Raw genomic sequence first — 72,089 nt, forward strand, 5'->3', positions numbered from 1 at the left:
TTTAACGAAACACATTTTCATCGAAAATTTTAAGCAAAAAATATTTCCGTCAAGTTTTTGATAAAAAACATTTCCATCAAAATTTTCAACGGAACGTATTTCTGTCACAAAATTTCAACAAAAAATATTTCCGTAAAATTTTTTGAAAGAAAATATTTCGACAAAAAATTTTGACGGAAAAAATATTTTGTTAAAATTCTTTACAGAATCTAAATTTCGTCGAAAGTTTCGAATGAAACATTTTCCTCAAAATTTATAACAAAACAATTTCTGTCGAAATTTTCATCAGAACACATTTCCATTGAAATTTTGAATTTTGACGAAATTCGTTTTTCGTTTAAAATATTTGATGGAAGAAATCATTTTCGTCAAAACTTTTGATGGAAACTAAATTTCGACAGAAAATTTATTTTTGTAAAAATTTTCATCGGTTGAAAAATTCCGTCTCTTTTCGACGAAAAGTATTCCGACGAAAAAAATAATTTTGTACTGAAATTTTCATCGTTTGCAACATAAAAATTTTCATCGAAAATATAATCTTTTTTGGTGTTGTGAAAAGTACATAAATAATTTTGTTAGAAATTTTTAAATTTAATTTAATTTGTAAAATATAATAATTATATTAATTTTAAAAAAAGGATAAAATGGTAAAAGTATCTCATTAACCCTTAATTTTCCTCTTTTATCATTTTTTTAACTCCCAAACAAGAAAAGAGAATACCCTTCAATTTTCTCCTCTTCCTCCCCCTTGGATCCCCTTCCTTTCCCTCCTCTCCAAACTCCCAATACAAACTCTCAAGTCACTAGCAGATTGAGATTATGGTTAATAGCAGATTGGACTATTCATCTTGTTCATACCAAAAGAGAAAACAACAAATGTGCTCATTGGTGAGCTAAAGCTGGGCAGACTAATAATCTCCATTTCAAGATTTTTAAAGATCCTCCTTCTCCTCAGTTGATGGAACTTATAGTTGCTGGTGCTAGAAATATGTCTAGCTTGTTAGTTTCTGATTTGTAATTTCTTTCTGTTTCTGCCCCTCTTTATTTACAAAAAAAATAAAATAAAAATATTGAGCCATTTAGATTCATGCAAAAAATTTCCCTTTTAACAGAAAAAGAGAGGCATCAACTCTATCATTTGTGACTTCATGATTATTGACTTGCAAATGAATGGGCGACAAAATTAAGGGTATAAATGAAGGGCAAGTCGAGCGTCATGTCACAGGAGGCAAATACATCTTCCAGCGCATACATCAAAAGCAGTGCTTAATTTGTTTACATTTTTTGTTTTTTTCGTTAAGTGGGAACCACAAAATTCTGTCTCACTAGCATGATATGAAATCTTTCATGTAACATGAGGCTTCATTTCCCCATAAATGAATTAGTGGCTTACCAAAGGCTATGGTATGACTTATATCAGGCTTGACCTGATATATTCAATAAAATAGAATAAATTGAAATCTTAAAAAAAAAACTTATTTAAAAATTAAGTTATAGGTTTATTTTTATAAGGTTGGGCCTACAAACCTATATTCTAAGTTATATTATATTATTTATTTTAATTAAAATAAAATAATTTTAAATAATTTTATTTTATTTATTTTTTTCTAATTCTTAATAGATATTGAAGACTTGATAAGTTTAAATAGATTAACAAGTCTAGGTCTGACTTTTGATTTTTTTTAATATAAGTCAAATCATCAAACCTATAATTTATCTTAAGTCAGGTTAACAGATAATGTTAAACTCAAAATATATATATATATATATATATATATATATATATATATATAAACTTGATTTATTTAAATCAAAATCTAATCTGAACCAACTTATCTACATCCCTACAAAACAATGAAATTTCATATGACGAGCTAGTACTTTTAGCTGTATTCTATTTAAGATTGCCATAAAAAAAGACTATGGGGTATTGTCCGGCCAACAAATTGATTTTACATTAAAAGAAGTGAGAAACCTAATGGACGTCACGTTATATATCAATCCAAAATCTCAACTTTTTTTCACTTATATAATCTTTAGCTTCTCTATTTCTTTTCAATATAAAGGGTGGGAATAAGTCAAACTGTCTAAATTCAGTGGCTTGGCTTAGCCCACATTAGGCCTATGGCATGGCATGGCATGCGTTAGGTTAATGCTTTTAAATATATTATCATGTTAATGTTTTTTTTAACTATTTCAATTGGTTCATCGCTTCACAATTAATCTGATTTAGAGATGATCTCAAAATTAAGACTTTAAACCCCTTCTAAAATGATACTACAAAGGATCGAACACATTTAGATTAATATTTTTAGTAATGTTATAAAAATCGGACCGACCCGGAAATCGGTGAACCGGTCATGTAACCGGTCCGGTTTTCATATTGGACCGACCATGTTACAGAACCGGTGTGATACGGTGCGACCCGACTGATTTTTGTAAAAATCGGTGATCCGATCGGTTCAATCGGTGACCTGACCCGGTCTATAAAAAAAACTAATTTATTTTCATAAATTAATGTCTTCTTTTATTTTACTCTCAAACACAAATGATTTGTTTTCTTTTGAAATATTTGAGTGATTTGTAACTTATTAACTTACATAGATTATGTACCTACAACACTAATATTATCTTGATTATGCAATATGCAGGGAATTTTGATTTGATTTATAGTTAGAGATGTCGTTTACTGAACCTGAAACACTAGTATCACAAATATTATATTTTTGATTGATCTTTTGTTGGATAATGATGTGTAATTTGTTATTTTCATATTAAAATATTTGACATTGGTATATTTTTTTACAAGTATTTAAGTATATTTATAGTTTTTTTAATATAAATTGTAGATTTACATATACTTACCGGATCATACGGTTGAACCAGTGACCCACTGATTGAACCAGTGACTCAGTACCTCGACCGGGTCAATAACCGGGCCAGATTTAATATGAATGATTTTTAGGCTTGATGGACTAATTTGTTTGAGTAAATATATTATTATTATCATTATTATTATCATGTGTTAAAATCATATACCTGTTAGTTTATTTAAATGCTTAGGTTTATTAACATACATAAAGATTTAGACCCATTAAATTATGGGTTCGCTTTTTCTACAATCAATGTAGATAACTTATATACAATGAGCCCAAAATGACGTCGTTTTGAGGCGGAAATCAAGATATTTTTGTAATTATAATTTATTTCAGGGTTATTATAGTCTTTTTCATTATACATTTTTAATTTTTCAACCCAAAATGACGTCTTTTTGGAAGCGAATGTAGATGACTTTATTTACATTCACTTTAGAAACATTAAAGCCTTAAATTATTTAGACGTAAACTTATTAACTTATTTAAAGACTTTATTATAAAATAAGCATTTAAATAGACTTTCAAAGCAGCTCTTCATCAAATTAAAAGAGTTCCTATTAGTTTACCAAAAAAAAAAAGAGTTCCTATTAAAAATAGATCTGATATGGGCCTACTGTTTGAAGAACAAGCCTAAAAGTCTGACTTAATCCATTTCCACCTTTAATAGGACATCTTCACATACATATAACTCACAAAATTAAATTTTTAACAAATTGATCGGAGTATATCACCTATATAATCTTTGAAAAAAGAACGGATATGCAAGAACTCAGCTTAGTGGAAGGGCTTAGGGTGACAAAGTTCAAAGTACAAATTAAATACCAGGATAACTTTGAGCAAAATCACGTGGTGGAAAATTAATTAGAAAAAAAAAATATAAGTAATTGAATTAAGTAAAAGTATTATACTGATACAACGAAAATGAAGACAATAAGATTAAAAAATAAAAAAATCCACACTTTTTCTGCAAGAAAAGCAACAAGCTAATGATGCCCCTCGTAAACCATTTGCAATTGCTTGTTGCGTAAAGAAAGCGAATTTTTTATAGCCCATTATGAAAATGGTCACGCTTAACATTAATTAATTAACTAATTTGAAAGAATACTTTAGTTTTCGAGGTATGAGTAGATAGATAGCTTTATTCTTCGAAAAAGGAACTTGAGAAACAGAGTCCGACTGCTATTGCCGTGCAGTGGGGATGCAACTAGCTAGGGAGAATGTTTTGCCACTGATTGTGAATTTCAATTCGAAAAAAAGTTGGAGGGGACCATACTAAATTCTTGATCAACGTTTCTCCTAACTATAGATCTCTTAACATACTCTTGCTTTGAATCTTGAGCTTACACTTTCAATATTTGCTGTATGAAAACTCACAGTTCAATGGAGTTACCAAAATTCGAAGTTAAAGTCACGGATAAGGATAATATCAACTAAAAAAAAAAAGGTCACAGATAAGGATTATGTGAGATAGGATTTTGTGAGGTGATATGTGAGTCGGTGTGCTTCTGTTGAGGATTAAAACCGAACCTTAACGTTTGTAAAGATTATTACGAAGATAATCGATACCAACCGTACTTTAAAATTAATCTCACAATAAAGATTAACCAATAATCAAGAGTTTTGAGTTTTTGATACTCAATTGTGTTAAAATCTTAATAGGAAATTTTTTCCTATTACGATTATGTCTGACTCGATCATATTAGTCAAGTAACCGATAAATTGATAGAAAAATTTAAAAAATAAAAATAAAATTAGATGTTCTAATTTGAATGAATTGCATAAAACTTATTCTATTCCACATGTAAAATGCCCTTTATGTTATTTTATAGTTGTGTAAATCCTTGTACAAGGGTGTTAGTTGACTGGTCTAGTAAATTCCTTTCTAAGTGAATACAATAACTTGGGATCAAATATGATCTTTTCTATTTTTGGTGTCAACAGGGACTACATCTTTTTTCCATCAATTTTGAGGGCATGTTGCTTATAATTGAATTGATTAATTTCTCTAGGTGTTGACCTAAAGTTCCAACCAGAGCAGCCAATGCGATATTTTAATAATTTTTTTACTGATGTAATATTTATTTTTGATAGTTTATAAATTACTTTTGCATATAATAAAGTTAATTGCAACCAAGTAACCAACTGTCTGTTGGGAAGTCGTTATTGTCAAGAAACTTCAAAATGAATTTTCTTTTTATCTTGTAAAAGGTATCTATTATCAATAAGAAATCGTATATACAGTAAGCTAGAAAGTATCACTCATCATCCTGACTTCCCTACGGGATTTTCATAACCGGGCTCAAAAAGTACCCAATCCAAGGCACCAAAAAAGCATAATTCTTAGCACCGGCTTCAACAACATTGTTCTTTCACCACTTCTTGATCAATTTGAAGGGAATATATAGTCGATGATTGTAAGTGAATAATTACGCAAATTCTAGTTATTTTTGTTTTCTTATTTCTGTTACATATATATGGGGATGGGGGATGCTGCTGGGTCTGAGTTTTAACCGTGAACAGGAAGTCAGAGAATTCCCGGCCCCATAATCACGAGGTTATTCGAATTGTTCTGATCAATGCCATAGAATGGTGTTACACTTGTTTCTTTTATGTCTCTTTTTAATATTATCATATTATATAAAAAAAATTCCCAATCATTCATTAATAAATTAATAATTAACATATAAAATGATCATTTTCTTGACCTTTCTTATTAAAATGATGACTCTTGATATGATAATGAAAGATGGAAATTTTCAAATTATGTGATTGTGTTAAAAATGATATGAAAAGATTTATTTTCGTATATATCATGGAAATTGATCTGGACCATATGCAATAATACTCTAAAGATCCAAAGATAAAGACTTAGTCACTAAGGCATGTATACGAACACACAACCTTGGCAATACCGACCAACACAAGCTCATATGTGTAACACTCTGTATGTATCAACACGTATATGATATTAAGCGTAGCATGTTTAAATAATTAAACGTGGAAGCTCTCTCTATAAATCACTACTAATTCTAGTGTAAAAACATGATTAACTTTTCCCTTCTCCTTATGTATTGAAATCCTTTTCGTTTTTTTGGTCAAAATGAAACGTTTGACATTTTGCCGGTATTTTGACTACTGAAAGTAATTTCCACCTTAATAATTTCAACTTGATAAGAAATTTAATATCATCTAGGCATAAACATATATACATAAATCATATTGCCCAGTCATCCATGGTCTAGGCTATCTCATGAATATCATGTCTCAATACAAAGTCCATGGTGTTACTTACATAAACACCCCGTTCGCGACCAGTTTGTTAACATCACATATGGTATTAAGCCAAGTTACAATCACATTAGTTAAATTAATTCACGGATAATTTTTTCCTTTTCGTTTACTATCAATAATTAAATCAATATACAATTAATTCAATTATAGTAATTATAACCAATAACTGACTCAGATTCGCTAATATTTATTTTATAATCCCTTATTAGTTAATACCACAAACCCAAGGGCGTAATTCAAACTCTACATCATTCACCATGAAGCCTCTGTAGGCTAACACAGTGTATTACACTTTTTTAAGTATTACTGACATTAAACAGCCCCTATGTTTGCTTAAACTAGGATTGTATTTTCTCACCATAAATTATGATCTTTTACTATGTTAAACTAGATATATAACACACCCTGATTGGTTAAAGAACGAAGGAGTTAAGAAACTCGCAAGTTGACTACCTCAAACTGAACTTCTAAAAGGATACCCCAAATTCCAACTGAAACTGCGATCAATTCCCTTAACCAATGACTCTAACATTTCTTAGAGTTATAGCCCTATGTGTTAACTTTACATAGGTCAAAACCTTACTCAATTTGGAGCTCCATAGCTCAAGCTATGCTCGTTTTCATAAGACATGATCATGCTGACTACTGGCAGCGCGCTCCAACGCGCTCAACCGCGCCCAAGCAAGGCCAAATGGCCTTTTTCGACCACCAAGAGCTCTTTAGCGCCCTTTAGGTCACTTAAGCACGCTCCAACAGACAAAAACAAGTTTTTTCTGCATAATTAAGATACTAGGGATGTCAAATCTCATTTCTCCAACCTTCTTAATACCTAATGGACTTGAATGGCTATCATATGCCCAACAAGCGTGGTTGCACTTATTTCATCTCATATATGTCATCAAATCTATATTCTTTGTACATCAAGTTATTCACTCTTCATTCTCATTACAAATATTGCATTAATGCATTTTAACCAAGTCTCCTACTATCAAGTAGGCTTACAAGCCCCTTTCTCCAATTGATTCATACATAATATATCAAAATCCTTTATGTCCAAAGTTCATTTAACCATTCGCATATACATCAATGTATCAATATTATGAATTACATCACATGAAACTTAATAACAAAACATGATCAAAGTCTATCCACGTGAACTATAACATTGCTCATAACTTAAGTCCCTACATGCATCATATATGCATAGTAATCCATGTTCCAAAATACATAGCATCCTCATCAATATGATTGTAATATGTTATCAACAAAATAATCTATCTCTGCAACATATAATATCATGCAACTAGGTGGCTTCCTTGCCAATGGATGCACTCCTGCATCACCCGTACCTGTACCTGGAAGGAAGTCCCCACAACAGTAAACCAAGGGTCCTTGGAGGATTCCTCTACCCCAGAGTTAACTTACAGCATAATAGCAATAACAGTAAATAATGCACTACATACATATACATGCAGTGTGTAAAATATCTCCAAGAGATATCCCTCGGGCTCTCTTACAGTCCTAAGGATTCTCATATGCAAATAGTCCTACTGGCCAGCTAAACTATCAAGTATGAATTACGCATTGTCGTGCAACATACAAAACATAAGGAAACACCATCATATGTAACACCCAGTGCATACACATATGTATATCAAAGCATTAAACTACTCTATTGCAATTACATACACTAACAATAAGCACTACCCAATCAGGGCTTGGTGGAACAATAAAGGGATCAATTTCCAAGGTCCAAAGGCTTGCCTTAATTACTTCAAATCCAACCTTTGTTTACCAACAAGTTTGTAACCAATCAAACTTTGAATTCAACCTACAATCTTACAAAGTACACACTTACAAAAAGGTGTCACACAATTGATCAATACAAGTTAATGAATATCAACATATTCATCAACAATACAACAATTCCACACCATAACTTGGCATGAACTTACCTACTCAATTAGGCTACTCAAGCTCCATATCTTTCACAAATGGTTGATCACTTATTGTTGGTCCACTTGCCTCAATTCTAGCAATCACATAGACACAATCAATATCTAACATTTGGAATACAAAAATCACACTATATAAGCATATAGAGTTTTGAATTTTAGGAAGATGGCCACAATGGTTATTTTACTTCATTTCTACCGTTTAAAACATCTCCCAAACACTTTTCCCAAAGGGCTTAAGCCTCATTATAACTCAAACTACCCACACCAAAGCCACATTTTTCAAGAATAACCTAGAAATACCATTGTTCTCAAAACTCAATGAAATGCAAGTTTCTAAACATGGACTTACATAGAATCACCCCAATAGTGTTCTCCAACCTTCAAGTAAGAGAATGAACCACTCCAAGCCTCTATCTCAAGACAAGGGCACCATCTTCAAGGAGGAATAACTCAAAATCTAAAGCTTTTTGATGGTTTCTAGCTTATGGGCTATCTTTATCTTGAGTTTCTACACACTTTTGGTTCTCATTTCTCTTGATTTCATCAAGTATCAAGAGAGCTAGGTTTTCCTCACCTCTCAACAATGGGGTCGACTACAACAAAAGAAGGAGATGAAAGAGGAAGTGGGAAAAATATCTCCTTTTCAAAAGCAAAAAGCAAAAGTAACATTTCATTTAATGCCTCTTATGTCTCGCTCACTATTTTAATTTCCTATGGAGCCATTTTAATTGATCCAATGTGATCTCCACATTACAAAATGTCCATTAATAATATCCCACACTATTATTTTACGGTACTAAGTATAATTTGGCTAATTATCATTTTACCCCTAAACGCTCACTTAGGCCCACATTGATTGAATTAAGCCTTCTTACTTATTTTATCTACAATGTGAATAATTAATATTTTATTTAACCTTTATGTTAAGCCTCTCATTTAATTAATCTGATTATATATATGATTAAATAATTATCCTAATGTAATTTAGCATTTAATTAGCTTAGGATTATTACAGACCGAAAGCTTACCTGTCAAGCAATGTCCTCCAATATTCCTTGTATCCAAGGGATCACAACCACAATCTCTCACAAGATCACAACCTAGTTCCAAGATGTGAAGACAATTAATATACAAACTAATCTACCACAATCAATTCAACATTATCTTTTGTCTATTTGTTTAATTCGTGTCTTAACTTATTTCACAGGGACCCATATTAATTTCTTAAGGTTTCCTTATCTTAAGCATTGTCTCACAACACTTCTAGAGTGGTTCCCAATTCTCATTTGACAAGAAAAATCATTTTCAACAACTTTTGCAGGAGGTAATCGATTACCTACCTAGTGATAATCAATTACGCGGTGTGGTAATCGATTACCTGTCGCAGTGTAATCAATTACACAGCGACAGATAGCAGCAAAAATAGATTTTCATGTATCAATAGCGTTCCAAGCCCATTTTTCTGCAATATACCACTCTCTCAACAACTTACCATGCATTTCTACTCGTGGGCATATACTTTAACTATTCCCATATCAAAACTCCAATTTACAAAACCCTAATTTATGGTATTTCTCCAAAAACACAATAGGGGAGTTGGGTATTTATCTTGGGAGCCTCAATCCACTAGATGAGAGACAAATCGAGCTTCCTAGCCAAGAAATACTCATCCTTAAGTCCCAAGTCCGAAAATGGCAGCTATAAGGGTCTTTCTTTTTAAACCCATATATCAAGTGGAAGGAATGAGGGAGATAAGATGGAGATGAGTCTAGTGTTTCCTCTAGCTTCTTGAGTGATTAGATGGAGAGCAATGGTGATAGGAAAATGAAAACTCACATTTTGTTGAGAGGAAGACACACCTGCGGGAGAGGAAGAGAGAAATGAGAGGAAATGAAATGTTTTGGCACCTTAAGTGAGCTCACTAACCAAGTGGGTATAAACTTATTTATCCCGCTCACTTAACTCTCTTTCTAACTTGATGCCTTGATTTATAATATTTTTAGGATAATATTTACCATTTTACTTTTAACTTTTGGGTAACTTTTCCTACCCACATTTTTACTTTTTAACTGTCATTTTTAACTTGTTTTCACAAGATGACTTTAATTCATCTAATTAGACTTCTCTTATAATTAATTCTTCATTAATTATTATTATTTCTTAACAATTCATAAATTTATAATTTACTGGCTAGGGTCATTATAACATGCCTCTATAATACCTAATGGTTAAGGGATAGAGATTCCAACTAAGCCTATAATTCATAGATCACTAAATCCTGCAAACGAGATACGTCAGAAAAGCTACCTTAATTTAACAATAAAAATGTTTGTCGTCATACTAAGATGGCATAGCAATGAAACAAGCAGGTTTATGTTGCTACTATAAAAGAGAGCTTCGAATTCCAAGTTTGGTCATTTTCTTCCAATTTACTTAAGTGCATCGCTTAAATACTAATTTTAGCATCAGAGTATCGTGTAGGTACCCACCCTCATTTGTCCCAGACTCCAACGACATCAGAATCACCATCCTGCAGATATCATCCCATATAGTAGAGCAATTGATCTCGTCACAGTCACTCATCAATATTTCACTTGGATTAAAATCAATCGCGAGTGTTCGGATCCAATACTTCTTGAACTGATCAAAAATATCTGATGTACAAAGTTGATCTGACCAAATACAATATGGGCAGGCCAAAGTGTACTGGCCAAATCACACACGGTTGAAGTGAGAAGGCTTTTGAGTAATCTGTCTTTTGGGCTGGTGGTCGTTGATGATGATGAGTGGACTTTGGTTCTCCTTCGGCGCGGTGAGTCCGACTGGGGGTACCTGCAATGACACTCCGACGCTCAAGTCAGTATCAATGGCAGGTGTATGTGTATTCTTACTGAAATTAGATGATTATACCTGGGCATGTATCCTCTATTTATATAGTGGTTCAAATGTCGCCTTAGGAAGGCGGTATGGCCTCTGATTGGTTATTCAAGGGCTGCAGGTTCTAATAGTGTTTTAATAGCCTTATCTCTTAATGTCAGGCTACCTTGATAGAGTGGTGGCGAGCAGGTGTTGTCTTCTGTTTATTGATACAAAGGCGCGGTGGACCTTTATTAGTTCCTGAAATCGCTTCTTTATCTTTGAAGTTATGTTAAGAGGCAGTTTCATGCACGATGGGGGTATCGCGCCCTGTTATGCTCGATGGAAGCCATGCGCCACACTCTAGGCCTTGTGGATTTGGGCTTTGTTCCATGTATTTGGGCCTCTGATGGGATTTGATCCTCTCATGTGGAAAAGTAGTCATATGATCATGTTATTTGATTACAATCACTCATTTAAAAATTATATATTTTTCTCTCTCTTATCTTATCATTAATGAATGGTTGTGATCAAATAACACATGACCACATGATCACTTTTTTACATGAGAGGAACCATTCTCACCTCTGATATTTTATCCAGATCAAAAGTAATATCAAATAATCTCAATCATGAATAAACCAATATTATTCATAAATATGAAAGAATACATTCTGATATATTAATGGGTTTTATCTTTTGTGTAACATCCCGGGCGCTGACGAGGGCGGGGAGTGATCGCCGGTGCAAAAGGGCATGGACAAGGAGCGGCTCCTGGCAGGCTTTTAGGGACGGGGGTACATGAATGAATCGAATCAACACCCGAAAGAGAGGGATTCCAGAGACTGTGCTGGTATGGGACGGTACAGTTGGGAATGACTTATAAGAATTAATTGGTACTACCTATACTAACAAGATGCATATACTTTTCGGTAGCCCGGATCGGAAGAACTCCACAGTTAAGCGTGCTTGACTTGGAGCAATTCTGGGATGGGTGACCTCCTAGGAAGTTTTCCCGGGAAGTGTGCGAGTGAGGACAAAGCACACTGAAAAATCTCGTGTTAATGTGTGAGGACAGTCATTGATTCTTACAAGTGACCGGGCGTTACATTTTGTACCCATAATTATCAACTAGGAATATATCTTCACTATTTTGGAGCACGCTCCGCATTGCTCAATTATGGCGTCATGCTACCAATTATAATTTAACTTGCAAAATTCTCAGTCACGCTGACGTGATACAGCAAGCTTAAAGCCTATTCAGTAAAAGAGTTTACTCGTTTATAAAAAATAATAATAATAATAATAGAGTTTAATCATTGTGTTTTCTATTTTTTTAATAAATTTATTAATGGATTTTTCGTTCGTGGAGCTCATAATTTATGAAAAAATAATAATAATAAGCACGGAAAATAAATCTCTACAACATGATATAACTTTTTCTATAACATAACTCTTATAAAACTCATTTATTAGAGGGGTTTGCATTTGTCATTTAACATGACACAACAAAATTTTCTACACACACAACATGTTGTAGGGCCCACACTTTTTGAAGAAAAAAAATTACGACACGCAAAACGAATCTCTATAACATTACACAATCACTTTTCCTACAATATAACTCTTATAAAACCTTTTAAATGATGTGATGATATATGAAAACGTAAACAAATTTATAATAAACGATACGTAAAATTAAATTTTTAATAAAAAGAAAAAGTAAAATATATATGAACATTCAAACATGGACTGAAAATTCAAAGTAACGAGCCGGTCATTGGTTAGGAGGTTCCTATTTCATATGAATAAGAAACATCGGAAGTACAATAAAGATTAATACATCCAATGATGATATAACTGGTTAATGATAATATAATGCTATAGAATAATACAACCCTTGGTACCTATGGGACAACTATGTATGGTCTGCAACTTGTTTGTTCATCTATACGGTTAATTCATATTTGGCTTGGCCATCGCAATCAGAGTGTTTCTTTTATTTAACCCATCTAATAGTGAGAAACCATATTTTATTTCAAGTCACACTCTTAGACATTTTTCTTTACGATGCAAATGCCCTTTGAAGACTTCATCAAGAAAACCAAAGATGGGGATATAAAAATAAGATAAAATGAAATAATTTATCCAAAAAATCAAATAAAATAATACTTGATGACTTTGCCAGGAAGCTTATAGCTATATGTAAGGTGCTTATTCCATAAGGCAAGATAGTGATGGCATTGGCGTATTTTCCTTTATTCTTATTGAATATGCATCACCAAGTCAAAGAAGTAACCTTAGGGTTTAGTTAGTCTTCTTTTAAAAGATATAAGTTGTGTTGTTTTAATTTTCACTTTATGCATTTTTTGTAGTACATAATTAAAACATGAAAAAAAAATTCACTTTCCATGTCAGCTGATGTGATTGAGGAGAAAAAAAAAACTTTTTATATTATAACTATATACTACCGGAAGTATATAAAGTAAAAAAATTAAAAGAACACAACTTATATCTTTTTAAATCACTGATAATTTTTCCAATAATAAAATATAACTCTTGTATTTTACCGAGAGAAACAAATATAACTCTTCACTGATGCCTTCGGTGGTTCAATTGATGCGGCATCTCAAAAAAGCAAATATCTCCCTTACACAATACAGCTCGTGTTAATGCACCCTCTAATAAAACAAATAGCTCCAATAGTTCATAGTTCAATGCTCGGAAACCACTTGACTATCTTCTCCCATGTTCGCTTATAGCAAAACTTTTAGAAAAATGTGTGTGTGGGTGGGGGGAATTAATTAAAGAATGATATATTCTCTGTTCACCAAACTTGTAAAATTTACCAAAACTTTTTTTTTTAATCAATTCTAACGTTACAGCAACTTTTTTATATTAAACTTTGGACAATAATTTTCTCCATCCACATGTGAGAAGAAGTCTTTCCTAGAAATATATCGAATTGTGTGTTAAATTTATTTTTATTTTTTATTTTATTAAAAACACTAGTTCCACTATTTTGTTATAAATTTTTGATTCCTGTACAATAAGAAAAGTTTTCCCCTTCTTAAACTTTATAGGCGAGAGAAAAGTCATATTGTAATAGTCAAAATTAAGAAGAGCATTTTTATAACTTTCACAAATTTTACGAAGGTTCCCATTATTTATTAAAATGAGTTTTCAAATATCAATCCACTTGTAGTTTATCTAGTTGATTATTATAGCTTTATGAAGCAAATGGGGTCTGAATATAATAACCAAGGAACATTTATTGTCCTTTATACATCATACAACCTACCAAAACTATGCTAGCATATATAACTATCAAGTTACAAAATTTACAAGATTTCAACATTTGTACTCTAATGCTCTCGTTCTCATTGATCTCCGCCTCTTTTATTTTCTTTATTTTTGATTTGAAGAGAAGAAATAATACCCACTAGTAGATTCTTTTAGTAATGTGTAATCGTCACCTAGCAAGGAACTGTGAGACTATGAAAATGGCTATATATGTACTATCTGTTTAATTTAGTTTGAGCTTGTTATCATTGATTGGGTGCTTAAAAGGAGATGCCCACTTCCTCCATAATTTGCCCTCACAAGCTTTAGTAGATTAAGACATGCTCAACTAGTACCTATTATGGTGACTCCTTTTAGAAATATAAAACAAACCACATGGCAAGATATAGATACTTCTGGGACTTTTCTATGAGAGGCCCTGGTAAAGTTGGGTGGAATTGATGAAGGGCTGGAGCTACTTGTATAACTTCCAAAGGCCTAAATAAGAATCTGTCGATGCTTTAACTTAGCTTTTCACATGGTTGTTTGAACTTTGGAATCTTGGGATGCTATTGTTGGATCTTAAATTTGCAAAAGCAGATATATGCTGGAAAAGATCCATTAAGTATCTGCTTTAGGTCGTGGGAGAACTTATTTGGGTTTGGCACCCATTCATCATGCATATTTACTTTATAGGGTGCATCAACCTTATTAATGACCCTACAGGAGATAAGGAGAAGGGGAGAAGAAAAAAAAAAAAATCTTAGCTTAAATGGCTTTTATTACATAACCAAAGACACATTTAATTTAAGGAAAATATTACTCTCCTTTCACATAAGATATCTTCTCTCATGTTCTTTTACTTCGACTTTCGTACCCCACCGATTTTCGATTGCCCCACATGTAATGGTGGGACTCACTTATTTTCTCTCTACAACATAAGATAACTATCTTATGTTAAATGAGACTAATAAAATCCTTAATTTAAAGTGAACAAGTACATCGTAATCTTAACCTATTAAATAATTTAAGAATAAATACGGGAGTGGATCCTCTCATGTGCTAATTAACATGATCATGTCATGTGGGGCAATCATAACCATACATGGGTGAGTTAATGGTAATAAGGGAGGAGAGAAAAAAAAATATAAGAATAGGAAGTGACACCATCATCATTGTTGATTTAATTATCAATGGTTAAGATCTTCCCACATGACATGATCATGTTAAGTTAGACATGAGAGGATCCATTTTCAATAAATACACCCTTACTTATTTTTATTTTTATTTTTGATAACAACACCCTTACTTATTCACTTTAAAGACATGCTTATTTTAATGTGGTCAATAGGTCTACATAAAATATTCTGAGTGTTCAAGTGGCAGTAATTATATCATTTTGTACAAGTACGAAATTCTAGATGGTAAAAATGGTTCAAAGGGGCCTATTTTTTAACCAAACTAAATGTATTGTAACTTCTCTACAAAATGATTTCGCTAACACAAACCCATAATCCTTCAATTGAGGATTTTGTCACCCCCTGATGGCGCAACTTCCTGTTGGTTTGAAGGGAGCACACGCATATGAAAAAGATAAAAACCATCGTTGAATTCCACAACACGAGCCTAGTGTATTATAGTATAAGAAAGTCCTCTTTGTGTATTGTTATTAATATGATATTATGAATTATTTAATATAAAATAGCTTATCAGTTATTATCTGCAATAATAATGATCACAACATATAAACATATATATGAAATACGGCGTGCTGCACGCTGTTTGGCTCATGGCCGGGTACCAATCCCTTTCACCTAGCAACAAAAAATAATTCATGCCAAATAAGATATTTTGATATATTACACCAAATAAACAATGGGGTTGAAATCAAAATTATTGATTAGTATCATATTTTTATATATTATGATGGATCTTGCAAAATATCAAAGCAGACTGGATAGTAATAGATTATGAGCAGGCTTTAGTTAATCCCCTATAGTTTTCTGTTCATGTCATTGGGTTGTTGATTTTGCAATACTCTTGTTCATTGCAAAAGTAGCAAAAGAAGTGCACTTGTATTGAGATGATTAAACTTTATATCATGCTAACAAGAAACTGAAAAACAAGATAGAAAAAGACAAAGTTAACATGTCAAATATAATTAACAACTCACGCTTTCCTGTATAGACTGTAAGCACAATGCTACTTTCCTAGTGAAGTTAAATAACAAGTAGCAATTTCGAACCTTCTCCCCTCACATACTATTTCACTTTCTATACAAGCCTTTTGACTTCAATTCCACTACGATGAAAACAAGCTCATTTAGCTGGTGTAATCCATGATGGTACAAAACCAATACTGTAGTATTTGATTAATTAATTTACAAACATAAAATTAGTTTAATTTAATAGACCAAGACAAGGTTCCAAATTATGGAAAAAAAAGTATGAACAGTTCATTAGACAGTGTTTGGTTGTTCCTGATAACAGGGAAACATTCTCCTTTAAACCAGAGTCATAATAATTAGTCCCCTTATGGAATCTTCCAAACTCGTTGGAAAATAAAACCCTGTATATTTGTTCAGTTGCTTTAAGTCAGAGAAAAGTGGCATCCTCAGAGTGAGAGAGAGAGTGAGACTGAGGCTGAGAGGTTCATCAAACATATAAAATAATCAAAAACAATTTTTTTTCCTATAATAACAATGCAACTGTGCTACCTTGAGTCAATTCCTGGTTTGCTTTCAAGGGTTTGTTATATTTATGTACAGAAATGGGTATGCCAGATTGCTTTCTAATTCTTTCTTTTCTATCTAATGGATTTGTTTTGTGTTGCAGCTTCCCTTCCTGAGCATGGATATCTACCCTATTCTCTTTCTGTGTTGGAGTTTTGGCATGCTATTTTGATTTTGAGGATAATAGTGATTGCCATCAAAATCTGGGTTTCTTTGACTTTCAGTGATGGGAAGTAACAGCAGAGGAAAGGATGGTGAAGGAACTTCTGGAGTTAACAAGGTTGAGGAAAACTATGAGAATGAACAAGACATGAAATTTCTGCCGGCTGAACTGTTTCCTCGCAATTCCAATGGCCCTAGAGCATATGAGCCACCACCTCCCTTGCAGGTCAGAGTCAGATGATCCCTTTTTTTGAAGAAAAATTATGGGGTTTCTTTCTTTTCTTTTCCTTTTTTTTTTTTTTTTTTTTTGACAAGGAACTTCCTCTAAATATACCTCTTTTTAAGCTCTAAATAGGTCATGTTTAATGTTACATCTATTGATGGTGTATCATTAGGATGGGGTTTTAGTTTTAAGATGGGGAGAAAAAAGAAATCTGCTTGAAGCTTATGAATTTGGGATGCTTCGCTAGACTGCTTTGTAGGATGGTATGATCAAAGTATGATATTTGGTTATAGGGAAAAGATCAGAGTAATATGACAATTCATAGCAATTTAAGGTGAATTTACTATCTTGAACATTAATTGTATTTACCATTCATAAAGGAAAAACTGTTTGTCTTATAGGGGCTTGTTATAAGATACACTGACTAAACAAATTAATATACTTCCTTTACATGCATGCTATTGCAGTATTATTTCATTCTCAGTTAATATAAATAAAAAATTATGCAATTACAATGTAGCTTTAATGTTTTTAATTCAATGAAGAACATACAAGTTGAGAGTTAGTGTCCTTGAGCGAAGCTAGTGTCATATAATAAATATCTTGAGGGGCACAACACAATGAACGTTTACGTTGAAACACCAAATTTCAAATGCCTGTTTTCAAGGTCCCTGTGGTTGACATGCAAAGACGTGGAGCGGTAGCGCAACCCCAGCCGGATGCATTGCTGCAAAATGGATATGTAGAATGTGTTCTTCATGAAAGGTTGAAACGTGTAAAGATCATATGGAATCATGCAGGCACAAATGTTGCTATTGCAGGATCATGGGACAACTGGGAAACCACGTAATCATATATGTTTTTTATATTCCAACTTCAGTTCTTGCTTTTACATCATCATTTGATAATATAAACTTTTTCCTTGTTCTTTCAGGGAGCCCTTGAAGAATGTAGGTCAAAATTTTTGCATTGTCAAAGCACTCCCGATTGCTATCTATCATTACCGTTTCCTTGTAGATGGCTATTGGACATATGCTCCAGAGTTCCCATCTGCTACTGATGATTCAGGTTATGGCTACAATATATTGGATTTGCAGGTAATATCATGGTTTACTTTACTTTTTAGGAAATGTAGATGATCTCTTCAACTATATTTTCACAAGTGTGAAGTGTCAATCTTTTACTATAACCATTATTAACATGATCATCAATTCAGTTGACAGTGAGGCTTTATTCTGTTCTTATTCTGATAACATGTTTGCTTATGGTTATGGAGAATACATATTCAGAACTACTTCAGCTTGACCAATATATACTAAAATCCATTTCCTCACTTGTTTTATCATTATTGTCAAAATTTTCTGTCTGGTGAAGAAACTATTGCACCATGGTTGAGCAAATGCTTTAATTAGGAGAGCCTTATACTAAACCTCTAGAATAAAGCTGCACTAAAGACACAGAAGTAGTATACATATGAAGTTATGCACGATAGAAAATTTCTACACTACTGACTTAACCGTGCCAAATAATTGCTCCATGCTTTCGCCAAGATTGAGCAATATCAGTGTCCTTCACATTTTCACTAATAGTAGTTTTCACTCTGATCTCTGAACTCTGCTACTATGTGATGCAAGTTATATATTGGTCAGTTTCTGAACAGACATACTCAATAATTGAACTGAAATGTGTCCTGCTCACTAGCTGAGTGTATTGTTCAATAAACAATGTCTAAAGACCCCGAAATCTATAGATGCAGAATACAGAGATAACAAAAATAGGCTACTAACAGCATCAATTATATGTGTCCCTCTCAAACGAAGTCCATATAAATGTTCAATTTTTGTTAATAGATAACTTTCGAATGTGCTGCATTCTGCAATCTAAGTCATACAATATTGTTCATGCCCTTTTCTGTATGCTTATAGTAATTAGCATTTGGTCATCCTTTCCCTTTGTTTCTTTAAGATAGTCTCACCTAGCTTCATGATTAACCATATTTACAGGATTATATCCCAGAAACACTTGAAAGGTTATCTGATTTTGAAGATCCTTCATCACCACCATCGAGTTATGATAACATATTCAATGAAGATGAGTTCAGTAAGCCACCACCAGAATTGCCACCACAACTACCAGTGACAATAAAACATGAGCCTTCATCCACGAGTAATAGTCGTCTTGTCCCTAGGCCAACTCATCTGGAACTGAATCATCTTTACATTCACAAAACTGATAGGGATCAATTTGTGGCACTACGATCAACTCATAAGTTTCAACACAAATATGTTACTATGGTACTGTACAAGACCCTGCGCAGGTAAAGATGATGAAGCATTTTGTCTTTTGTTTTTTTCCAGCTATTGAACTGGCCTCGTTTAAGCGGCCTTTATGAGAACATTTGGTAAGGTCATTAAACTTGTATGTAGAAAATTGATTGGAGTAGGTAAATGAAGAATTGTTTTCCATGTAAACAACTAAGGGAATTTTATTTTTTTCTGCTGTCAATATTATATAATATATATTCATAGCAGTTGTCCTTCTTTTAAGGTCTGAAGTTTTGGAATTGAATATGTTAACTGCACGTACTTTGATGCAGATTCAATGGTAGTCTGTAGCATAAAAGAAATATGACCCCTTTTTCAAAAAAAAAAAAAATATGACCCTTCTTCCCCTTTTCTCTATTGTACTCTCAGATAATTTCATCAGCCTCTGAAACAGACATTTGTTCCATTGCCAAATGGCAAATACCTTGGTTCTATCACGTGCAATTCTGATGGTTGAACATATATTAAAAGTCATAAAGTTAAATCCTTTAAATTTGACAACAGAAAGAACATGCTATACATAGTACAACTGTAATCTGAGCATACACCTACTTTATGTAGCTAGTATCCTCCTTTTTCCACCACTTCCTATTTCTGATATATGAGAACTAACCTTTTTTCAAATTGGTTGAAATTTCACAGGCCATCTTCATTTTATTTTATTTTTGGGTTTTGCTTGCAGAAGTATCTATCTTTTATAAGTATGAAAAACTGATCGGTATTAAATGTCATCTTTAACTATTTAGTACAACTGTTCCATTATGCAGCTGAACATTTCTAATATGATAGAGAAGCCAACCAATTTTTCTCCTAAATAAAAACAATGGTAGATCTATAGTATATCAACGATCTAAACCTCTATCTTCTTCATTTTTTCATTTTTTATCAGCAGGGAACGAAAAGAAATCAATCTGTGACTGCAGAAAGTCCCTTATTAATTTTCCCTATAACAATCGGTTTACCAACCATCCCATATTAGTTTTGGTTTTTGGTCTTTAAAACTGTTCTGAATCGATCAACAATGTGCAATTCTTTAAACAATTAGAAGCGTATCCAACAGACAAAAACCCTTCTTTATGCTTCACTCTACTCTTTTTCTTTGCAATCTAAAAACGTAAAAGGATTATCAAACTGCAACCCTGAAATAGCTTTCTTATATGCCGACTTTCACAGTGGCAGGACTCAACTCTTGTTTCATTAAAATGATCCATTACATAATGTCCATACAAATGTGGAAAAAGTAAGGTAATTCTCTGCTTAAGTTTGAGAACTAAAGTGCTTAAAATTCGTGAGAATGAACATCTGAACACGAGTAGACAATGAAGTATTGTCCATGCTCTCATCGAACAGGTACCTTAATCCAACCATTTGCAAAAGCAATGGCCAAGATTACAAAAGGAGTTGACATACCAAATATGATAATGTAAGGAATAGGGGTCTTCATGGGGTTCTCTCCTTCCCTTTCTCCTGCTGTCTGCCAATATCTGCACCATACAAAAACCTTTTTTGGTGTAATAATCACTATTGAAAAACATGTGCTAAACTGCTAAAGCCAAATTTTGTTTGAGAAACCTACATGACCAGAAAGTTAAACAAAACAGTACAAAAATGTATGAAACGAAAACCAAGAATTGTTACTGTTGTGGTTCTTCATCTCTGGTTATGAATTTCTTCTTCCCTCCTTGCTTGGCTTCTTCATCTCCACCACCTAATAGCACCAGAGCCATATTCCTAAGTATATCATCTCAACCTCATTTAATACACCAGAATGAGAAACAGGAGAATTAACACAAAACTGAAGAAACAATGGGAGGTGAGTGATTGCATGTTACCCAATTTAGCATGAACTTTGACACCAAGAACATTTGTTTTTGGGGAGGTAAGGCTATGTAAAACTGGAGAAAGTGATGGTGATTTTGGCAGAAATGAAGTTTTGAAGGCAAGTGAAGAAGATAGAGTCACTTTGGCAGCCATTTCTTGAAAGTTTCTGTGATACTATGACTATGTCTATGAGCCATCCCCTCCCTATCTATCACATATGTTTTATCAGGTTTGGATATTTTTGTGGATTCTATCCTCATCTCACCAATGACGTGGCGTCCATGTATCACTTTCTTTGTTGTAATTTACCATTGTTCCCACTTCCCACTAGATAAATATTCCCTCTCTTTTTTTCTCGAGGGTAGTTTATTTTGCGTTTAAAATTATTTATATTTTTAAAAAAATAATAATAATAATCAGCAATGTCCATCTAGTTTGCTTCAGAATCAATCATTTATATTTTTGTGATTTTTTTTTATATCATACATTCCTATGCTTTGTGAAAAATAAAAAATCACAGAGGTACATGTGATAAAAAAAATCACAAAGACATAAGTGATTCTGGAGTAAACAACAGTGATTCTGAAATAAACAATAGGGGTATTGGTGAAATTTTTCTCAAAAAAATAAAAAAAATCACTCCTCGTTAAACTCTGCTGACGAAAAAAAAAAAACGATACAACACGAGAACTTTGAGGAAGTCACCTATCTTGATATTACTCTCATCCAAACACGTTTGACCGCTGCTGATGGAATCCAATGCATTAGTGTTGTTATAATTATAAATATCTTAGAAAAAAAATTAATAAAATTATCCTAAAAAAATTATATTCAAACATTTTGAAAGCTGGAAGCCAATAAAACGGGCTATTAGCTCAATGATAAAGCATACCCCAATTATTGCGTCATTGTACCTGGATTACGAGTGTTCCCAGCCACATGAATAGTTTTTGTGTTCATTGGTGCTTGATTTGGATCATTCAAGACACATTGGCCTGGCATACACTTCAGTTTTTTTTTTTTTTTGTTGAAAATACAACTCCTATTTAATTCCTTTATATTTTGTGGTTTGCACCAATAGAGTCTTTCTCTTAGCTAAATGTGTTTTCAATTTTGTCTTAGGCAACTACGTGTTGGGCTTGTGGTGCCGATTTTTTACCCTCCAATTGTTGGGTTTTCTATTGAATAATTTGGGCCTGGCCTTTATCAGATTCGGGTTCAGCCCGTTCTTTTTTAAATTTCTTACCTCTCAAATAAATTACAACTGTGTTACTTAGGGGTATAAGTATAACACTCTGATTATTAAAATTTTGATTTATTACTATAATTTTTTATTTTTATGATTTTTTTCATCAAACTTATTTTATCAATATTTCAAATAATTTTATGTTTTTACAATATTTTATATTATAGTTTTATGTTATATGATTTTTTATCTCGTTTTCGATTTTACATCAAATTTCGATTTTAAGTACCTTGCTTTTGCTCTTGCTCAGACCAGTGACCAGAACCCGCTTGTCAAAAAATTTGAAACAATCTTCCTAAGAGCTCGTTTGGATGCGCTTTTTTTTCTTCAAAAGTTATATTTTTTTCAAGAAAAAAAGTACTTCTCACTTTAAGTTTGTTTGAATGTCTGCTTTTAAAAAAAGCAAAAGTCAAAAATCTACTTTTTTATAAGCTAAAAATTTTAACTTATAAAAAAGCAGAAGTCAAAAATCAAATATATTTTTTCAAAAACTAAATATTTTTATAAAAATATAAAAGCTTTAACTTTTGTAAAAAGCACTTTTGAAATAAAGAACAGATAAAATGTACTTTTTTTGAAAGGCGAAACAAACGGGCTTTAAGTCACAGCATTTTATGACTTTTCTTTTTTATCAAAATGTTTTTATCAAATATTCCAACATCCAATCACTTCTTTGTTTTTACAATTTGTTTAGATTACTTTATTTTTTACAATTTTTCATTGAGAAATATATTTGTCATGTTACATGATAAATAAATAAGAAAAAAGTGTTTGTCATTTTAAATGACAGAAAGTTATATCATTTTAAGAGAGGTACAGACACAGAAAAATTTGAATTTTAAATTAAAAAAAAATCACTCATTTTCTCTCTTCCATGATTTTCATTTTTTCTGTGTCTATCTCTCTCCTAAAATAACATAATTTATATCATTTAAAATGACAAACACCAAATCTAATAAATAATTGTTATGTTAAGAAAAAAGACAAAATAAATTTATTGAATAATATATTCTCTTATTTTTTTAATATTATATAATTTATGTTCTTAATATAATAACTATTCATGTCATGACAAATGCATTTCCATTTTTATTTTTATGTAAAATCGAAACAAGCCATTTCTTTTCCTGCTCATTATTTTAGTTTCTCGCTTCAAAAAATCAATCTTTTCTTGAATGTGAGCATGCCTTGCCAAAAGCATGATACTCTGCTTCAGGCGATCCTTATACAATTCAACTCATGCTCTTTCTGTCTCTTCGCTCGTCTTCAAACCTGAGTTAGCTTTGTCAGAGAAGTTGTTTCGTCATTACAACGTATCTCAACAACACCTTGAATTTCCACCTTTGAATTTGGAATATCAACGATACATAAATTCTTCTTGCTTGGAAGATGCCCATCAGCTTCATTTGCAGATATACAAAACTGGGTTTACCAATGATGTTTTCTGGTGTAATACTCTTATCAACATTTATGTTAGAATTGGCAATTTGGCTTCTGCGCAGAAGCTATTTGATGAAATGCCACAAAAGAACCTCGTTTCCTGGGCTTGTTTGATTTCAGGCTATACACAAAATGGCATGCCTGATGAGGCATGTATTTTATTCAAAGGGATGATTTGTGATGGCCTCTTACCAAACCACTATGCTATGGGTAGTGCTCTTCGAGCATGCCAAGAGCGTGGTTCAACTAGGCTTAAACTCGGAATGGGGATTCATGGCTTAATTTCTAAATCTCCATGTGCTTCGGACATGGTGTTGTCTAATGTGCTCATGTCCATGTATTCAGAATGCTCGGCTTCCATTGATGATGCTCGTCGTGTTTTTGATGAAATAAGAATTAAAAATTCTGTATCCTGGAATTCTATCATTTCGGTTTATTGTCGTAGGGAAGATCCAATTTCTGCTTTTAAGTTATTTTCAAGCATGCAAAGGGAAGCTACAGAGCTTACCTTCAGGCCTAATGAATATACCTTCTGCAGCTTAGTAACTGCTGCATGCTCTTTGGTTGACTGTGGACTGATTTTGCTTAAGCAGATGCTGGCCAGGATTGAGAAATCTGGATTCTTACACGATTTGTATGTTGGTAGTGCATTGGTCAGTGGGTTTGCAAGATATGGTTTAATAGATTGTGCTAAAATGATTTTTGAGCAGATGAGTGATCGCAACACAGTGACTATGAATGGATTAATGGTTGGATTGACAAAGCAGCACCAGGGTGAAGAAGCCACTGAGATATTCAAGGAAATGAAAGATTTAGTTGAAATAAATGCCGAATCTTATGTAGTTCTTTTAAGTGCTTTCACTGAATTTTTAAATTTAAAGGAAGGGAAGAGCAAGGGTCAAGAGGTTCATGCTTACCTGATTCGCAATGCCTTGGTTGATATCTGGATTTCGGTTGGAAATGCACTAGTCAATATGTATGCAAAATGTGATGCCATTGATAATGCTTGGTCAATTTTTCAACTCATGCCTGGTAAAGATATTGTTTCATGGAACTCTATGATATCTGGCCTTGACCACAATGAGCGGTTTGAGGAAGCAGTTTCCTGTTTCCAAACAATGAGGAGAAATGGAATGGTGCCCTCAAATTTCTCAGTTATAAGTACTTTGAGTTCATGTGCAAGCTTGGGTTGGATCATGTTAGGACGACAGATACATGTTGAAGGGATCAAATGGGGGCTTGATTTGGATGTTTCAGTTTCAAATGCCCTTCTAACATTATATGCTGAAACTGATTATATCAATGAATGTAACAAAGTTTTCTTTCTAATGCCAGAGCACGATCAAGTTTCTTGGAATTCCTTTATTGGTGCACTAGCAACTTCAGAGGCATCAGTTTTACAAGCTATAAAGTATTTCCTGGAGATGATGCAAGCTGGATGGAAACTTAATAGAGTGACGTTTATAAATATTTTAGCAGCAGTTTCTTCTATTTCAGTTCTTGAACTGGGCCGTCAAATTCACTCTTTAATCTTAAAATACTCTGTTGCTGATGACAATGCCATTGAGAATGCGCTTCTAGCTTTCTATGGAAAGTGTGCCCAGATGGAGGACTGTGAAATTATCTTTTCTAGAATGTCTGAGCGAAGAGATGAAGTCAGTTGGAACTCAATGATTTCTGGATATATACACAATGGCATCCTGCACAAAGCCATGGATTTGGTATGGCTTATGATGCAAAGGGGCCAAAGATTGGATGGTTTCACACTTGCCACAGTTCTTAGTGCCTGTGCTTCAGTTGCAACATTAGAGCGTGGTATGGAAGTTCATGCATGTGCTATAAGAGCTTGTTTAGAATCTGATGTTGTCGTTGGTAGTGCACTAGTTGACATGTATGCAAAATGTGGAAGGATAGATTATGCTTCGAGATTCTTTGAATTGATGCCTGTGAGGAACATATATTCTTGGAATTCAATGATTTCAGGTTATGCACGCCATGGACATGGACAAAAAGCTCTAAAGCTTTTTACACAAATGAAACAGCATGGTCCATCGCCAGATCATGTCACCTTTGTTGGGGTCCTATCGGCCTGTAGTCATGTAGGGTTAGTTCATGAAGGATTTAAGCATTTCAAATCAATGGGTGAAGTATATGGACTAGCTCCTCGAATAGAGCACTTCTCTTGTATGGTTGATCTCCTTGGACGGGCTGGTGATGTTAATAAGATAGAGGACTTCATCAAAACAATGCCAATGGATCCTAATGTCCTTATTTGGAGAACAGTTTTAGGAGCATGCTGTCGAGCTAATGGCCGTAATACAGAGCTAGGGAGGAGGGCTGCTAGGATGCTTATTGAGTTAGAGCCACAGAACGCTGTGAACTATGTGCTTCTTTCTAACATGCATGCTGCTGGTGAGAAGTGGGAAGATGTAGCAGAGGCTAGGTTGGCAATGAGGAAAGCAGCAGTGAAGAAGGAAGCTGGGTGTAGTTGGGTCACCATGAAGGATGGAGTTCATGTGTTTGTGGCTGGAGATCAAACACACCCAGAAAAAGAGAAAATCTATGAGAAACTCAAGGAGCTAAACAACAAAATGAGGGACGCTGGATATGTGCCTGAAACCAAATATGCACTCTATGATCTTGAGCTTGAAAACAAAGAAGAGCTCCTCAGCTATCATAGTGAAAAACTAGCGATTGCTTTTGTTCTCACTCGCCAATCTGAACTACCAATTAGGATAATGAAGAACCTTCGGGTTTGTGGTGACTGTCACACTGCTTTCAAATTCATATCCAAGATTGTTAATCGACGGATAATTTTACGAGATTCAAACAGATTTCACCATTTTGATGGTGGCATATGTTCTTGTGGGGATTATTGGTGACTGATGCTAAATAATTATGGAGTTTCTTTGATGTCACAATATGGAAATATTGCCCAGGATTCTTCTGGACTTTGGCTATGAGATAGATAACTTGTTTGATATTTTCAAGTGTTACTCCCATGTGATGTTTATTTGCTTACAATAGTGAAGAAAAGAGAGAGGGAGAAGTATGGAGGGAAAAAATGAGAGATAAAGATAGAGATAGAGGAGGAGCCATGTCTGGAAGTTTGATAATGACAGTCCCCCAGTAAGATGTATAGGTGCCATTTTTGGGAACTATGACCATGTCTTAGCATAGGAAAATAGTCAGTTATCTAAGCCGTGAATCATATTTGGATCCATGCAGTTAGAGAGAAAGGAATAATAGGTGGGACATTGATGCCGCACTCCCCTTTGCGGCCCCCAATATCCTCTTTATCATTATTTCTTTTCTGGAAATAGTTTGTTTTGAACTGAATTGTGTTCCTTTTTCAAACATATCTCCTTACTGTAACTTTCAACTAAGTCCTAAAAGACAGACACAAGAGGTGTTTTCTGTCCGTACCTAAAGGGATTATCTTTGCACTTCTTAATGTCACTGGAGAGCTCTGCATTCTTCGGCCGTGTCAGTCCATTAATCAGAAACACGGTGAAAATACTTACAAAGACATGCCAACACACATTCCTAATGCATTACTTTGATGTGTTTTAAAGGAGGGTGAAGCTCCTGAGATGTTAAAATATGTCTTGTACATGTTACTTGGCTTGGGCCAAATAGGCAAGTGGTCGGGAGCCTCACAATCCTTAAGAACCCATGGACTAGTCTTCCTCTTACTAGAGCATTTCACAGCACCCCTTAGTGTAACATCCCGAGTACTGACGGAGGGCGGGGAATGATCGCCGGTGCACAAAGAGGCACGGACAAGGAGCGGCTCCTGATAGGCTTCCAGTGGAGGGTTACATGGATGAATGAATCGAATCAACACCCGAAAGAGAGGGATTTCAAAGACTGTGTAGGTATGAGACTGCACAGTTTGGGATAGCTTATAAGAATTAATTAGTACTATCTATACTAACAAGATACATCTTCTTTTCGGTAGCCCAGAACGGAAGAACTCCATAGTTAAGCGTGTTTGACTTGGAGTAATTCTGGGATGGGTGACCTCCTGGGAAGTTTTCCCGGGAAGTGTGCGAGTGAGGAAAAAGCACACTAAAAAGTCTCGTGTTAGTATGTGGAGTTAGTCATTGATTCTTGAAGCGGCCAGGCGTTACAAGTGGTATCAGAGCAGGGCCTCTCTTCCAATACGGTGTGGTTCGAGGACGAACCCAGCGGAAGCTGGTGGGCATGTAACATCCCGAGCACTGACGAGGGCGGGGAGTGATCGCCGGTGCAAAGAGGCACGGACAAGGAGCAGCTCCTGACAGGCTTCCAGTTGGGGGTTACATGCATGAATGAATCGAATCAACACCCGAAAGAGAGGGATTTCAGAGACTGTGTAGATATGAGACTGCACAGTTTGGGATAGCTTATAAGAATTAATTAGTACTATCTATACTAACAAGATACATCTTCTTTTCGGTAGCCCAGAACGGAAGAACTCCATAGTTAAGCGTGCTTGACTTGGAGTAATTCTGGGATGGGTGACCTCCTGGGAAGTTTTCCCGGGAAGTGTGCGAGTGAGGAAAAAGCACACTAAAAAATCTCGTGTTAGTATGTGGAGATAGTCATTGATTCTTGAAGCGGCCAGGCGTTACAAGTGGTATCAGAGCAGGGCCTCTCTTCCAATACGGTGTGGTTCGAGGACGAACCAGGCGGAAGCTGGTGGGCATGTAACATCCCGAGCACTGACGAGGGCGGGGAGTGATCGCCGGTGCAAAGAGGCACGGATAAGGAGCAGCTCCTGACAGGCTTCCAGTGGGGGGTTACATGCATGAATGAATCGAATCAACACCTGAAAGAGAGGGATTCCAAAGACTGTGTAGGTATGAGACTGCACAGTTTGTGATAGCTTATAAGAATTAATTGGTATTACCTATACTAACAAGATGCATCTTCTTTTCGGTAGCCCAGAACGGAAGAACTCCATAGTTAAGCGTGTTTGACTTGGAGCAATTCTGGGATGGGTGACCTTCTGAGAAGTTTTCCCGGGAAGTGTGCGAGTAAGGAAAAAACACACTGAAAAGTCTCGTGTTAGTATGTGGGGATAGTCATTGATTCTTGAAGCGGCCAGGCGTTACACTTAGCCTATTAGCTCTTTTCCTGGAGACTATCATCCATGCATCCTTAAAGATGAGAGGACCGTAATACTAGATCATTTCAGAGTCCATTTTCTGATACACAGGATCTCTTTGCGGGGCAAGTGTAGAGCATACTAATGTTCTCATTCCAGAGATTAGCAATTATAGTAACAAAATTATACTAAGTTTTCGGAGAGAAGAGAGAACTCTTTTAGAAATTCATAGGAAATAACACACAAGTTTTTATTTTATGCAAACTTATTCTGCCAATACAAGCATACACGGTTTCCTTTTATATGCAAGGAAACTATAATAACAACAAGCATAGTAAATACAACTCATCAGACATAATTATACAACTGACAATCAACTTTCTAGAAAGTTGAATTATTTGGCACTCTTTATATTACAACCATACACGTGTCCTTTAGCTTTTATCACCATCAGTAGTGTCGGTACTAATGGACAAATTAAGAGCTCTTCTTTCTTCTGAGTGGACATTACCATACATCGCTTCCCACCACGGTTTGTCTGGTTTGACTTTTTCCTCAATTATTTCTGCCATGATATCAACATTTGGATCTATGACATCATCATTTGCGATTGGATCAAACACCAAATCAATCTGCATTGGGTCCAAGTCTTGTGATTATCTTGGGCCTTGTGATGAACTTGGGCCATGCGATGAGCTTGGATCTTCATATCTATTAAGTTCTTTGACATGTTTCAATAAGGCAGTCTTAGAATAGGGATCTAATGGATAATCATTGAAATATTCACATAGATATGCAATATTTTGAGACCATATGAGTCCATCGGGCCTTTGCAAATATGACTCAACTAATAACTTAGTATCAATCCATGCTCCAAATTCTAAGAGTCTTTTCCTCTATAGATTTAGAGAAATATCATCAAGTGTAAACCACGGTCCTGCAGCAGTTGACTTCTTACTGCTGTTTCAGATTCAGGAGAATCATAATATGACTCAACTCTGGATTCTGCAGTTCTGGCCATCAGTATGCTAGTAATATCAGCGTATCCTTCTTCTGAAATATCGGAGGAGTCTAGAACTTCATCAGATTGTTCTTCTTCTGAGGTATCAGGTGTGGTGTGGTTTCAGAGGAAGTTTGATGTTCTGGTTTTAATTCAACAGCTTCTTTGGAAGAGATCTCAGAGGAATTGGAACTCTGAGTGTTTGAGGAAGATTAAGTTGTTTTAGAGGTTTGGGATTCATCTGTATCTTGAGGTTCTGTCTGGATTATGGCTAATTGGTCTTTGAGATCTACAGTCTCAAAAGTTCTTTTTGAAGAGCTGGGATTATTAACACGGTCTGTAGAGTCTGAGGACAAGGAGGGAGTTGTTTCCATTCTAGTTCTAGATGAATGTCTTCTAGAAGTAGAAGGTTGTTTTCCTCTTTCCCCGCTTTCTCTCCTGGTTCTTTGGTCATAAGGTTGGCTATTTGGAAAAGTCTAAGGTTTAGGAGGATGTGGATTGGTCCAGAATTCTAATAGTTTTTGGAAAGGAGAATAGTAATTTGGCATAGGAGGTGGCAAAAAAAGGGTTGTGGCCTTCTACAGGTTCTGGTGTTTGCTGAGATATGATGTTTTGTTCAATGATTCTTTCCAGATCTTGAATTTCTTCTTTTAGCCTCCTTATCTCCCTATCTCTCATGTTGGCTTCTGGAGTAAAGCCTAGCTTTCTGACTTCTTCTTCAAGCTGGGCAATTTGCTGCATGTTCTTCTCATAATACTTCCTCATCTTTTTTGAAAGATGTTGCAAACGGTCTTCAACAGTATCTATCTGATTGTAAATCTTTTCAACCTTAGCATCAAGTCTTTTTAGAATAGTATTCTGAGCTTGAGCATTTTCAGTCTACCAATTGAGTACTTCTTCAGCCTGGCTTAACTGTTTCAGCTTTCCATCTGGATGGACTTCTCCTTGAGTAATCAGCGGCTTGGTAGTGATTTTGGTGGTTTGGTCAGAATGTATTTCTAAGGGAGGAAAATCATATTGTGAAAACATCATGCAAGGTATTGGTTCAGGCTGGTATTTTGAAAAGATGTCTTTTGGTGACCAGGTTAAGATTTCAGGGTCATTTGGTGGTTCTGGTGGGAGTAATCCTTCTTCTCTCAGAATTTCTAAACCTCTCTTATAGATCCAAAGAGGTTTAGGTTTTTTCTGTGTCTTCAGACCTACCCAAGGACCATTATCTGGGTCAGATCTTCTTTGGACAAGAGGTGGTGGTTTGCAACGCCTACAACTCCTTGTGGTGTTTTCTTCTTCATCTTCATCTGAAGTATCTCTAGTGTACATCCAACAATCACACATATTAGGATCTACATCCCATATGAAATGACCATCAATAAGATCAGTAAAGATGGGAGATCCATCTGGCCTTATCCCATGAACAGGGATCTGATCTTTAGTATAACATGGAGATATCATCATAAACTGAAAAATAGGAAGAGTATAACTGTTGGCTACTGCATCAGGCTTCTTGAAGATTGTTCTGACAGTTCCATCAACAGATCTTCTGAAACTAGCCTCATGGGACTGATGGGTTTGCTGGCTTTGTGAATCTTTTTATAATTAGTCAGTCATTCTAAAGGAATCAATTTTGTCAGTTCTTCACGAGATATCTTTCTTGAAATCTGGATGATTGAAGGTGTATCTTCTGGATTTTTGGCTATGACAAACAAGGCATCACTGTGGCTATTAGGAAGCTGGGGAAAATCTACAACATGATCTTGAAGTCTGTAGATCATCTGATGATAAAGGGTTGTTGCATATGCCTCATATGCTTGGTCAGCTCCTGTGAGTTATACCTGTACTTTCAACCTTTTTGGCAAGGTTCTGTCTTTCAGACTTACATTATAATTTGGAAAGATGGTTAAGACCACACTTCCCGCATGAAGAGTTGTCAGCACAGTTCCAATGACAGCATTTCCATAATGGATGAAGCTAGAATCTAGCAAAGCAATACGAGCTGTAATTGGTAGACATTTCCTTCCATGGAGTGAAATGATTAGTCTTATTGCACCAAAATTGAGTGCAGTATAGCCTTCTTGCCTCCAGTGAGTGATTAATTCAGTAGGAATCTCTAGATATACATACTGTTCTTGAGAAGTGGCTTGTAGTTCTCACTGATTCATTCTGGAAGACTGGACATATTCTGTCATTGTTGGCCTTCTGGTGGAGATCAACTTAGTGATACTTTTAAAAACATATCGTTGTCTTTTGAAAATATTATATGGGCTGACTAACGGTGGTACTGTTTCAAGAATCTTTGTATCTTCATGAATACAAGAGTACTCTATAAGGTTTTTTATTTTTGAAGATATTTTTTAAGGGATGTGTTTAGGAAGGGACAGGGAAGATTGTAGCATAATAGGTTCGGTATTTTCAGCATTTGTGTTATCCATGATTTAAGAAGTTCCTCTCCTACTTACCTCATATAATATCATTATTATCTTTACCCTCTCTCTGGAAGAAACTCGAAGAGTTTCCTTAAAGTTGCCTTCATCAGGCACGAAGCGTGTCATCGGGGATGATACTTGAAATCATCAAATGTGGCAACATTAGTAGTTTATGTGTATTTTATGCGTAATATATGCAATATTATAGATTGTCAAAGAAATATTACTTGATGAATAAAATTCCCATATACACACACACGAGAGGATAGCTTTGCTTTGACCATCACATCAATCCACATTGTAATATCAATGTCTTCCATCGTACCAGAATTTATTGGATCCCTGAAACAAGAGTTTCCTCAAGGGCAAGTTCTCTTTCTAATCTCTACATCCTATACTTTACTAACAATACCTTCAATCTCAATCTATGTGGGGTCGTTTTGGGTACAGGTCAAACACGATAAAGCTTCTGTCCTATTCGGGTTTCTTGATTGAGATCTTTCGAATGCTCAATTACTAGCAACCTGTACTGGAGTGCGGTCAATTAATTGCCAAGCCACTCTATTTTCTAATGTTTTGCTTTTGTTGCTTGATATACAAAGTTAGTATAAAAATATTCTATTATCCAAAAAAAAGTATAAAAATATTCTAAGAGCCACGAGAAAGTAAGTTGAAAACTCCTTCCATACCAATAAAAAAACAATATTGCTAATTTAGTATTTTCTCTCTTTTCACATCTTTGCTCGAAAATATTTCTGTAAAGATGCAACTCATTGAGCTTTGATCTTTTATTTACAAAACTCAAATTATAACCCAAAATCTAGTCGAGAGTTTTATGTATGTGTCAAGCAACACTTGTAAATAAATTTTAGTCTTTAATTTTTCATTTAATAATTTTTATTTACCAATCAGCAAGATTGATTATTGGACAAAGGAAGCTCTTAAATATAACTAGAGATATACGTGCCAGTGATGAGGCCCTACTACGAATCAAAGTTGTTGAATGCTATCCCAAGTGCTTATGGCTCCATTAAGATTGATTGGCAAGTGTTCTTATCAAGGAAGGACAAATTTAGGCCCACATTCTTAAAACTAACTTTATTCACGGGGAAGACTGGAGTTCTCTCCTCTGTATCCCTTTTTTGAAAACTAATGCCTTCGATTTTGCTGGCTTTATCAGAAAGACAAAAAGACCTTGACCCGGGTCAAGTAAGCAATTGCTCAGCATGTTCTTTTACAAACAAAAGGGACCACGTCAAATGAATAAGCCCAAGCGAGGACAAACTTTCTAGAAGTTCAACAAAGGAAGGTAATTAGGTCCCTTCTTCACTGCATTGCAATGGGTCAATTCCTACCCTAGTCATTTCAAATATGCTTTATTCCATTTCATTTACAACCTGTAAATACATTATTTCCACGTCTACAGCTACAAAATTCCACAAATTCCAGAGAGTAAAATCTGTCACCTTATATTAGTGAGAATGACACGCTGCGCCCTCTTTTCCTTTCCTTTCTGGATATAATATTAAAAAGAGAAAAGATAAATAAAGTAAGTAATAAGGATTAGATTATCTTTACATTGATCAAATTTCCACTCAGGATCTTGTGACAACAACTCTAAAAGCATAAATGTTATACCCAAAAAAAATGCTAAACTTTTGCTCGCTTATAGAAAGCACTTCTCATAAAAGCTGAAATTCCACATTTGGCCCGAAGTCATGGATATATCCTAAGAATTGAGGGTGCCAATGAGTTGAATTGTTGAAACTTGACTTAGTAAATATTCGATCAGGGTCTACACAAATAAAGTCAAGTTTAATTTTAGGTTCCATTATATAAACGAAAAGTTGTTCTAATACAAAAATTATATAAACGAATTAAGTTCAAACTTTATAAGCTTAACATTAAAAACTCATGAGAATAACTCATAAGGGTGTCTATACATATATACAATGACCAAAAAAAAGGTAATTTTAGATTAAAAAAATATATAGATAAAAATAATTTATATATTTATATTACCCTAACAAATTTTAATTCTATCTAAAACTTTATACCAAAGTTTCATGTTCAAATAATCTTTTATTCTCTTTTTTTATTTTATCCATTAATATAAAAATAACTATTAAATATTAAATTAATTAGCTTAAAAATATTTATAAAAAAAAGAGAGAGATTTGAAAATAAAAAATAAAATCAAGTGAACAACTATTGCAGAACTGATGATTTATAATTTTTAAACAACTCAAATTCATACAGCAATTTTTTTTTCGCATCCCTTCATTGAATGTTCTCTTCGAAGTTGCTACTTAATTTCACATCAAGGCTTATTTCCGGGTTAATGTGTTGTATCTGACTTTGATTGAAAGATAAAAAATAATAATAATAATAACATGAGAAGAAATATTAAAGACAGTAAACAAGATTTGCATTCAATAAATTAGAGTGAGATTGATCTTTCCATTGGAACACATAAAAAAAAACACAGAACAGAACATACTCCAACAGAATCATGTAGACCAGTATTTAATTCCTACAAGCAAAAATCTGGGTGGTCTGAAGTGACCTAAAACTTAGAAAAACTAAGACACCCTGTTAGTTAAAGTCAAGTGAAATGTTTAAGACCAATGGTGCAAAAGAGAGGAACTTTGAGATCCAATGCCTACTTAATTAACAGCCACCATTGATTTCTGATTATCAAAATAAGAACTGATCTCATCTCTTGGCTCAGAACAGAACCCCGCTTTCATCTTTTTAATAAAATCTTCAAATTTCTTATTTAACTCTTCTGTGTCATCTGCACCAAGCTCATGTTCTTGCTCATCTTCATCAATGATCATAAGGGCATTTCCCTCTTCTTCATCATCTTCTTGTGTATCTGAAACTGAAAGTATATTCTCTTGTTCTTCTATCATCGAACTCTTTTCTTCTTCTTGTGGGGATTCAATTTCCAAAACGTTCTCACCAGCAATTGGTGCTGCAATCTCTGATACATTGAATTCTAACCTGCTACTTTTCTCGTTGTCAACAGCACATTCAATGCTTTGATGAGTCGTTGGTGAAAAGGCATTGATTAGACCAGAGTTCATGGCTATAAAAGCCAGAAGGCCATTGCAGAGAAGGAACATGTGGCTCTTGCCAATGGTGTAGCTAAAGAATTGCATGAGGAAAGGCTTCAGGTACTGAAGAATCAAGGGAAGTAAAGAAAACAAAACACAGAACAGAGAAAAAGAAAGCAGAAACTTCATTAATCTCTTGGAATTGTGTGACAGTAACTGATTGTGAGCTTTGGGGTTTGGATGATTAAAATAATCCATGCCTTGTTTTTGAACCTTGATCACTAGTACTACCCTATAGCAAGAGAGCAAGAGAGTGAAGAAGTTGCGTGTGTGTTGAAAGGAAGGTTGGTATAAATAGCCACATATTCTGAATGTGGGACAGAAGTTGCATGGAAAAAGTATTATATAATTTAATAATGAAAATGTTATATTTACAAAAAAAAATTGTTTACAAACTATATTATGTCTGACCGATCATACTTTAATCAAGAGTGTATGACCGGTCATACTTAATATAATTTGTAAAAAAAAATTGTAAATGGATTCTTCCCCGTATAATAATGATACATGTAGCCTTGTTTATAAAAAAAAAAATGATACATGTAACCTATGGAGGAAGAATGCGATATAAAATTAAATAATCTTTATTGTTTAATATTATATCAATAATTAACATTAATTTATTTAATTTTTAATGGTAATTAGTTAAATAAAATTAAATAGTTAAAAAAATTATTTATTTTACCTCTACTTTGATAAGCTTCCGTAATTATATACTCCTCTCACCAATTTTACACAATTCTTATAATTACTTTTTTCTCTATCTTTTTTACTTTTTCCTCTCAACATCAGCTAGTATCATGTTGTGTAGTGTCTGCTTTTTGAATATTTGTATTACTCGGTGTAACAACTAACAACTGGGGTACTTCTGGAGGGAGAGAGACCTCAAGTCAGTCAACTAACATTTTTTTAATCAGATAAGTATATAATAAACCAAGTGGGACCAGAGGGTGTGAACAGATTTTATATCCCCATATATGTACAAACTAATAAATGCATTTCACTTCAATGGCCCTAATGTGAATTCTTGTTTTTTATTTTCAATTTAAAGGGAGTCAATCAAACTCACATGCAATCTCCTATTAATTTGTGTTGATTGCGTCATTCGGTGGTTACAAGCATAAATTAAATAGAGTAATTCTGTTTACCTAATTATAATAACATATATATGCTAGTGTTTCGTATATTTAGATTATTGGTCTGATACTGGGTTCGCATCGCATATATTGTTTAAAATTTGAAGTTGAATTGTCAGCACTACGCGGAGAAGAATTGAGGAGCAAATTCTTTGTAAGTACCAAATGTATTAATTAATCGTAAACAAGCTTAAAAGTCACTTTCAAAGAATTTTTCAAATATTCAATCTTTCGTGGTTTCACCTTTATCGACGTGACGTTCTATATTTTCTTGATCCGTGTTTGTTAGAAAATGGTCCATCATTCAAATTTCTACCTCCGCGTAGCTTTCTGCTCTAGCCTTCTAAGCAATCATGATGAGTTGGAAAAAAATCATGGCTTAATTAAGCTAACGTCAAGCAGTGTTTTTAAGATATTTGTTAAATAATTAAAAATAGAAAATAAAATAAAATGTTTTAAACTTCTTTTTATACATGACTTCGCTTTTTCCGCAGTTACTGGATATAAGTTATAAGATCAATACGACGTCATTTTGGGGTGAAAATCATGATATTTTTATAATTTTAATTTTTTTCAGGGTTATTATAGTCTTTATAATTATAATTTTCTAATCTTTGAATCTCAAAACAACGTCGTTTCGGAAGCAAATGCAGCTAACTTATCTGCATTAACTGCAAAAATATTTTTCTAATTATATATTAAATGTTGAGATTAGTGTTTCTCATGTTGCACGAGATAATTTTATCTCCTATACTATTGAGATATATATAGTCTCACATTGGTTGTATGTGCAACTAATGTGGCCTTTATAAGGCCTTGAGCACTCACACCCTTTGAGCTAGCTTTTGGGGTGATGTATCCCAAGGTTCTTTACATTCTGGTATCAGAGCCTCGCCGCCCCCCACTTTTTCTTGTGGAATTTCTTAGCACAGGTAGGCTGGGCTTGTTGCATCATCCGCTCTTCAAGTCGAATGGGCTCTCGTGTGAGGGGGCGTGTTGAGATATATAGTCACACATTGGTTGTATGAGCAACAAATGTGAAGTTTATAAGGCATTGGGCACTCCCACCCTTTGAGCTAGCTTTTAGAGTGGTGTATCCCAAGGTTCTTTACATGGTATCAGAGCCTCGCCGCTCCCCACTTTCTCTTGTGGAATTTCTTAGCACAGGTAGGTTGGGCCTGTTGCATCATCCACTCTTCAAGCCCAATGGGCTCTCGTGTGAGGGGGCGTGTTGAGATATATATAGTCTCACATTGGTTGTATGTGCAACTAATGTGGCCTTTATAAGGCCTTGAGCACTCTCACCCTCCGAGCTAGCTTTTGGGGTGGTGTATCTCAAGGTTCTTTACATATACATATGTATAAAAGTATGTAAGCCTCGTATTTTCTTTTTCTCTTTCTTCTCTTCACATGGCCCTACATGAGACCCACACACTTTTATGTGTGTGTAGAAGATAAAATTATCTCCAAAAATATGAGTAACGTTAATCCCTGAAATGTTATTTTTTTATTAAATATTTTATATTTTATATTCTTCTTGAAACCCTTATTAGTATATTCCTTAGGGGGCGTTTGGTACAAGAATTTTTTTTAGATTCTCGAAAAAGTAACTTTAAAAATCTTATTTAACCACATTTGATATAATGATTGTGAAAAAATTTCTAGGGAATCTGATTTTCCCAAAATTCTGATTCGTGAACATTTATTAAGGCAAAATGTCATCTAAGAATATCATCATTGGGGTGGTAATCTTGGATTCTCAAAAGGTGGAAAAATATTTTGGACTCTGTGCCAGTAGCGTCAAGCAAAATTCCTTCTTGCAGTGATGGTGCCACGCCACTAGTGCCACCCTATATTCCCGGTAATATTCGGTTATCAACTAAATATAAAATCAGGAAACTTGAGCTAATATTTTTGATAATATTTTGCTCTATCAAATAATTTTTTTGTCACAATCACAAAAAATTCATTTTCCTAACATATTTTCAATAATTGTGATTCCCAAGCACAAACCCCTTTTAAGTTTTTTTTTTTTTTGGATAGGGATAGGACCCCTTTAAGTTATTTTAGCACAATAGTTAATTGAAATAAAAATCATTATTAAATTTTTGGGAAAAGTTCACCAACGCCCCTATGGTTTACTTCAAAATCACTTATGCCCCTGTGGTTTTTTTCTTATCACATATGCCCCTGTGGTTTGTAAAAGGGTATGTTTTTTATCACATATACCCCTATGGTTTCTTATTTTTTACAAAGCACAGGGGCATATGTGATAGGAAAAAAACCACAGGGGTATAAATGATTCTGAAGCAAACCACAGGGGCATTGGTGAACTTTTCCCTAAATTTTTTGTATCAGTGAAAATATTGAAAAGAAATTATTAAGTGTGTACAAAAAGTAAGAAAAAGTACTTCAAAACAACCCTGATCATGGTAGTTAAAATCCTGATTTAAATATGCGATTGTACGATTTTTTTTACGTTAGGATTTTGCGTTTTGCAATTTTTTATCCTCCTTCCAATTTTAGATAAAATTCCGATTTTAACTACCATGACCCCGATGACTCTAAATAAGACTAATATACCCAAGCTTTTTAAATAAAAAAATACTTAATATAAATCTGAGCTTAACTTTAATTATCTACGAGTTAGTTCATTTATTAAATGATCTAAGAATGGGAATTTGCAAATAGTATTATTTGGATGAGACACAAGTATGCAGGTTTTTTTACTCTTTTACCCTTCATTAATTAATTAATAACCATTTTGTCCCTTATTCGAAACTATCTACTAATCTGCCCCTCTTTAATCGATTAACTTGAAGATTTAATTGATTAAATGGTCAAAACTAGAAAAAATGGTTGACTTGAAGATTTAATCGATTAAATCTTTAAGTTAATCAATTAAATCTCCCACTTAATTGATTTAACCGATTAAAACTTATATTTAATCGATTAAATATACCAAATGAGCGTGAAAGCATTGATTGATTGCGTTTTATATTTAATAGGAGCTGATTGCGTTTTGTATTTAATAGGAATTGAATGTGATTTGTATTTAATAGGAGCTAATTGCATTTTGATTTTAATAGGGGTTGAATGTGTTTTGTATTTAATAGGAATTGATTGCGTTTTACAATCTGTAACCAACTCGTGAAATGTCAACTCCTAATAAAACGCAATCAGCTCCTATTAAATACAAATACAAAACACAATCAGCTCCTATTAAATACAAAACGCAATCAATCAATGCTTTCACGCTCATTTGATATATTTACTCATTTCATTGAAATGTTGCCCATAAATAGGCTCAAAATTACAAATTACAAATAATTTTGAATTGGTGACAATCTATAACCAACTCGTAAAATGGCAACTCCTAATAAAACGCAATCAGTTCCTATTAAATACAAAACAAATTCAACTTCTATTAAATACAAAACGCAATCAGCTCCTATTAAATACAAAACGCAATCAGCTCCTATTAAATACAAAACGCAATCAATCAATGATTTCACGCTCATTTGATATATTTACTCATTTCATTGGAATGTTACCCATAAATAGGCTCAGAATTACAAATTACAAAAAAAATTTGAATTGGTGACAATCTATAACCAACTTGTAAAATGGCAACTCCTAATAAAACGCAATCAGCTCCTATTAAATACAAAACATATTCAACTCCGATTAAATACAAAACGCAATCAATTAATGCTTTCACGCTCATTTGGTATATTTAATCGATTAAATATAAGTTTTAATCGATTATATCAATTAAGAGGGAGATTTAATCAATTAATAGGTATATTTAATCGATTAAATCTTCAAGTCAACCATTTTTGTCAGTTTTGACCATTTAATCGATTAAATCTTCAAGTTAATCGATTAAATAAGGGCAGATTGGTAGATAGTTTCGGATAAGGGACAAAAAGGTTATTAATTAATTAATGAAGGGCAAAAGGGTCAAAAAGCCCAAGTATGCGCGTATATAAATTAAGAGAAAAGTATTTATCCTTTTAAATGACACAATTTATATCATTTCACTCACACAAAATGGTGAGACCCACATATTTATATTTTTTTGTCCACTCTCTCTCCTCCTTTATCTATCTCTTTCTCTTATTTAAAAATTAAAATGACACAATTTTACATCCTTTAAAATGATACACAATTTTCCCATAAATTAAACTATTTAGACAAAAATCCTACTTGCCAATAGTCAAGTGGGTCAACATCAAACTATAGCGGATTTATATAGTATTAAGAGCCTGTTTGTTTGTCTTTTTACAAAAAGTAATTTTTATTTCTTTTTTATTTTATAAATATTTTTTATAAAAGTTAAAGCTATTTATATTTTGGGATAGGATATTATAACAATCAAGTTGGGTTATACTAATTTTACTATCAATAATTTCACCGTTAGATTAATTGTTTTGATCTGACGTTCCTGATTTGATCCTTAGATACCTCTTTCTTCCCCCTTCTCTCTCTTCCCTACTATCTCGACTATACAATATGTCGCCGTCGCCGCTCATCACTGATGCCGCTTCCCATCGCCGATGCCGCGCAGCTGTCCATCACCACCGTCGCGCTGCCGCACTCTACCGCCGTTGTCGCTTCCCCTACGCAGTGAAAATTGAACCATTTGGGGTTTCCCCGCAGAAACATGCAAACAACAACAACGGCATCACCGTTTTGGCAGAAAAGCCTCGGGGAGCTATTCCTCTTTCAATCTTTGGCGAGGAAGAGGAGGAGGAACCTGCTCCTGCCCATGTTTTCTCCAATAGTGATGCTGTGAAAAAGGGATCCGCTACGAATAAGTCCATTGAAATCAGTGACTTGATTTTGAATTTGTATTATCAGTGCCCACCTCAAATGAATTCTGAAAAAAAATGGATCAATTTCGATATCGAATGTTGCTGCTCCCAATCCAAACGCTGATAGACTAATGAACTCGAACGCAAGCAATTTGAATTCAGATACGGAGGATAAGGATGGATGGGAATTCAATTCTATTGTCCATCACCCCCTACGCGGCAGCAGCGGTAGAGTGCGGCGGCGCGATGGTGGTGATGGACAGCTGCGCTGCGTCAGCGCTGGGAAGCGGCGTCATGATGAGCGGCAGCGGCGACAGATTGTATAGTCAGAGAAAGAGAAGGGAAGAGAGAGAAGGGGGAAGAAAGAGAGTAGGGGTGTTAACGTGCCGAACTGAGCCGAGCTTTGGTCTTAAAAGGCTAAGCCTGTGACTAAATGCGTCGGCCTTACCAAGCATGTTACCTGTTACGAATATAATTATCGGCTTATGGCCTGCCTTATTTACAAAAAATAAAAGCCTGATTTGGTCTGTTAGCATGTTAGAAAAAAATAAGATAATAAAAATTTATCCAAACAGAATATACAATCAACAACACTAGTAATTCCATAAATATTCAAAAATTCAATGTATATCGAAACAACATAATATAGAACAAAATCATTCAAAAAGTATGTTTAACTAATAAAATAGGGGTGAAATTGATTGAGAGGAGAGAGAAGGCTATTACAAATAGTATAAAAAACATAAATAAAAATAAAAATTAATATACTAGGCCAGCCTGATAGGCTCCAATGCCGAGCTTTTGAATTGGAGCCTGAAGTCTTTTTACTAAACGAGTTCTTATACAAGTCCAAACCTGGTTCCAACAACTAATATTAGGCATGTAAGCCTCAGCCTTCACGAGCCGAGCCAAAGGCCCCTGAAAGGCTCTTGGCTCGTTTATCACCCCTAAAAGAGAGTATATAAGGATCAAATCAGGATCGTCGGATCAAAAAAACTAATCTAACCGTGAAATTATTGGTAGTAACATTGGTAGTAACCCAACCTCGTTGTTACAATATCTTACCTCTTATATTTTTATAAAAGTATTTAGTTTTTGAAAAAAAAAATTTGATTTTTGACTTCCATTTTTTTTAGAAATTAAAATTTTTAGCTTTTAAAAAAAATTGACTTTTTTTTGAAAAAAAAAAACATTCAAACGAACTTAAAATGAGTTTTCTTTAAAAAATGTAACTTTTGAAAAAAAAAAATTAATCTCATCCAAACAGATCCGCAAGATCAATTCTCAAAAAAATGGAAATTGCTGATCATATGCGGTTTATGTCATGCATATTATCTGTCTTTTTCTTTTGGATTTGCATTTAATGTATAATAGTATAAATCTTTACCCCATCTAAACATCATCTAATAATTAAAGTTTTTTAGAAAACGTTTTTTAAATAGAAACATATATAGCACTAAGATATGCATGACAATGGAAAATGTGTTCATTTTATTCTCATTTTTTTTTTTAGTACAAGTGGAGGGCTGAAAGCCCAGGAAAACACAAGAAACAACCAAGTCAAGTCATGAGTGGCTTGAGAACAATCAGCTTCCATTAACCTTAATAGCTCCTATGGTGGTCTCAAGTAAATGCAGACGTCATTCCAAATGATGGACATATCCAGCCAACCAATGCGCACAATGATTAACCTGTCGGAGAACATGTGAGCTTTGCACATCTCATTGCTTGTGAAGCCACTCTTGGATTTTCACAGCTATATTGGAATCTCTAGCCTCTACGGTGTTAGAGCGAAGCATATCAATGACATTAGAGGCATCACCTTCCACTATTAGTTTTCAAATTCCAATCTGCCAGGCTAACTGCAAACCTGTGAGCACACCGTTTAGTTCAGCTTCAAGAGGGTTAGTGTATCCTAAATCTTCACTAAATCCACCCATCCACTCTCCTTTTTCATTTCTTATAAGCCCACCACAGCTTGCCCTCCCTTGTTCTCCTATTTGAAGCCCCATCAAAATTAAGTTTGCACCAGCCTTCATTAGGCTTCTGCCACTTGGTGGAGCGGTTGACATGTTGCTGGTTGGCCCTATATGATGAGGCCATGGTACGCGCATTTTGGACATCTTAATGAATTCTGCAATAATTGTCTTGGCATTTATATCCCATAACATATAAAGCACCATTTCGCCAAATCCACAATAACCAGCAAGAGGAATAAAATATTGGAGATACCAATTCTCAAAATCATAAACATCTACTGCGGCCACAAGGTTACTACCAATATATAAAGTCAGGTCTAGGAGCTACAAAAAAAAAACAAAAAAAAAATCACTTTGCATCAGCAAATATTGACCCCCTCTGCCCCTGCTAGTTTAGTGTATAATGTATGCAACATGTCTTCCAAACATTTGCTGCAATTAGAAGAAACTCAAATAAGGATTGGATTTTAAATAATCTATATTTGCTGCAAATATAAAACTTGATAAGAAAATAATTATTAATCTCATTACGAACAATCAATGTAATCCAAAAGTTAAGAACGAGAAGGATAATAACACCCACTTCCCAAATAAGCTCAATAAATTTTAGGAGACTATCCCCATTCACCAGTATTAATGCTCAAGCAGAACTATGCTCTAATACCTGTGGATTCTGATTAAAGTAAGCTATGTCATTTGAACATGATGGGCATCCCCAATTCTCAATATTCTTAAAGGTCGTCCACTTCACATGCCCTCTAATAAGATACAAGAGTTTCAGTTACTATAAAGTTATGAGTTTGATACTCATTATTCCCTCTCCTCCCTCCACATTTTCTATTGGAATTAAATAAAAACACAAAAAGATAAATCAAAATAATTGGACCTGTATAATATTTTCAAGTCCAAAGGCTCTTGCGTGAGGGATATGTCAGAGAATAATATAAATCATTAAAAATATCATCACTCCGCAGCTTAAGTTTTTGCGTTGAATTGATCTTTTACAATTACAAATTAAGAGTGTTAGGTATTAGAGTCTAGATTATATGATTTAGGATCTAATTATTTGATATCTGTAACACCCCGTTCTAGAACCGGTTTGTTAACATCGCATTATGATATTAAGCGCAGTTACAATCACATGGGTTCAATTAAAATCCGGTTAAATCTTTCATTTTAAAACATGCCGAATTTATAATGCCCAATTGCGTGATCATAACCATATTACTTTGCGGAATCAGATAAACCAAGCTTAACATCATGTTCTTATTCCATTTTTAAACCATTAATTTACTTCTTATTTATTTCCCAGCTTCTACTATATTGTAGATCTCTTCGTTAGCTACGCGTGGTTTCAAACCGCTCCTCATTTGGAGCTCTGTAGCTCAAGTTATGACAATTTTACTAACTCAGGTGTATGCTGAAAACTACGCGTGTAGGGCGCTTAAGCGCGCTCCAGGGAGCTTAAGCGCCCACAGACAGAGGGAATTTACATTTTTTAGCCACCAAGGGCGCTTAAGCTCGCTCCAGGGCGCTTAAGCACGCTACCTGGGCGCTTAAGCCCCCATTTTGGGCGCTAAAGCCCCAGGCGGCAGAAAGCTTTGGTCTTCACAGGTGCATCAGGGCGCTTAAGCCCCCTCATGGGCGCTTAAGCCCCTGAGCAGGCTTAAGCCTCCATTTGCAGGCTTAAGCCCCCTCTTCTGGGCAATTTCCTATACTCATATTTTTCATGCATCTTTCTTGGGGAATCAATCCTACACATTTAACAAGCTTGTGATATCCCTATATCATTGCTTAACTCTCATCCTCTCATCATTGATTTAACGGAAATTGGGCAGCATAACCTTTGTTTTCTCAACGTTTCCCAACTTAGCACAAGGTACCTAATTGACTTTCCAACTCAACATATCCAATACATAAAAATACATTCATGCATTTAACTTACAGTAATCATCATACACAAATATCTTCATTACTTAAATATTACATCATGTCTTAATTACAAATCTCATTTACATGCCAAAGGACTTAGCTACAAAATGAACATGATCAAAGCAAGTAACCATGTATCAGATACCCATTACTACTACAATGATCATGCACTAAGTCCTCCAAAATACATCATATGACATCAAAATATACATACAGCAATGCTAAATGGCATGCAACTCAACATGTCCAGCTATCAGGTACAGTCTACTCATGCTTCTTGCCTCGATCAACCTCACCTCTATCAGTACCTGAAATGATGCCCCACAACACGGGGTGAGATATACGAATATATCACAGTAAACCAGAGGTCCTTGGAGATCACTTCACCCTAAGGTCCACTTCGATGTACACATAATCATAATAGCTTAACACATTCTTATCCACAAGCATCACATGGACTTCCAAGAGAGATCCACTAAGGGTTGTTTCTCTTAGGCTCTTACCACATGGAGATCCACATAGGGTTGTTTCCAAGGGAAGTCCTTTCCTCAATCTATTCCAAGAGAGATCCTCAAAGGGCTGTTTCTCTTAGGCTCTTACCACATGGAGATCCACCTAGGGCTGTTTCCAAGGGAAGTCCTTTCCTCAATCTAGGAACCTCCAAGAGGGATCCACATAGGGTTGTTCCTCTTAGGCTCTAACCACATGGAGATCCACATAGGGTTGTTTCCAAGGGAAGTTCCTACCAATCATCCTCATCATAATACTATCACTCATAACCTCAATCACAATCCTCAACCATTACCTCATTCATTATTGCTACTTCTATAACCATTCCTCAATTACTCTTAAACAATCAAACATCAACCAATAATCATCAATCAATCATAACATGTATCAATGCATGAATCAATGCGTGAGCATACAATTACTATCATAATTACATATCACATCTCATAAACCATTTCTCCTCAACGGAGTATGGTGGAACACTCAATGGGATCAACCCCAAGGTCCAAAGGTTTACCTTGCTCTTGAGCTTTCCTCAATTGCACACAACCCCAAGGGTTGGTCACTCCACTTGGTCCTCTTGCCTCAATCCTATCAACACAAGGAATACAATCAAACAATGCTAACAATGCAAGGAAATCCATAGTTCCATGTCTAGATTTCTCCAAACATCAAAGCATACTAAAATAACACTATAAACTCATTTCTACCGATTAAATGTTATTCCTAGCATTTTTCACAACATACTCTAAGCCTCATTCTTCCTTGAACATAGCCAATCTACTCAACATTTCATAAAAACCCTAAAACACTATTCATTAACCCTAAACTCATGCAAATCTCCAAGAATCATGTGAAAGAGAGTGGAAACTTACCACCAATGATCACACAATAGAGGAATGAGTGTTCCTCAAGCTTCCATGGAGGTAGAAACTCCCAAAACCCCAAAATCTCTCAAATGGACGAATTTTTGAGAGGCAATATCTCTCTCCACAGTGCTCCCCACTCAAAACAAAGCTAGGATTATGAAAGAGGGCGAGATTCTAAGCGATTTAGGCTTTTGAATCACCCAAAACCATCAAGGTTTCCTCCTTCCTCTCTCTCTTCTTCTCTCTCCCTTTCTTCTCCTTCTCCTTCTTCTGTTTGCTGGCGACGGGCAATGGGGGGAAATGGGTTCTTTTGGCTTTTAGTCACTTAACATAGGTTAAGTGGCTTTAAGCGGGTATTGGTTCGTTTATCTATTCAACTCCAATAATTACCAAACTTTACCCAAAAGTCTGGAATATTATTCTAGGAATATTACTATTTTTGTTTTTATATTTTGGGTACTTTCGCCATTACCCATTTATACCCCTTAATTTTCACTGAGTACATTTTTAACTCCAAGTGACTCAGATTCATTTAATTAAGTCTTATACTTAATTTTACTCACTAAAACATGCTTAATTATTTAATTAAAATTAATCAATAGAATGCTTAAGTTTGGAATATTATAATATCCAGTATGATAGTTTTGTAATTAAATTTATTTTGTATTTTAGCTCTTAATTGTTGTGAATATGAGATATTTGAATCAAATCTATAATAGATGATAATATATTTGTTACATCGTTATCATATAAAAAAAATTAATAAACAAAATGATATTGGGGATCGAATGGCGATCACATCTTTGGCAATATTGAAATTATTTTTGTATTGATCTCCATTAATAGAGATCGTGATTCGTGAATGCATATATCAGTGGAGAGTGTTTGCTTATTTTTTTATTGAATATTATGAATTTTAGTTTTAAGCCAAGGGTTTTGAAAATCCTGAAATTCTTTTATCTTCATAGTTAGTTTTGATTCAAGAATATTATGAATATTATTCATATAATCCTATTTTGAAATTTTGTTAGATGTTTAACTTACTTGAATCAGAACTCGTTGTAAAAAGGCAAAGATACCTATCTACTTATACATTGAAAAACCAGGTGTGAAAAAGAAAAAAATAGTTGCAAGAAAAAAAAAAAACTTTCCCAAAAAACAGAAGAGAGAAAAATGGAAAAAGAAATACAATTCCAAGAATACAATAAAAGAAATTTTATTTAATAATACATTTTATATAATAAAAAGCTTTATATATAATAAACCTAGCCAGGGCAGAGGGTGAATTTTGCTGTGAACAAATTTTATATCCACAATATGCACAAACTAACAAAATGCATTTCATTTAACGGTCCTAATGTGAATTCTTGTTTTTTCTTTTCAATTCAAAGGGGGTCAATTAAACTCGTATGCAATCTCCTATTAATTTGTGCGTATTTATCAAAGAAAATGTGGTAAATAGCGTTATTTCGGTGGTTACAAGCATAAATTTATAAATAGAATAACTCTGTTTGCACAATTATAATAACATATATATGCTACTGTTTCATGTATTTAAATTATTTGTTCGATACTGATTCACATGTGTTTTTTAAAATTTCAGCACTACCTGTAGAAAATTGAAGTGCAAATTCTTTGTAAGTACCAAATGTATTAATTAAACTTCGACAAACATAAACGTCTACTTTCCTAGAGTTTTCAATTTCGTGGCTTCGCCTTTATCGACATGCTGTTCTATATTTTCTTGATCTGTGTTTGATCGCAAAATGGTCTTTCATACAAATTTCCACCTCCGTTAGCTTTCTGTTATATATAGCCATAATTAATATGATAAACAAGTATGCATGTATATAAATTAAACTATTATGAGAAATTAGACATGCATCATGCATTCATATTAAAAGAATCTAAAAGAAGGTATATTATCACTTGAAATTTATTCACAAAACATTGTATTTAGTTATGATTTCAAATACCATTATATATCTAATTATATCTCCAATTACGTCAACAATTCTTTTATATTAAAAAAGTGAAAAATGTGTTTACCAAAAAAAAAGTGAAAAATATTCATATACTAAAAAATGTAAAAATTATTCATTTTAGAAAGGAAAAAAGTCCTGTTCCGCTACACTCAACTGGGTCTAACATTGTAGTGGATTTAAATAGTATCAAAAGCGAGATACACTGCTTTTTGACTACTGTAGCCCTTATTTAATAATTAATTATTAAATTGATCTTGATTATAAATTATTTCAAAAATTTAACCTCTCTAGAAAACATAACACAAATATATCCTTGTTTGACCGTTGACCATCAAGCCTACTCGGGTAGCCCCCTCCCTACCGGTAGAGGTGCCAAAGTGGGCGGCCCGCGCCGCCCCGCCCCGCCATCAACCCGCCAAAAAATGAGCCAGCTCGCCCCACTTTTGAAAGTGGGCTGAAAAACTCAGCTCGTCCCACCCCGTTTGGCGGGTTGAGCGGGTTGGCCCGCCAACCCAAGCCTATTTTACACTAACCCGCCTCGGCCCGCCTATGCCCGCCATCAACCCGCCAAAAAATGAGCCCGCCCCGCCCCGTTTGGCGGGTTGGATGGGTTGGCCCGCCGAGCCGAGCCCGTTTTGCCGGCTCTACCTACCGGGTATTTTTTGAAAAAAATTCCCCACCCGAGTAATCAAGGGAATACCCTGGTATATTTTAAAATTCTGAAAAAATGTTTGAATTATTTACCCGGGTAGGAAGAGGGTTATCCGAGTAAATAATCATAGCTTTGAAGAACATGAATAGTATCCTAAAGTTTTGGACCCACACCAAATAATGTACGTAGAAAATTTGCAAAATTAGTCCTCAAAGGCACCAACAGAATATATCATTAATACCAAACAAAATTTGAAATCAGAAGAAGATGACGAGACTCAAAGGGACATCAACAGTCACCGATAATATCTCGCTTGCATATCCATCACCCTAAGAAGCTTCACCCGTTAATTATGCTTATCTATGAACAGATGATATATGAATCTAAAATACGCGGATTGCACTTCCCATAGTGCTCTTCAGGTATAAGCATCTCACCTATTCACATGCAATCAATATCAGAATTGAAGATGGTAATTTGATAGCTAAAAAAGATCATGCAACAAAAGCAACCAAAAAGTTTCTCGAACGTAGGTAAATTCTAAGAAGATTCTCTTTAGAGCTACAAGCATCATATTGGTCAATCCAATAGTTAGAGCCCAGAGGCTTGAACATATTGTCACTTCATTCTGTGCTTTTAATCTATTATGGCAAACTGATAGACACACATATGCTAGGATATGCAAGCTATGACTTTTTACGCGGGTAACCTCTTACCTACCCAGGTAAATAATTCAAACATTTTCCCAAAATTTTGAAATATATCAGGATATCCCCGGGTAGGGAAAAATTTCTAAAAATACTCGGGTAAGAAGGGGGTTACCCAAGTAGGCTTGATGGTCAACGGTCAAACAGGAACAAATTGGTGTTATATTTTCTGGAGAAGTTAAAATTTTGAAATATTTTATAATCAAGATCAATTTGATAATTAATTATTGAATAAGGACTACAATGGTCAAAAAGCCCATATTCACTAGTTCAATACTCAAAGGTGGAAAATGCTATCATACGCATACTATATCATCCATATTAATCGTATTATTATAATGGCTTTATTTCTTGTTTTGGGGGCTTTTGACCACTATAGCTTTTTTTAATAATTAATTACTAAATTGACCCTATTTATAAACTAATTCAAAAATTTAACCTCTCCAGAAAACATAACACCAATCTGCCCCTGTTTGACCGTTGACCATGAAGCCTACTCGGGTACACCCCTACCTACCCGGGTACACCCCTCCCTACCCGGGTATATTTCTTGAATCTGAAAAATGTTTGAATTATTTACCCGGGTAGAGAGGGGTGTACCCGGGTAAATAATCATACCATTGTTGTGTGCGCCCATCCTCTTTGTGTAAACAGCAAATGGAAATCTCTAAATTGAATGAGCTCTAAGACAAACTTGAACGAGAATTTGTTGTAAACGCCGAAGAAAGTGATGCCCTCCAGCAGGAAGCTCATCAAATTAAGGATGATATCCAACACTTAAATAATAGATATCAGGCTATGCTGCAACAACTACAGACTTTAGGTTTGAATCCTAAATTTTTGGCAGCATCTGTGAAAGATTTACAAAATGAGAACTCAAAGCTGAAGGAGGTCTGCAAAATGGAACGCAATGAGAAAGAAACTCTTCGGGAAAAGTCAAAGGACATGGATGAACTTTTGATAGAAAATGCCTTCATGGAATTCTCCTTGTCAAGATTGAATGTTGAGATAGATGAATTAAGAGCAACAGTGAAGAAATTTCAAGATTCCTGCCAAGTTCTTCAGGAAGAAAAATCCATCCTTGTTGATGAGAAGTCAATTCTACTTTCACAGTTACAAATTATCACTGAAAGTATGCAGAAACTAATGGAGAAGAATACTTTGCAAGAGACTTGATTATGAAAGTGCTGCAAATTATAATAGCCCTAACCCATGTAATTAGTAAATTACATGTAATTAAATAATTAAGCATGTTTTAGTGAGTAAAATTAAGTATAAGGCTTAATTAAATGAATTTGAGTCACTTTGGAGTTAAAAAGTGTACTCGGTGAAAATTAAGGGGTATAAATGGGTGTAGGCAAAAGTACCCAAAATATAAAAATAAAAGTGGAAATATTCCTAGAATAATATTTCAGACTTTTGGGTGAAGTTTGGTGATTATTGGAGTTAAATAGATAGACGAACCAATACCCACATAAGCCACTTAACTAAGTAAGTGACTTAGAAACCAAAAAGAACCCAAACCCCCCATTTTCCCGTCGACCATCAGAGAAGAAAAGAAGAAGAAGGAAAAGAAGAAGAAGAAAGGGAGGGAGAAGAAGAGAGAGAGGAGGGAGGAAACCTTAACCGTTTTGAGTGATTCAAAAGCCTAAATCGCTTAGAATCTCTCCCTCATCATTAATCCAAGCTTGGTTCTTAGTGGGGAGTGTTGTGTGGTGAGATTTTTCCTCTCCAAGTTTCGCCCCTTGGTGAGAGTTTGGGGTTTTGGGAGTTTCAACCTCCATTGGAGCTTGAGGAGCCATCAATCCTTGGTTGTGTGACCATTGGTGGTAAGATTCTACTCCTTGAACCCCATAATCCATTGAAATTGCATGATCTAGGGTTTAATGAATAGTGTTTTAGGGTTTTTATGAAATGTTGATGGATTGGCTATGTTCTAGGGGTATTGGAGCTTAGCGTATGTTATGAGAAATGCTAGGAATGATGATTAATCGATGAAAATGAGCTTAAATAGTTATATGACTATACTTTGGATATTGCAAGAATATGATACTTGGTTGTGAGTTTTCTTGCAATTATGATCAATGGTTTGGCTTGGTTGATTGATGATTGTGTCCTTGTGATGTCTAGGATTGAGACATTTGGACCAACCGTGAGTGATCAACCATTGGAGCAAGCTATGGAGCTTGATTAGCTCTTTGGAATAGGTAAGCTCATGCTAAGTTAATATGTAGATTTGATATGGTAGTAATGGATATAAGTAAATATTCATTGGATAGTATGATTGATGCTATGGCACCTTGGTGTAGGTGTGTTACTTGTAAGTCATTGTTGAAACCAAAGTTGATTGGTTGCTGAACCTGTTGGTGGTGAAAAAAGGTTGAACTGAATCTTTGAGGTAAGCCTTCGGACCTTGGGTGTAATTCCCTTGATTGCTCCACCAAGCCCTGATTGGGTAGTGGTTGTGATAGTGTATATAAATGCAATGAAATAGTGTAATGCTTTGTTATACGTATGTGTATGCTTTGGTGTGGCATAGGATGGTGTTTCCCTATGTTGGTATGTTGCATGACGATGCGTAAATCATACTTGGTAGTTTAGCTGGCCAGTAGGACTATTTGCATCTGAGTTTCCTTAGGACAGCTTGAGAGCTCGAGGGATTTCTTCTGGAGATGTTATTGCACTTTGCATAGATATGTATTTACTGCATTATTATTGTTATTGCTATTACACTGATATGGAACTGTGGGGTGGAGAGATGCTCCAAGGACCCCTGGTTTACTGGATATATTCGTATATCTCACCTCGTGTTGTGGGGACCCCTTTTCAGGTAAGGATGCTGCAGGAGCCACCAGTGGCAAGTGGCCATACTTGGACTAGTAGTGATGCATGAGAATCCTATATTTTGATATTATACATGTTGTTTTGTAGCTCACATGTATAGGATTGTAATTAATAGACAATTGATAGATGTATGTTCTGTTTATTTGGAATGGACTTAGCCTATGCTCATGCCTTTGGTTATCTCTTTGTTGATGGGAGCCAAGGGAGTGATCATAGTGTTTTGTAAGCTAAGTTCCATGAATTGTAATGAACATGATTTGTAATTGATGATTACTTTAAGTTCAATATATGTATGCTCATTAAGTATTGGATTGTTGAACTGGAAACTAAATTAGGTACCTAGTGCTAAATTGGGAAATGTTGAGAAAACAAAGACATCTTGTCCGGTTGACCAATTTTCATACCCAATGTGATGGAATTGGACTTTGATGTCTGTATGGAAGTTGTAGACATTTCTCTTAGCTTTCCATAGAGACCAAAATGGTGTAATTTGAGTGAGTATAGGTCAAGTTATGAGTGGAAAACCATAGGTAGGTTAAATGACCTTGTTTTGGGTCACCCAGCCCTGTGGATAGCGCCTGGGGCGCCAGATTCACGCTTGGGGCGCCAAATTACAGAACCAGACAGCAGCATCCACTCTGAGGGCGCCACTCCCACGCTGGGGGCACCAACTTTCTGTTTTCCCACGCTCTGGGCGTGGATCCCACGCTACGGGCGCGGGGTTCTGGTGATTTTGCACCCCTTTTCTTAGAAAATGCATAACTTTGGCTACGGTGCTCCGATTTGAGCGCGGTTTGAACCTACGCGTAGCTAATGAAAAATCCTATAAGATAGTAGAAGATGGGAATCATAAAAGAAGTGTAGAATTAATTTGATAATTAAAGAGATGAAGACATTCAATGACGTATTGTCTAATATACGGGGAATATAATATTAAGTTTAGTCTCATTATTCCGCAAAGCAAATATGGTTATGCTCACATACTTGGTTATATTAAATTCGGTACGTTTTAAAAGAAAAAATTTATCCGAAATTTAATTGAACCATGTGATTGTAACTGCGCCTTACGCAATGATAACAATCCGGTTCTAGAACGAAGTATCACACAAATACTTTACCCGGGTACACCCCTCCCTACCCAGGTAAATAATTCAAACATTTTTCAGATTCAAGAAATATACTCAGGTAGGGAGTGATGTACCCGGGTAGGTAAAAATTTCAAAATATACTCGGGTAAGTAGAGATATACCCGAGTAGGCTTCATGGTCAACAGTCAAACAGGGACAAATTAGAGTTATGTTTTCTAGAGAGATTAAATTTTTGAAATAGTTTATAGATAGGACCAATTTGGTAATTAATTATTAAAAAAAGACTATAATAGTCAAAAAGCCTGTTTTGGGGGATTTACTTTAATGCATAATAGTAATTTTAACCCTATGTAAACATTGAATATTAGAGTAAAGAATTTACCAAAAAAGAAAAATAGCATAAAGAATTTTACAACGAAAATCGCATTACATCTAAACTCGTTTAATAGTTGTTTGCATAACATTTTTTTATAAAAACATATAGCACTACAGTGTGCATATGACAACATACAATATTTTCCTTTTCTTTCTCAATTTTACTAAATGAGACCTACACATACACGAGATATCAATTCTCAATCACATAAACCTTTCCTACGACCACAAGGGCACCACGCAAAAAAAAAAAAATAAGCCATGTAAAGCAATGTCTAGGAGCTAGCCCTCAAAAATAAAAATAGAAGAGTTAACTTTGCATTAGCAAATATTAACCCCTTTGGCACTGCAATATAATGCAAATCCATAATCCAAAAGTGCTCACTGCAATCCATCAATAGCCCTTTTATTCGCTAGTCTTTACCTTGTCTTCTAGTTCAACCTCATCAATATTTTCCTCTTTGTTCACCATACCCGCGCCACTATCAGTATTCCTCCGCTTCTGGGGTCGATTCAGATCATTGTCGTTAATTTCCTCCAGGACTTTTTCACTTGAATCATCACTCGGTTTTAAAACTTCTGTCCCGTCTTGCAGATTCTTAGAATTTTCGTCATTTTTACAACTAGACTCTTCAGAGTTCTCCTCCATCTGGCTCTGGAGTGATTCTATTAGACCCATCATTTCTCTGTTAACCTGTCAAAACAACCAGAAATAGGTAATACAAAATTTTAAGACTTGACACTAAATATCAATTTGTATACAACACGATTAAAGAAGTTAATAGTTTATTCTAGTAAATTATATAAGCAACAAATCTTCTAACCTTGCCTATAGCAAGACAATGTTCAAAGTCCATTATAGTATAAATTATTTTCCACCTTTCCAGTATTTACAAGATCAACCTTTTGCTCAGTTTCTTCATTGCTGAATTCCATATTTTCCAAAAAAGCCTAGGCATATTTTGTAGTAAATTCGGAATACAATTTAAAGACCCAAACAAGGACTTCTCAAACAATCCATATTTGCTGCAAAAATAAAACCTGATGACAGAATAATTATTAATCTCATCATAAATAATCAATGTAATTCAAAAGCTAGGAACAAGAATGATAATAATATCCACTTCCTAAATGAAATTTTATATTTTAGAGACTATCACCAGTATTATGCACAGGCAGTTCTTTCCGTAAAAACCCAGTTTAAAAAATCTGAGCTGTGGTACCTGTGGATTCTGAAGAAAGTCAGCTATGTCAATTGAACATGATGGGCATTTCATAATATTCTTCTGTGCTCGCAAAGTGCGTCCACCTTTACATGCCCGGTCTCGGACGAAACTTTGGCCAGAAAATGCACCCTCCAGACAGGCTTTGCAGAAGTTGTGAGCACAAGGTGTTGTAAGAGGGAAAGTCATCACCTTGTGACAGATATGGCAACCAAACTCTGCAAAATAAAGGAAGCCAGAGATAATTGTATCAAATTAGCAAGTCCAATACTACTGTATTAATAACTACAATGACTTCAAATAACAATCATTCAAGAAAAATTAATAAAAGTTGGGAGTTGTCTATAGATAGAGACCAAGGAACATATACCTTTCAATAGCCTTTCTTTCACGGACTCACTTTTTACTTTTCGTTTAAAGCATACTATTTTCCCATCCTTACGGTTTAATTTCTTACTTTCAGGTTGAGGTCTCTTCCACAACCAGCTGCCCTTTTCCTCCTGAAATTTAATTAAATGGAATAAGAGCTTTTCAAAATCTATAGAACAGAAAACTGGAACTAATGTCCCGGGACCAAAGAATTCCCCAAAAATCTAAGCAAAGAAATTGAGATCATCTTGTATAAACAACTGCAAGATTCAATATCTCTAAAGCAATGAAGAAAAGTAAAAAAACCAAGCATACTAAAAACTTTTGATAGCATGAAACTTAAGCATAGTAGACAACACCACTTACATCATAATCCCATGATGGAGCACTCTTCCTTTCGGTTAAATCAACTGCATCATTCAACTCTTCAATGTTCGGTAGTGGTCGAGGGCGGTCTCCACGATCATCACTATATATCAACAAAAACAAAATATTCAGGTCCCATATTATTAACACATGAACTCACACAAATACAACCAATTGCAGAGTACTAACCTCGTCCATGGGGCGGGCTCATTGTCACATCTCACGAACAAGTATCTGCAAACCTTGCAACCCTATCACAGAAAAGCTTATCCGTGAATAAGTTTATTAAAAGCTATCTAGTAAAAGAATTTTTTGGCTTCATTAAATGTAAATGTACTTGAATAAGTACAATGATTATTACGAATATCTCACTTGTATTCCATCTTTACGCCAACACTTCTCTATTCTATAAACTCCATCATATCTCACTCCAGATTCTGGTGCATAAGAAGAACGCTTTTCCTTGTGGGACCTGACCAGAATGGATGAAAGCAAACAAGGAAAAACTTTCAAACGATTACAATACACAACCCTAAAAAGTATAAAAGAATGTTAATTAAATGCAAACTAGAACAAGGAAAGTGTTAGCAATCCCCTAATAAGGAAATTATATGTAGAAATAATGGACCGTGGAGTCATGTAGGAAGGCCAGGGTTAAGGGTTCTCTAACCCCAGATGTTGAGAGAGATAAAGGAAAAACCTCCATTGTAATATACAACCATTCTCGGCCTTAACAGACCTTAATTCAGACCTTGTAGACATATTGAACAGGGTGTTAGCATCTAGGTGACCTAAAGAACCAAGTAAATTTAGCTCATTTTAGTGATTATCGTGAACCAGAAAATATTCTTTCTTTGAATGTCAGTCTATGAATCCCATGGGTTCCCTACTTGGCTGCATCTGCATAAGGTGGTTAAGAAGGAAATGCATCAAGAAATATATTATGCATCATCTGATGTGCAAAAACAACCTACCCTTGCTGAAGAATTGGTTGTAGACCACCCTATTGGTGAGCCAAGATCAAGCCTTATTACTAGATAAGCAGCAAATGTTAAGCGCACTTCTAAAAGAATGGAGGAAAATCTTTGTGGTTAAGAAGGAAATGCATCAAGAAATATATTATGCATCATCTGATGTGCAAAAACAACCTACCCTTGCTGAAGAATTGGTTGTAGACCACCCTATTGGTGAGCCAAGATCAGGCCTTATTACTAGATAAGCAGCAAATGTTAAACACCCTACCCTTGGTCATATAGCATATAGTCAGAAAATTATTGTGCACATACTTCATCAACCAAGCAGAGCAGGAGACACTTTTATAGAATAATGGAGGAAAATCTACATATGAAGGTCCCATTGCCCAACATTACCAGAAACTTATGGTGTGTTTTGAATCATTTTAGGTGATGCTAAGATCAAAGACATTTAATACAACCATGTTGATGTTAGGGATCAATTGTTCAGAACTTGAGAATCCTCATTAATTATGTCGCACGTATACAAGTTGCGTACTTCTAAAAGTTGAATATCAAAATAATGAAGAAACTGTGGAAGAGTTAACCACAAAGGATCTTTACTTCCCAATAAATGCTTGTTTATAAATTATTAGGACAAATTAGAACTCTTAAAGAAGAATTTATAGATTACCATTTGGCCACGGGAGTTAATAGCATATGCTCATATAGCTGTTAGTCATTCAACCAAGTTGGCCAAAAAAGAGTCAATCAACGAAGTAATCTCGATTTCAAATATGTGATTCAAGGCTATAAGAGACATTGCAATATGGAATTTCGATAGGCATGTAAGTAAAGCACGGACAAATAGATGTTTGGGACTGTATAGTTAAGGCAAGAAAAAGATACATATATTTATTTGATCATTGAATCATATGCTATCTTTGATGGAGTTAAGAAAACTCACCTTACTACCCGAACAGGATAACCTTTATGACAACTAACTCTCAAAGCCTCATTCATGTTCTCAAATTTCTGATCAAAAGACTGCTTCTTATTTGTGCGTTTGTTGCCGCTGAGGTCTCTTCCACCACTGCCAGTATAAAGGAACCACTCACCGTGGTCCTCATCATCCTCGTAACCACCGGATAGCGCAACAGACTGAGCCCCATAGCTACTCTGGCCAGCAATGCCAGCAACATGAGGGAAATGAGCACCCCATTGTCGACATTCCATCCTATCCTCCCACGTGTCTCCAACCAGAACACCACGGTTACGCGTAGGGTCATTCTCCGCCGTAATGGGTCCAAAATGATCAGGAGGAATGGTCACAAAGATCTTCCCACTGCAAGCATTCGCCTTTCCAGTCTTCTTGGCTCGATCCGTTGTGAAAGCTTGATCTGGACGATCCTGATTGCGAATAAACTGATGCACCTTCGGAGCATCGGGGCTTCCCTCAGATTTTGCAATCTTGGCCAATCGAATTGCAATGGCAAGCTGAGAATTGATGCGAGGCTGGCTCGCCATCTTAGGAGGAATGTCATGGCGACAATTAGCACAGGTGCGCTTCCCTTGACCAATCCATTTCTCAAAGCACTTCAAACAAAAATTGTGACCGCACGGCGTCTGAAAAAAAAAAAAAAAAACACACCCAAATCAAAATCTTGTCTCGAAACAAAATTAATGGAACAAAACCAAAGAGTGAGACGAACCGTCACGGGTCTATCAGGTAACTGCATGCAGAAGGAACAGTTCAACTTTCCGTCAAAGATATCAAGCACGCCGTTTCCGTTACCAACATTCTTATCCGAAGATTGAGATGCATTAACGGAGCCGCCAAGGAGCTCTTGGCGCTTCTTGGCCTTCTCTTTTTCAGTTAGAGAAGTGTCCGATTCGATGGCACGGATCTCCGACACGAGACCGCCGGATCCGGCGGGAATCGGGGCGGGGTTGTTGTCCGGGTGAGAAGTACAGTCGGGACAGTCCCAATCGACGGTGATGGGAACGGTGGTGAGGCAAGAAACGTGCCATGGAGTGGCGCACGTGCGGCAAGCGAGAGTATCAGAGGATGAAGGCTTGTGTTTGCAGAGCATGCAGAAGCCATCGGCATCGCAGGGAAGCTGCTTGTTGGGTTGTGCCATTTGGTGTTAAATGAGTGGGGTTCTAACAGTCTCTTAAAACTCAAACTGCATTGGGTTTCACCTCTTATGGGTATTTTTAGGCTTTGGAAAAACCCAATCCATTTTCGACAGCGAGGGAATCTTTTATTTTGAAATTTTTAACTTTTTTTTTCCCTCTCTTATTTTCGATTTCCCTCCCTTTTATCTTTTTTATTATATATTCATATTTAATGACTACTATTTTTAATTATAATATTTAATGACTACCATATATAGAAGACTGTCATTTATGTACATATTAATTGCAGTAAAACATCAATGAAGTAATTGAAGAGATGCATCTTTTCAGCTTCTTGTATCGGTTACATGACTAAGTTCATATATAATTTTTAATGGCAATAAATCTATAATTTTATCAAAATATTAAATTCACATATTTATCATATTAAGTTATTAACTATTTTAATGACTCAATTAAGATCTCAAAGATTAGATTTACTTATATTGATTTTTCTGAAACATAAAAATTAAATTGTTGAGTTAAGTTAGATTAATAAAATAATTTATCAACACTTGAAACAATATAATTTAATTATGAACAAATTCTATTAAAATAATATTATTTTATATTAAAAATAGAAAAAAAAAAGTAATCTATATTTTTTTATAAAAAAAATATTATAGTGATAGGGTTTTATATGTTAAAAAAAATTAAATATTTAAATCATTTGAGTTAACTTTTTTTTTCTAATACTGGCACTTGGGTTGATCTTATAACCTCAGATTACCCATATCACTAGACCAAATGGTTTGAGTTAACTCTAGTTAAATGAAAATCAACTTCAACCTATATTTTTCAAATGTAAAATTATGGAAATAAATCCCATTTGCGATTATCACAAAATATAAAAGGAATGTTATTCAAAGATTAGTGATTTGTATATGGGGTTGATATTTTTCATGTTATAGAAAATAACTAGTGTATTACCCGTGCGATGCACGAGAAAAAAGATCAGAAATTTTATCAGTGACCGTCGTTGGTTAATCTCTAAAAGAAAGAATATGCCACCATTTTCATATATATATAGATATATTAGTGTATTACTAGTGCGATGCACGGGAAAAAAAAAGAAATCGATTTGTCTGTCTCATAAAAATTAACGCAAATCGTAAAAGTATATCGTTGCATTTTATGGTCTTTTGAATTACCACATTTAACTTCAACTATGAAGTATTTGTTAGAATATTAAACGTATTAACTCAAATATTTGTCAACTCTACATGTACAAAAAGTTGGAGTTAGGTACCTCATAGCGTTAGTTAGACATTAACGGCCCTCCGGACGGAGCCCGTTTTGTCATCTCTAATTGTCAATATTTTATATCAACGGTTTGTTAGACAGTAAATATCAATGTTATTAAACTCGACCCGGTTATTGACCCGATCGAGGTACTGGGTTAGTGGGTCATTGGTTCAACCAGTGGGTCACTGGTTCAACCGCATGACTCGGTGAGTATATATAAATTTATAATTTATATAAAAAATTATAAATACATTTAAGTACTTACAAAAAATTTAATTTCAAATATTCTCTCTCTTTTTATAAATAAATATTCTATCTTTATTAGTAAGGAATATTACATTTTGTGTTCCAAAAGAAAAAATGTTACATTTCAAATACAATTTAATATAATAAACTTTTTAAAAAACCGTAGCATTGCAAGAGTCGTTACATTTGACAATATAATGAATTATTTCTTTCACTTTAACAATACAATAAATGCAATTCAGTACATTCCGTTTTCCAATACAATGTAATAAATGAAAAGTACAAAAGCATTGGTCATTCTTATCTACTATTTCACAGCCTTATTTCACAGCTATCTATCGTCTCTTTTTTTGACAGCTATAGTCTCTCTCTCTTTCTTTTTTCTTTTGAAAACAATTATCGTCTTTTTATTGCTTCTTCTTCTTCTTTGCCGTGTCTGTTTCTTTTTTATCCTCTCTCTTTTTGAAAACAGCTCTAGTCTCTCTTTCTTTTATTCTTTAGGGGGTGTTTGGTTGAGGAGAAATTTTTTGAATACTAGGTGTTATGTTTATTTCCTAATCATATATTTTTTGCATGTGTTCTTTGACTAATATTGCCATTTGGTATTATTCTCTTTTAATATATGCTTGTGGGCCAAATGGCTTCAGTATGTTTTTTAACTCTACGGCCCAAATTGTTCACTTTTGCTGGCAATATACCAAACGCATCGTTTTGTCTTATTACGGTGTGATGGCTATCAGTCTGTGATATATACATGTTGCCACAGTGGCATTTTTAACATGCTGATTCATTGTGTGCCATACGATTTTATTTGGGTTGTCATCTTCTTCGTTGAGTTCTCTGAGAAAGAAACATTTTAGGGTTTTCTTTGAGAGCTTGTAAGCATATTTGAGAGGTAAATATCGAGAATCTCATCTCGGTTGTGTTGAGGAAATTATTCCTTGGATCTTGGTGCATCTTTCTATCGGAGCAGAATCTTAGTTACAGTCAACAGTGGAGGAAAGTCTGATCCTGGTGGCGGTCTTCTTTGGAGAAGAACAAATCGTGGTGTTGATGGGCTGAGTGCATCGGATGCAGATGCTGGCCTTCTGATTTGGTGAAGTCCTTCCTGTTATCTTTACTTTTGTTGTTCAATCTTTAGATTCTTGAGATGTATATTCTGAGGGTGCTTTAATTTCTGAAGTATATCTTTGTCTTCGATTATTTCTTCTCTGTTATTAGCTTCTACATGCTGTATACGTGTAATAGTTTTAGCTGTTACTGTTGAACATAATTTTACCTGTTTGCTATCTGAATAAAATTGCTTGCTGGAGGGCGTTTGACCCTCACTGGCCAACTTGGATGTAGGAAATTCTTTTACAAAGAATTTCTGAACCAAGTATAAATTCTGGTGTTGTTCTTTATGTTTTCTGCTTCTGCAAGTCAGTTTTCAGGGGTTATTCTTGGTAGCTCTATACCAAGAATTGTAACAAGTGGTATCAGAGCTTAGGTTCTTGGTTCCTTTTCTCTTCTGGTCAGTATCTGTTTTTGTTCCGTGTTTTCTGTCTTTTTCCCTCTGGTCCTCGTGCTATCTGCTGTTGGAAGCTGAAGAGGATGGGTATCACCAAGGTTGAGGTGGAGAAGTTTGATGGGAGGGGTGACTTTAACATGTGGAAGATCAAGATGATGGCTGTCTTGGTCCAACAGAAGTGTGAGGATGCTGTTGGTCCTCAAAATGATCTTCCTAATTCCCTGACACCTAAGGAACTAAAAAACTTAATGGTTTTAGCTCATAGTCTAATTGTTGTAAATCTGTCTGATAGTGTCCTTAGGCGTGTTTGTAAGATAACTAATCCTAGAGAGCTTTGGGAAAAGCTTAAGGCTCTCTATCAAACTAAATCTGCCCCAAACAAGATGTTTTTGAAGGAGAAATTCTTTTCCTTCAAGATGGATCCTTCTAAGTGCCTGGAGGACAATCTTGATGAGTTTAACAAACTCACCCTAGATCTGGATAATGCTTGGGCAACTGCCTCAAATGAGGATCAAATTTTGATCCTCTTGAATTCTGTTCCAGATTCTTATAGGGGTGTAAAAGATGCTATAAAATACAGCAAAAGGGGAATGGACTTAGATGAGATAACTTAAGCTTTGAAAGCAAGGGAGGTTGAAATACTCTCCCATAAAAAGTCTCATGTTGAGGGGCTGGTTGTGAAGGGTAAAGGGAACAAGAAGGGGAAATTTAAAAATAAATGGAAGGGAAACAATAATGTATCCCAACCTAACCAGAACACACAAGGTAATAAAAATAAGGAGCAGCCAAAAGGTAAACTTATCTGCTGGTTGTGTCATAAAGAGGGGCATATCAAGAAGAATTGCCCTGAAAATAATAAGGGAGCTGCAAAGGCAGCAACTAAAATTGAGTATGCAAATTTACTTAGTGGGTGTGAGGGTGCTGAAGTCCTTATGGTGTCTAATAAGGGCTTTGAGGCTGAATGGGTCATGGATTCAGGTTGCACTTTTCACATGACTCCTAGGAAGGAGTGGCTTGCTGGTTTAAGGTTCCAAAAGGGTGGAAAGGTCCTTATGGGGAATGACCAGGTCTGTCAAATAGAAGGGATTGGGGCTGTCAAGTTTCTAATGGCTGATGGCAGCCATAAAATCCTCAAAGAAGTGAGGTATGTCCCTGACTTGAGGAGAAATTTAATTTCTCTAGGTATGCTTGACTCAAGTGGGCTGTCATTCAAGAGTGAGCAAGGTTCACTCATTGTTCTTAAGGGTAGTGAAATTTTAATGGAAGGAAGGTTGATTAATGGCCTGTACATATTACAGGGCCATGCTATTTCATCTGAAAGCTGTATAACAGCAGCCAAGGATGATGAATCTGTTCTCTGGCATAAGAGAATGGGTCATATTAGCAACCAGGGTCTGTCTGAGTTATGTAAACAAGGCATTATAAGTTCTAAGAAAGTAACTTGTGTTGAATTTTGTGAAAATTGTATTTTAGGAAAAACACACAAGTTACCTTTTCCTAGTTCTTCAAATTTGTCTAAATCTGTCCTTGATTACATACACTCTGATTTGTGGGGATCTCCTAATGTTCCCCCTTCTCTCTCTGGTTGCCATTACTTCCTTTCTGTTGTGGATTCATACTCTAGAAGAGTATGGACCATGTTCTTGAAGCAAAAAGATCAAGCCTTTGATAGCTTCAAGAATTGGAAGACCCTTGTAGAGAATGAAACTGATAAGAAAGTCAAGGTCCTAAGGACTGATAATGGGCTTGAGTTCTGCAATAATCAATTTTTTGATTTTTGCAATGAGCATGGTATTAAGAGGCACAGAACTTGTGCTGAAACACCCCAACAAAATGGGGTGGCTGAAAGGATGAATAGAACCATCCTAAATAAGGTCAGATGTATGCTGGCTGAATCTGGTCTCCCTAAATCTTTTTGGGCTGAGGCTGTTTCCACAGCTTGTTACCTTATAAATAGGAGCCCATCCACTGTTATAGGTCTTAAAACCCCTATGGAGCTTTGGTCTAGTAAGCCACCAAGTCTAGGACACTTAAAACCATTTGGTTGTCTTGCATACATGCATGTAAAACAAGACAAGTTGAGTCCTAGAGCTGTTAAATCTGTCTTTGTTGGTTATCCTTCAGGTGTTAAGGGATATAAGCTATGGCTCATAGCTGAAAGGAAGTGTGTCATAAGTAGAGATGTGATTTTCGAAGAAAACACATTCTATAAAGACATATCCAAACTGAGTGACAAAGAGCATCCTCCTAGGACTGTTGAGTTGGAGGTGGAGTTGCCCAACAACACTGGGCAGCAACCTGATGTGGCTGAAAATGAACAACAGCACACTGTTGCTGAAGTTCAAGATGATGGGAATGACATTCCCATTGAGGAGCATGATGTGGAACTGGATAGAGATAATCTAGAGGATTATTTGCTATCTAGAGATAGGACTAGGAGGAATATAAGACCTTCAAGTCGTTTTGCACATGCAGATGTCATAGCATTTGCACTCCAAGTTGGAGATGTGCTGGAGTTTAATGAACCCAGCTCATACCAAGAGGCTATGAGGCTGGATTCTAAAATTCATTGGCTAAAAGCCATGAAGGAAGAGATGGAGTCTCTTGAGAAAAATAAGACTTGGGTTTTGGTGGAGCATCCAAAGAACAAGAAGGTGATTGGATGCAAATGGATTTTTAAAAGGAAGCCAGAAATCCCAGGTGTTGAAGCTGCCAGGTTTAAGGCAAGAGTTGTTGCTAAGGGTTTTTCACAAGTTGAGGGGGTTGATTACAATGAAATATTCTCCCCTGTTGTGAAACATGTTTCAATTAGGCTCATACTTTCAGTTGTCGCAATTCATGATTTAGAATTGGAACAATTGGATGTCAAGACTGCCTTCTTGCATGGCAGCCTTGAAGAGCTCATATTCATGGAGCAACCCGAGGGATTTATAAAAAAAAGGGCTGAGAACAAAGTGTGCCTTTTGAAAAGGTCCCTTTATGGGTTAAAACAAGCCCCTAGGCAGTGGTATAAGAGGTTTGATGATTTTGTTTTGTCAAAAGGCTTTAATAGGAGTAGTTTTGATCATTGTGTATACTTTAAACAGCTGCATGATGACTGTTTATCTACTTGTTGATTTATGTTGATGACATGTTAATTGCATCTAAGGACATAAATGAAATTAATAATCTGAAATCATTGTTGAAAAAGGAATTTGAGATGAAGTTCCTTGGTCCAGCCAAGAGGATACTTGGCATGGACATTACAAGGAAAAGAGATGAGAGGATATTGACTCTCTCTCAATCTGAGTATGTGAAAAAGGTCTTAAAGACCTTTGACATGTACCTGGCCAAACCTGTAAGTGTTCCCCTTGCTGGTCACTTAAGGTTAAAGGCTGTAGATGGTGAATTAGCCTCGGATGAGGCTTCTTTTATGTGCAATATTCCATATTCTAATGTTGTTGGATGCCTAATGTATGCCATGATAGGTTCTAGGCTTGATATTGCTTATGGTGTTAGTGTAGTAAGTAGATACATGAGTAAACCATCTAAGGAACATTGGAATGCTGTGAAATGGTTGCTTAGATACCTTAGTGGCTCTGTTGATTGCTGCATTCATTATACTGCTCAAAACTCAGTTAATTGTGATATTACTGGTTATTGTGACTCTGACTATGCTGCTGATCTTGATAAAAGAAGATCTCTAACTGGTTTTGTTTTTTGTGTGGGAGGAAATGTGGTGAGCTGGAAAGCAAGCTTGCAACACATTGTGGCACTCTCCACAACTGAAGCAGAGTATGTGGCTCTCACAGAAGCTGTCAAGGAGGCAATGTGGTTACATGGAATTGTCTCTGAGTTGGGTCTAGGTAAGGACCCTCCTAAGGTATTTTCTGATTCTCAATCTGCCATACACTTGTCCAAGAATGGTGCATACCATGAAAGGACCAAGCATATAGATGTTAGGTTGCATTTCATAAGGGAGATAATTAGTAATGGTCAGGTTAGTGTGAATAAAATACCAACTGAAATTAATCCTGCAGATATTTTGACTAAGACTGTTCCTCTTAGTAAATTTAGGGAGGCTCTAAATTTTCTTAAAATAAAACCTCCCTAAATTGCATGCATAGCATAGGCCTTGGGTTAAACGCCAGAAAACTCTAGTGTGCGCTTTATTCTGTTGTATGTTTAGTAAATAGGTGGAGATTTGTTATGTTTATTTCCTAATCATATATTTTTTGCATGTGTTCTTTGACTAATATTGCCATTTGGTATTATTCTCTTTTAATATATGCTTGTGGGCCAAATGGCTTCAGTATGTTTTTTAACTCTACGGCCCAAATTGTTCACTTTTGCTGGCAATATACCAAACGCATCGTTTTGTCTTATTACGGTGTGATGGCTATCAGTCTGTGATATATACATGTTGCCACAGTGGCATTTTTAACATGTTGATTCATTGTGTGCCATACGATTTTATTTGGGTTGTCATCTTCTTCGTTGAGTTCTCTGAGAAAGAAACATTTTAGGGTTTTCTTTGAGAGCTTGTAAGCATATTTGAGAGGTAAATAACGAGAATCTCATCTCGGTTGTGTTGAGGAAATTATTCCTTGGATCTTGGTGCATCTTTCTATCGGAGCAGAATCTTAGTTACAGTCAACAGTGGAGGAAAGTCTGATCCTGGTGGCGGTCTTCTTTGGAGAAGAACAAATCGTGGTGTTGATGGGCTGAGTGCATCGGATGCAGATGCTGGCCTTCTGATTTGGTGAAGTCCTTCCTGTTATCTTTACTGTTGTTGTTCAATCTTTAGATTCTTGAGATGTATATTGTGAGGGTGCTTTAATTTCTGAAGTATATCTTTGTCTTCGATTATTTCTTCTCTGTTATTAGCTTCTACATGCTGTATACGTGTAATAGTTTTAGCTGTTACTGTTGAACATAATTTTACCTGTTTGCTATCTGAATAAAATTGCTTGCTGGAGGGCGTTTGACCCTCACTGGCCAACTTGGATGTAGGAAATTCTTTTACAAAGAATTTCTGAACCAAGTATAAATTCTAGTGTTGTTCTTTATGTTTTCTGCTTCTGCAAGTCAGTTTTCAGGGGTGATTCTTGGTAGCTCTATACCAAGAATTGTAACACTAGGGAAATGTAATTGATAGAGAAATGGTTGGAAAGTGAGATATATAGGAAAGTTTAAAAAATGTTGTTTGGTTGGACAAAATTTTACTGGAAAAATTGAGTAAAATAACTGAATGTGTGTTTAGTTGAAGATAAAATATTGATAGGTAAATTTAGTGAAATTACAAAATAACCCTTTTAGAAATAACCCTTTATTGGCCACAAAAACGATAGCGAATTTCTCCTTCCTTGGTTCGGCTGGCTATTCTCCCTGCCCCAAGAGATATCATTATCACTACTGCTATTGGCATTCCTTCTTCCCCAACTTCGATTGCCACGAGAACTAGCATGTCTTTGAGGAGGCAGCTCAACACGACAAACAGGACATGAGTTATGCAGAACCAACCAAGAACAATACAGTCCGAGTGGTAAATAAGGTTACATGGCATCTCCCTGGCCTCAGATCCCAATTCAAATTTTTCTTTACAAATCGGACAGTGCGAATCAGAGCGAAGATGGGCTTGTGTGATCTTAATAGTGGGCATTGCATCAATTGAAGAACGTGAGATTACATCTGACAATACATAAGAAGAAAGTGTATGACATTACATCACAGTAATGAGAAAACAAATTTTATATCTTTCATAATAGAACCATTTCCTATTTACATGTTCCTAGTAAGTAGTCCACACAAGGAAGACAACGTATAATGGTCTGCAAGAAGAAATGCAATGGTTTTTGAGATGGTATAATGGTTTCCAAGAATTTGATTTAGCCGGTTTTCCCATAAAAACCACCTCCAACAAATCTTTCTCAACAGTGACGAAACCTATCATTCGACCAGCAAATTCAAAATGCAATGCAAATAGGATAGCTGGGTATTTAGACTGAAGTTGTTCAACTAAATAAGTAATTTCTGGATTCCTTCCTTCCTTTGCATAGGAAAGTTTGAAAACCCCCCAACCAAACACCACCTTGAAAACAACTATCGTCTCTTTACCAAGCTGCTTCTTCTTCTTCTTCGTCTGTTTATCCTCTCCACCCTCCTCTACCACCTCTGCCTCGACAAGATCCAGCCAAGTCATCTCCACCATCCCCGGCGGCCACCGTTCCATTTTCTCCGACATTTTTTCCTCCTTTTTGTTGTTTATTTTTTACCCGGCGGGTCACTGGTTTTAGTAAAATCGGTCAGTTTATTCCGGTTCACACCGGTTTGTTTGCATGTCCGATCCATAACCTTACCCGGACCGGTCACATGGCCGGTTTACCGGTTTCCGGTTCGACCGGGCTGGGCATTGGAAAATATAAAAGGGAAAAAAAGTGTTGGCAGGTAGGGTGGGCCAGCCCTTTGGGCCGAGCCCATTTTGCCACCTTTAACTGTCAGCATTTTATATCAACATGTAATAAATAAATAGTTGTCTCTAAATCGAATTTTCTGAAGTGTGTGTATTTGTGACATATATATTAGATGAAAAGTTGGAAAATATTTGAGTTATTATATTTAATATTCTAACAAACACTTAGCTACACAAAGACGGATTTGTTAGACAGTAAATATAAGAAGAAGAAAAATGTGTTGGCGAGGTGGGTCGGCCCTCCGGGCCGAGATCAATTTGTTATCTCTAACTGTCAACATTTTATGTCAGCATGTAAAGTTTTTATATTATATTTTAAAGTCACATGTGATTTTTAAAAAATAAATATAATTGAAAGTGTAATTTTACTTTGGTTTTAAGTATATATATTCAATTATTTGATTTTACTTTTCAAAGAATTGGCCGGTATTACTCAACAATTCGATATAATGACTAATTCTTTTGACTGTAAGTGTAATAACAGCACTAGTTAAAATAAATAAATTAAACTCCTTCCATTTGTTTGTCTAGCAAAAGTTAACGCGAAACGTAAAAGTATATCGCTGTATTTTAGCTTTCCTTGTAGTCATTCAGAAATTACATAGTTTGACTCGGCTTCTTTCAATATTTATCAGAGATTGACTTTCATTTATCACAATATGATTGTTCATTTAATTTAGATGCTTGTTTATGAAATATTTACAACACTAAATTCAATGATACTAGCCACAGAAAGATGGGTTTGTTATACAATAAATATATATATATATATATATATATATATATATATATATATATATATATAAAATAAAAATTTGTCGGGTAATAAAATAATTTACTTATGCTGATTTTTCTGAAACATAAAAATTAAATTGTGGAGTTAAGTTACATTAATAAAATAATTTATCAACTTGAAACAATCTAATTTAATTATGAACAAATTCTATTAAAATAATATTATTTTATGGAAAAAGTGTTTGTCATTTTAAATGACAAAAAGTTATGTCATTTTAAGAGAGATACAGACACAGAAAATTTGAATTTTAAATTAAAAAAACCACTCACTTTTTCTCTCCCATGATTTCCATTTTTCTGTGTCTATCTCTCTCCTAAAATGACATAACTTATGTCATTTAAAATGACAAACATCAAACCCTTATTTTATATTGACAAATAGCAAAATTAATTTTTTTTTATTTTTTTTGTAAAAAAATTATTTATAGTGATAGGATTTAATATGTTAAAAAAATAAAAATAAATATCTGAATCATCATAGGAACAGATCCACCTACCACCAAAAAAGTTTATCACTCTTACAACCAACTAATCACCGTTAATTTCTGTCAATCTAAGGATTATAATTTATTGAGAATCGACAATATTTATTAGGTCACATTTATTAATTAATTAATTATTAATTTTTTAAATGATTATAAACATTAGATTAACAAAAATCAACGATCATTACATTAGTTGTAAGAGTAGTAAAATTTTTTTATCATAAATATAATCATCCCCGGAATTATTTGAGTTGAATTTTTTTTTTCTAATACTAGCACTCAGGTTTGAGTTAACTTTAGTTAAATGAAAATCAACTTCAACCTATATTTTTCAAATGTTTGGAGCTATGGTAATAAATCCATTTGCGATCATCAAAAATTAATTATTTGTATATGGGTTGATATTTTTTATGTTGAAGAAAATAATTTTATGTTCTACATATTCATAAAAGTATATGGGGTTATGTTTTATTTTTTTTCTTTTCTATTCACATAGCCCTACATGAGTCCTATATACTTTTATGTACCGATAGAAAATAAAATTATTTCTTAAAGGAGAAACATTAATCCCTTTGTATATATCACTATTCACATGAATTTTACTTTTTAAAATAATTATAAAGTATCCTTATTTGCTTAAATATTTTGAGGAAAACAAATTACAAAAGAATTTTGAAAAATATTAAATTCAAAATATTTACGAATTCTAATCAGTTTTTCTATTTTATTTTATTGTAATACTCATAATTCTTTTCACCCGTGTATTTTCCATTTAAAACTTACTAATGGGATAATATGGGATGTAGGTTGTAATTGAATAGAATTGTATACTGTTATGATTTTATGTTGGAAAATATCTTATGAGTTGAAATAAATTAACAAATGTGTTTAAATATGTTAAATAGTTGAACCGGTACATTATATTCGATATTATTCATATTTGAAGTTATTTAAAAGTTTTTGGGTTTTTTCACCCTTTTGCCCTTTATTAATTAATTAATAACCATTTTGCTCTTGATTTGAAACTATTTATCAATCTGCCCTTCTTTAATCGACTACCTTGCATTTTTAATCGACTAAATGGTCAAAACAGACAAAAAATGGCTGTTGGGAGATTTAGTCGACTAAATCTCCCTATTTAGTCGACTAAATCTCCATATTTGACAAAAAAAAATAAGTCAGTTTATTTTAATCGATTAAGTAGGGAGATTTAGTCGATTAAATCTCCCAACAACCATTTAGTCGATTAAACATGCAAAGTAGTCGATTAAAGAGGGGCAGATTGATAGATAGTTTCGAATCAGAGGCAAAATAATTATTAATTAATTAACGAGGAACAAAATGGTCAAATAGCCAAGTTTTTGTATATAGTTTCTAAACGAGCCCATTTTCGGCATATTAGAAATACCTACTCATTTGTCAAAAAATAAATAATATGGGATATCAATAAAAATAACCATAAAGATGAAAGTAATATAAAAAATATTATTTTTTATTATATTTGATAACGATGTATCGAATACTTAACAT

The 72,089-nt window shown here is 34.8% G+C and overlaps 5 protein-coding genes across 6 annotated transcripts; 2 read left to right on the forward strand and 3 right to left on the reverse strand.

Annotated features, from left to right (window-relative positions):
* Positions 1-16,853: 16,853 nt before the first annotated feature.
* Positions 16,854-19,849, forward strand: LOC133290106 (SNF1-related protein kinase regulatory subunit beta-2-like). Of its 2 annotated transcripts, XM_061488169.1 has the most exons (5): positions 16,854-17,009; positions 17,098-17,382; positions 18,047-18,225; positions 18,314-18,476; positions 19,383-19,849. In XM_061488169.1, the coding sequence occupies exons 2-5, from the start codon at positions 17,221-17,223 to the stop codon at positions 19,698-19,700; spliced, it is 822 nt and encodes a 273-aa protein (XP_061344153.1). In that variant the 5' UTR covers positions 16,854-17,009; positions 17,098-17,220; the 3' UTR covers positions 19,701-19,849. The 2 variants fall into 2 exon arrangements, with proteins under 2 accessions (XP_061344153.1, XP_061344154.1); XM_061488170.1 differs by having other exon boundaries at positions 16,854-17,382.
* Positions 19,850-20,825: 976 nt separating this feature from the next.
* On the reverse strand, positions 20,826-21,724 carry LOC133290104 (uncharacterized). The gene is made up of 3 exons (XM_061488167.1): positions 21,536-21,724; positions 21,342-21,411; positions 20,826-21,187 (listed from the first exon to the last, which is right to left on the reverse strand). The coding sequence occupies exons 1-3, from the start codon at positions 21,675-21,677 to the stop codon at positions 21,043-21,045; spliced, it is 357 nt and encodes a 118-aa protein (XP_061344151.1). The 5' UTR covers positions 21,678-21,724; the 3' UTR covers positions 20,826-21,042.
* Positions 21,725-23,969: 2,245 nt separating this feature from the next.
* Positions 23,970-27,092, forward strand: LOC133290054 (putative pentatricopeptide repeat-containing protein At5g09950). The gene has a single exon (XM_061488107.1). It carries the CDS (start codon positions 23,970-23,972, stop codon positions 27,090-27,092), a length of 3,123 nt encoding a protein of 1,040 aa, XP_061344091.1.
* An 8,084-nt stretch (positions 27,093-35,176) lies between these two features.
* LOC133290114 (uncharacterized) lies at positions 35,177-36,063 on the reverse strand. The gene has a single exon (XM_061488178.1). It carries the CDS (start codon positions 36,040-36,042, stop codon positions 35,392-35,394), a length of 651 nt encoding a protein of 216 aa, XP_061344162.1. The 5' UTR covers positions 36,043-36,063; the 3' UTR covers positions 35,177-35,391.
* An 18,745-nt stretch (positions 36,064-54,808) lies between these two features.
* On the reverse strand, positions 54,809-59,790 carry LOC133290085 (E3 ubiquitin-protein ligase ORTHRUS 2-like). Its single transcript, XM_061488144.1, has 8 exons — positions 59,362-59,790; positions 58,617-59,275; positions 57,069-57,168; positions 56,886-56,947; positions 56,697-56,799; positions 56,332-56,461; positions 55,962-56,179; positions 54,809-55,432 (listed from the first exon to the last, which is right to left on the reverse strand). The coding sequence occupies exons 1-8, from the start codon at positions 59,788-59,790 to the stop codon at positions 55,145-55,147; spliced, it is 1,989 nt and encodes a 662-aa protein (XP_061344128.1). The 3' UTR covers positions 54,809-55,144.
* Between the last annotated feature and the right edge of the window lie 12,299 nt (positions 59,791-72,089).

The sequence above is a fragment of the Gastrolobium bilobum genome, unplaced genomic scaffold (genome assembly GCF_033153095.1).
Source record: "Gastrolobium bilobum isolate Gb01-03AN ecotype WA unplaced genomic scaffold, APGP_CSIRO_Gbil_v1 utg7782, whole genome shotgun sequence".
Lineage (NCBI taxonomy): Eukaryota > Viridiplantae > Streptophyta > Magnoliopsida > Fabales > Fabaceae > Gastrolobium > Gastrolobium bilobum.

What these genes read in the sequence shown, in the direction of transcription:
- LOC133290106 (XM_061488170.1), top strand. Translation starts at nt 17,221, where the DNA reads ATGGGAAGTAACAGCAGAGGAAAGGATGGTGAAGGAACTTCTGGAGTT. An exon ending in AGCCACCACCTCCCTTGCAG is followed by an intron (nt 17,383 to 18,046) that starts GTCAGAGTCAGA and finishes CCTGTTTTCAAG; the next exon opens with GTCCCTGTGGTTGACATGCA. An exon ending in TGGGACAACTGGGAAACCAC is followed by an intron (nt 18,226 to 18,313) that starts GTAATCATATAT and finishes TTGTTCTTTCAG; the next exon opens with GGAGCCCTTGAAGAATGTAG.
- LOC133290104 (XM_061488167.1), bottom strand. Translation starts at nt 21,677, where the DNA reads ATGGCTGCCAAAGTGACTCTATCTTCTTCACTTGCCTTCAAAACTTCA. An exon ending in CAAAGTTCATGCTAAATTGG is followed by an intron (nt 21,412 to 21,535) that starts GTAACATGCAAT and finishes TGGTGCTATTAG; the next exon opens with GTGGTGGAGATGAAGAAGCC. An exon ending in AGAGATGAAGAACCACAACA is followed by an intron (nt 21,188 to 21,341) that starts GTAACAATTCTT and finishes TGTATGGTGCAG; the next exon opens with ATATTGGCAGACAGCAGGAG.
- LOC133290054 (XM_061488107.1), top strand. Translation starts at nt 23,970, where the DNA reads ATGATACTCTGCTTCAGGCGATCCTTATACAATTCAACTCATGCTCTT.
- LOC133290114 (XM_061488178.1), bottom strand. Translation starts at nt 36,042, where the DNA reads ATGGATTATTTTAATCATCCAAACCCCAAAGCTCACAATCAGTTACTG.
- LOC133290085 (XM_061488144.1), bottom strand. Translation starts at nt 59,790, where the DNA reads ATGGCACAACCCAACAAGCAGCTTCCCTGCGATGCCGATGGCTTCTGC. An exon ending in GGCGTAAAGATGGAATACAA is followed by an intron (nt 56,948 to 57,068) that starts GTGAGATATTCG and finishes TTTCTGTGATAG; the next exon opens with GGTTGCAAGGTTTGCAGATA. An exon ending in ACTTTCTTCAGAATCCACAG is followed by an intron (nt 55,433 to 55,961) that starts GTACCACAGCTC and finishes TTGTTTTGACAG; the next exon opens with GTTAACAGAGAAATGATGGG.